The sequence below is a fragment of the Lolium perenne genome, chromosome 4 (genome assembly GCF_019359855.2).
Source record: "Lolium perenne isolate Kyuss_39 chromosome 4, Kyuss_2.0, whole genome shotgun sequence".
Classification (NCBI taxonomy): domain Eukaryota; kingdom Viridiplantae; phylum Streptophyta; class Magnoliopsida; order Poales; family Poaceae; genus Lolium; species Lolium perenne.
Window position 1 is genome coordinate 332,675,586 of NC_067247.2, and position 72,089 is coordinate 332,747,674.

Consider the following 72,089-nt stretch of genomic DNA (forward strand, 5'->3'; position numbering starts at 1 on the left):
TTCTTGTGGTCACCGATATACGGAGCCACCAAGGTGGAACTTTGTAGAACTGTGTAGTGTGCTTGAGTCAAAGAAATCCCGTCCCTACATATCATTGATTTCCTTCCTAGCGTGCCTTTTCCACTTAGTCTCCCTTCATGCCGCGATTCAGGAACACCAATCGGCTTAAGGTCAGGAATAAAGTCAACACAGAATTCAATGACCTCCTCTATTCCATAGCCCTTGGAGATGCTTCCTTCTGGCCTAGCACGGTTATGAACATATTTCTTCAAGACTCCCATGAACCTCTCGAAGGGGAACATATTGTGTAGAAACACAGGACCGAGAATGGAAATCTCATCGACCAGGTGAACGAGGAGATGTGTCATAATATTGAAGAAGGATGGTGGGAACACCAGCTCAAAACTAACGAGACATTGGACCACATCATTACTGCAACCTCGGTGAGAATTTCTGGATTTATTACCTTCTCGAGAAATTGCATTGAGGAATGCACATAGATTCACACTGGGCAGTCGAACAATTTCCTGTTGAAGCCCCCTCCATGCAATCGGAAGCAATCGTGTCATTATCACGTGACAGTCATGAGACTTCAAGTTCTGGAATGTTTTCTTCTCCATATTTATTATTCCCTTTATATTAGAGGAGAAGCCAGACGGGACCTTGATACTGCTAAGACATTCAAAAAATATTTCCTTCTCTGCTTTTGTAAGAGCGTAGCTAGATAAATGACGTCCTTTAACTCTCTCATGCAGCTTTTTGGGGTCTTTCCAACGTTGCTGGTCCTCCCGTGCTTCTGGTGTATCTTTTGTCTTCCCGTACACACCCAGAAAGCCTAGCAGGTTCACGCAAAGATTCTTCGTCACGTGCATCACATCAATTGAAGAGCGGACCTCTAAGACTTCCCAATAGGGTAGATCCCAAAATATAGATTTCTTCTTCCACATGGGCGCGTGTCCGGCATCGTCATTCGGAACAGACCGTCCGCCAGGACCCTTTCCAAATATTACATCTAGATCCTTGACCATACCAAATATATCAACACCATCACGATGGGGAGGCTTCCTCCGGTGATCAGCCTCACCGTTGTAATGCTTGCCTTTCTTTCTTACGGGATGGGTAAGCCTAAGAAATCGACGATGCCCCAGGTACACGACCTTCTGACCTTTTTCCAAATAATCACCTTCGAGCTCATGTAAACAGTGTGTGCATGCATTGTATCCCTTGTTTGACTGTCCTGAAATGTTACCAAGAGCAGGCCAGTCATTGATGGTTACGAAAAGCATCGCTCTTAGGTCAAATTCCTCCTGCTTGTGCTCGTCCCACACACGTACACCTGCTAGGGACCACAGTTGTAGAAGTTCTTCGACTAATGGCTTCAGGTACACATCAATGTCGTTCCCAGGTTGCTTCGGGCCTTGTATGAGCACTGGCATCATAATGAACTTCCGCTTCATGCACAACCAAGGAGGAAGGTTATATATACAAAGAGTCACAAAGCCAGTGCTATGGCTGCAGCTCTGCTCTCCAAAAGGATTCATGCCATCTGTACTTAGACCAAACCGTAAGTTCCTTGCATCCTGTGCAAAGTTTGGGAACTCTCTATCGATTTTTCTCCATTGGGAGCCGTCAGCAGGGTGCCTCAACATCACGTCTTTCTTACGGTCTTCTTTGTGCCATCGCAACAACCTAGCATGCTCTTTATTTATGAACAAGCGTTTCAGCCGTGGTATTATAGGAGCATACCACATAACCTTGGCAGGAACCCTCTTCCTGGGGCGCTCGCCCTCAACATCACCAGGGTCATCTCGTCTGATCTTATACCGCAATGCAGTGCACACCGGACATGCATCCAAATTCTCGTACTCATCGCGGTAGAGGATGCGATCATTAATGCATGCATGTATCTTTTGCACATCTAATCCTAGAGGGCAGACAATCTTCTTCGCTTCGTACGTCTTTGGCGGGCAATTCGTTACCCCTTGGAAGCTTCCTCTTAATTATTGTCAGCAACTTTCCAAATCCTGAGTCAGTGACACCGTTCTCTGCCTTCCATTGCAACAATTCCAGTGTGCTACCTAGCTTTTTATGGCCATCTTCGCAAGTTGGGTATAACAATTTGTTGTGATCTTCTATCATCTTGTCGAAGGCCAACCTTTCCTTTTCAGTTTCACATTCTCTCCTTGCATCAGCAATGGCCCGGCCAAGATCATCATCAGCAGGCTCATCTGGTGCCTCTTGATCTTCTACTTCATTGTCTTCATTGCCTTCTGCAGTATCATCGTATTCAGGGAAATTGGGATAACCGTCATCATCCTCTTCCTCTTCGTCATTGTTTTCCATCATAACCCCTCTTTCTCCGTGCTTGGTCCAACAATAGTAACTGGGCATGAAACCGGATCGCAGAAGGTGGCTGTGAATGAGACTCGAGTGAGCGTAATTTACGGTATTCTTGCAGTCCACACATGGACAATACATGAAGCCACCATGTTTGTTTGCCTCCGCCACGGCCATAAAATTATCCAGGCCCGCGATGAACTCGTCAAACCGTCGGTCAATGTACATCCATTGCCGATTCATCCGCATGATATAATTAAGCTGATCAAAACCATTACGTAACATCACGATGTATTTATACACATGCATTGTATCATTTGGAGATGAATAGGATTAAGGTGTTAACCTCGATGAAGAAGAACAAAGCAAGTTAAGTGTGGCTTGATTTGTGTAAACTCAAGTGGCAAATCCTCTTAAGCATTTCATCGAACACCTCTTGTGCATGTGAAGAAGAGAGGAAAGCAATACACCCCTCTTGTGAAGATAGTGAAAAAATGGCTAAGTGTGGCTCACACTTGGGCAGGGGCAAGGTTATATAGCCAGAGGGGGGCCTTTGGACCCGGTTTGTCATACAAACCGGGACTAAAGGGTTCCCCACGACTGACACGGCCTGCCGCGCCCTGCGGTGGACCCTTTAGTCCCGGTTTGTATGACAAACCGGGTCCAAAGGCCGCTACAGGACAGGCGCCTGCGGGTGGGGTCGTCCTGGGCAGAAACGAATCGGGTCCAATGGGGGCATTGGACCTGGTTTGGTTCAGCAGTGGGACATTTGCTTGGGACCAAAGGCCTCTTCTCCACTAGTGTAGTAATTAATCATGCTTGCATTACAAACCAAATACTCAGGCAATGATGTACCCTTTCAGTCTCTACCTTTAAACTCTCATAAAAGATCCATACATGAGTATGTGGCTAGTTTCTTCAGTTGACAACATTAATATGGAAAGGAAGTAGGAAACATAGTTGCTTCATATCTTTATGTCTTGGATGAGCAACGAGGATTACCCTCAATAGAAATGTAAATTTGTGTAATTCTTTTTTATTTTTCAAGTATGTCAATTATAGTAGTGGTAATAAAATTAAAAGCCAGCTCATTGGGATTTTCTTTATCTTTTCAGGATTTCGGCTCAAGGACTTTTTCCCACCAATACATTATTCATGTTGGTGGAATTGGCTTTTGAGGATAGCAATAAGGCTAAGTAGTACCAAACCACCTATATATGACTCTCCAATGAGGTTCACCATGTGAAAGACTGAACTATCATACTAACATTAACCTTTATATTTTAAAGACACAGCGGAATATAAATATTCATCACTGAATGTTTGCCAAATCTACAATAACAAGCACAACGGAATGCATAGACATTTGTTCACAACCACTCTCTCTTAATCAAAACTGAATATTGTTACTTAATAGCATCTCATATGCATCATCATATAGCCAAAAAGAACACATGCAGAGTAGACATTTGCTACTACTTTCCTAAGTATTAATGAACCCATGTTGTGAGCCATTTACATTATTAAATTGCATAAATAAATATAGCAAATGTGTCATACCTCTTTTATCAATCCTATACTGGTTCATCATTGTTGCTCTTCCTCTCCCAACTAAAACTGCGCAATTCAATCACATACCACTAGTAGAAAACATGACTTATATTTTTAGCTCCAAAAAGCATTATCACCGGTTGTGCTACGAACCCAGACTAAAGGGTGCATTATCCCTGGTTCGTGTGGCAAGGACGTCGCAGGGGACTAGCAGAGCTTTAGCACCGGTTCATGCGGGACCTTTAGCACCGGTTCGTGGCACGAACCAGTGCTAAAGGATTGTCGCCAGCCGCGTGGCAGGCGCGAAACCTTTAGCACCAGTTCATAGCATGGACCGGTGCTAAAGTTAAACACAAACTAGTGCTAAAGCCCCCACCTTTAACTATAAATTCAGCTCAGCCCAGCCAACCCTCTCCCCTGTTTTTTCTAGGTGGAAGGTGTGAGGGTTGTGTGCTTGTTTGTTTTTCTTTCCTATGCACAAGAGGTGCCCGATGAAATGCCTGAGAGAATGATGTCGCTTGATTTCACACATAACAAAAATAATATGATGTGCCCGAGCGACGCTTAAGCTTTCTCCTCTTTCTTTCCTCCTCGATCGAGGTAAGCAACTCTACCCTTTCATTTTTACAGTGGTCATTTCACTATTTATGATGTTATGTAATGGCTTTTTGGTAAACTTAATTATATGATGAAAAATACTGGCGTCAATGGATGTACGTTGGCCTTAACGAGTTCACTGTGGGCCTGAAAGATTTTCTCCGTGTGGCTGAGAAAAACCCACACGCGGATGGTTTTATGTGTTGTCCATGTGTTGACTTATCGGAACTTAAAGCAATACTCTAGATGGCAAGTCCTTCACTCCCACCTTATTTGGAAAGGTTTCATGCCCAACTATAATTGTTGGAACAAGCATGGAGAAATAGGGATTATGATGGAAGATAATGAAGAAGAAGAAGAGGATGATGATATGTACCCTAAATACGGTGATACTGCAACGGGGTGGGCTGAAGATGAAGAGGCAGGGGAAGCTGAATATGAAGAGGCATCAGATAAGCCCGCTGATAATCTTCGTCGGGCCGTCGCTGATGCACACAGAGAAGCAGAAAGTGCAAACGAGAAGCGGAAGTTAAAGGGCATGTTAGAGGATCACAAAAAAAATTATATATCCAAATTGCGAAGATGGAAACACAAACTCGGTACCACACTGGAGTTGCTGCAATGGAAGGCAGAGGCTGGTATATGTGACAGGACATTTGAGAAGTTACTGAAAATAATGAAGAAGAAGCTTCCAAAGGATAACGAATTTCCTGACAGTACATACAAAGCAAAGAAGGTTATGTGCTCTCTAGGATTAGAGGTGCAGAAGATACATGCATGCATTAATGACTGCATCCTTTACCGCGGTGAGGAGTACGAAAATTTGAAAAAATGCCCGGTATGCACTGCACTACGGTATAAGATCAGACGAGATGACCCTGGTATGCCCGGTATGCACAACACTACGGTATGCACTGCACTACTGTATAAGATCAGACGAGATGACCCCCCGGAGCCATCTCCATCGACTCCACCGCCATCTTCATCGCCGTTGCTGACTCCTATGATGAGGAGTGAGTAGTTCTCCCCCGAGGCTGAGGGCTTTACAGGTAGCTATGTGGTCTATCTATCTCTCCATGTATGATCTTTATATGATCATGAGCTTTGTAATCTAGTTGAACAAGTAGATGTTATTCTTCAACTATTTTGCTACTCAGGTGGTTTTATTATGTGATCTCCAGGGACACCTTGTCCAACGGTGTGAAGGTGATAGTGTGCACACCGTATTTGTTTGTTAAGCTTAATTTACAAAATACTTATGAATTGTGGTGTCTAGTTAGTACCATCTTTGTATGCTCAAAGTGATAGCGTGGGGTACCCCTAGATTGGGAATGCGAACTTCAAGGAGTGCTTATACAGTCCTACGCAGTGAATTTGTGTTTGTTATCCAACCGGAGAGTGGTTCAGAGTAGCATAGTGAAGTGATAATATCTACGTATTCAATTATGGTATCATTATTCATGATCCCTATGCCTTGTTTCCAAGCATTAAAACACCGTTTACAACCAGTTCTACTACATATTTTCCTGCTGTCATTTTTATTTCAGATTGCAATTACCACTGATAATCATCCATATTACTTGTATTTTCCTATCTCTTCGCCGAACCATTGCACCTATACACCTGACAAGTGTATTGGGTGTGTTGGGGACACAAGAGACTTCTTGTATCGTAATTGCAGGGTTGCTTGAGAGGGATATTTTTGACCTCTACCTCCCTGAGTTCGATAAACCTTGGGTGATCCACTTAAGGGAAACTTGTTGCTGTTCTACAAACCTCTGCACTTGGAGACCCAACACAGTCTACAAGAATAGAAGCATGTGTAGACAAGAGTATCACGCCTCGCCTGCCACCGTTGTACAATAAAGACCGCCCCCTCCTTCCTTCTCGTCACTTCCACATTCAAATCTCACCGCGCCTCCTTCCTTCCTCTCGCCACGTTCCAATATCGTCCTCCCACAAGAATATACTCGCCGCGAACGGCTTCAGGCGTGGCAGCCTCACGGTGTCGGAGGCGTTGGTGCTGTACGGCGCGTGGTACCCCGTCCTGCTGGACATGCGCCTACCAAGCAGCGGCGGCTGGAGGTTGGCCGTCAACGGGATAGGCGTCTCGCCGCCGCCGGGCACTGATCGTTGGAGGGACACGATCAGACCCTAGGGTGTGCGCGTCAGCACCGAGGAGCGCGCCGATCCCTCCTGGCCCCCCCCGACAACGGTGACTAGTGGGAGGATTTCTTCTAGGCGCAGTACGACACCGGCAGGAATAGCACTGACGGCCTCGTCGGCCGAAGGAACACGTGGAACAAGGAGGGGCGCGTCCTTTTCTGGAGCAATCTCGGGCGCACCCTCTCGGCCTTCGTCAACGGCATCCACAACAACACCCCACGGTTAGAGATGCCACCTTCTCCGCCGCCATCTACTCGGGTTTTCAGCGCACTGGCAGCCGAGGAGGATGTACTCGTCCTCCTCGAACTCTTCTTCCTCGGGGCCGGCGCGGTCGGCGCCTTCCTCACACCGCGCCGCGCCGTTCAGCGTGCCGAAGCGCGAGTTGAAGGAGGAGCCCGAGTAGGCGAGGCCGCCCGCAATTCGGAGGCGCGGCAACAGCAACATCACCATCCGTGAACCAGCGCGACAGCAGCAGAGGCGCGCCGATGAGGCCCTCTTCGTTTCGAAGCCGGAGGTGAAGGAGGAGCAGGACGACGAGGAAGCCACGAAGGACGCGCAAATGGTGGAGTACGAGCGGCGGTAGCGCCTCATCACCAGCATCGACGACCGCAAAGACTGCCCAGAGTTGCACGCGACGTTCATGGCGTCCTTGAACGACAAGGATGCTTGGAGGGGCAACATCGACGCGGCGACCGCCATATCCATCTGCGACGCTGGGATGGCACTAGTCGACCTCACCAACGACGGTGAAGCTGGGCCAGCGGTGCGGTGAAGGATGAGCCCGACGAGCGCGACAAGCAGGACGTCGTCGATGACGGCATGTACAACTTCCACCAGTACTACCACCCCTCTGGGCACCGCAAGTACTAATATATTAGGGTTTAGGTTTAAATTTCATCGAATTTTCTTCAAATCAATGTAATATATAACAATTTTGAATAAATTCAACTATTTTTGATTAAATTTAAAAAATCTAAATTTCTGTCTGGGGGACGTGACTGGGAAGCGACGTCCTCCAAACGCGACACGAAGAAAAAACATCACCCAAACGCTCGATCCGACGCGATTTAGCGGACACTTTGGAGACGCGACTGGAGATACTCTCGTTAGTCATATGTGCTACGGCCTATTATTGATCACCGTCTATCATTTCCCAACCCAAGGACAAGATGCGGGAAACCTGACAGGAGACCGGCAGTAGCTTTAAACTTTGACCGGACATTTCCTTTTATTTTCTAGGATAAAAACAATCAAAAGAGGCACTGACCGATTGCAGGAAAGAGCGGCCGAGTGAGGGAAAATTAAAGATAGTTCAGAGAGCAGACTGGACGAAAGGGAAGTCCTACGAGTGAAGTCCTACGAAGCCCTAGAAGGGTAGATAGCAGGGATGTCATAATGAACGTCGGCCCTGTTCCTCCACACGCTGGTCGACACGTGCCAACCGTCCTCTGCCGCGCCTCGATCGATCGAACTATCCATCTGACCATCTCCCAGACCCAGCTGAGCTCAGCTGCCTGACGTTTCTGCTTTTCTTGCTGTGGAGGTCGATCCGGGTGGGGGGCATCCGGTGGTACGAACTAACCTCACATCAAGTCATCAACCGATCCACGCAACCTCTCCCCTACAAGCCCTAAAGCTACAGTACCAGAGGAGAGAGAGAGAAAACGGGTGGCCGAGCAGTGATCAATGGTGATTGAGGATTGACAGCTGAGAGAGAGAGAGGCATTTCCAGAGAGAGCGAGAGAGACTTACGGCACCCACAAAACATACGATCAGACATTCTTCTCCTGCCTGCAAAAAGAGTAAGCACAGGGAGAAGAAAGGAGAGGAGAGAGAGGCGGGGAAGGAAAGAAGGAAGAAGATGGGTCGTGGGAAGGTGGAGATGAGGCGGATCGAGAACAAGATCAGTCGGCAGGTGACATTCGCCAAGCGCCGGAACGGGTTGCTCAAGAAGGCGTACGAGCTCTCGCTGCTCTGTGACGCAGAGGTGGCTCTCATCATCTTCTCCGGCCGCGGCCGCCTCTTCGAGTTCTCCAGCTCATCGTGGTAAGTACTAAGTATCATCTCCGGCCGGCAACACCACACCCATGACTCAACTGAGCACCCATCCAAGTGTTTTGGCTAATTAATTGAAGGCCTCTCCCTCCATTTGCTTCTTTTCTTTCGCGAGATCTGGGCAGGTTTCATGGGTAAATCGATTTTGGCTGGGGTTTTGGACCCGCAGCTTCTCTCTCGCTACTTTCTAGTCTTTGCTTGGTTTGGTCCCAGTATGTTCATCGGTATTTCTGTCCTTTCTGGTCTAATTTTTTTCTCCACGGTGTGATATGAATCTGGCCAAATAATTCTTGCCTTCAATCAAAAAAGTAACATGAGAAAAGACCCTCCTTTATTATCCAAGAGATCGAAGTGACGACGAGGGCTATTTGTTAAACAAAAGTTGTTTTGATTAATGATTATTAAAGCTGTGGAAAGGTCAACTAAACCCGGCCGGTAGTGTTATGACTTATGAGTTCGATTGATCTGTTTACCACAATGATTCTGAGTTAGATTTCTTGAGCTAGACCAGATACTCGATCTTATGCTGTCCATATACACTTCACTATTTTTTTCTCGGATGCCTAAGGCAAAGCCATCACAGGCAAAGAACAAAGAGCCATCAATCTCCTTGCTGCTTATTCCACACAGTACATCTGTAGTAAATCCGCTTCACTGGCCCTTGCTGTATGAAAGATCTCTTTCTCTTCCCATATATATTTATATTCCTATATAGGACATATTTATACTACACCCGGGTGTAGTTACACCCACGTGTGTTTCTCATAATCTAGAGAGTATCTATCATACCGGATAGTATGTACATGTAGTATCAAGTATACAAAACTATTTTGGAAGTATATATACTACTTTGTAGGTAGTATGTACATTTTTTTACGTAGACTCATTTTTTACGTATACATATGCATGTATTTCGGATATATAGTGCAAACTATGGGTTCACTTCCATTTTTTTCACCAAACTTTGTTTAGAGTATCTTAGATATAGTATACGAACATACTCAAATCGATAAAGTATCGTATATACTTCCGTATGGTAGTATATTAGATATGGGTGTAACTACACCCAGGGGTAGGAAGTATTTATCCATATATATATATATCAGATCCAAGGTCTCTTCTGTACGACTCATCCAAAATGAGTAATCCATTAAACCTACGTAGGGGTTAAATTCGCGCAGCCATGTTCTAGAGCTTGCCTTAGTCTAGGATGTGGTGAGAGATCTAAGAGATCCATTCTACTGTTCCATTAGTTACTGTTCCATTGAATTACTGCAGCAGCTCGATCCCCGGAAGTTCACCTATCTTCATATTGGGCCCCGTACGTGTAGAACTACTCGGTGTTGCGTGCTCTGACTGCCGAGGCGTCAGATATGACAAGTGAACTTTCATATCGCACATCATGTCAACAAAGAGCAATCCAGCTTGCATGCAATATACCGATAGGAGTAGTTTTTTTTTTTTTGACAGAGTAGTGTTTATCTTATAGTAACACCCATGCATGTGCCTAAACTGGTTGAATTGATGGATGCATAGTGCATTCAAGCAAGAAAATGTTTGTTGGGATTACTTTGTTCCCTTATAAGTGAAAAAAGAAGAAAATCACTGTTTTCGATCGCTGCCAATTCATTAAAAAATGCAGACAAAAAATGATTTGGACACGCTTTGAGGCGTAACATGCCAAAAAATCACAAAGAAAAATGTTGGAAACGATTAGGCTTCACACACAACGTTTAGGCTTCCTATATCTCCTTTTGGGCATAAGATCACCTACCGATTAAGGGTAGGCTACCTTCTGAAAGGTCTCATGAATACCAAATCAACAAGATCTGTTAAAACACAAATCCTTCCCAAGTTTCCACAATGACCATAAGGCACCTGTCTGGACAATATTAGGAATTTTATGAGTATTTTCACAGATCCGTAAGCTAAAAGACAAACAACCAATTAACTTTCTCATGCATCCGAGATAAGGGAGATAAATTCCTCCACAACTCTTTAGCTATTGCACACTAAAAGAAAAGTGCATACGAGATTCAGATTCAACATAGCACAAGCACTATAAATCAAATACATCATGCCTTTAATTTATTATACTATCCCTATTGAGCAGTTTGTTGTTGGTAAGCACCAAAGGAACACGTGCGAAGGTGATCCCCCGTTGATTACCATTTGTGGCGACCTGGGGGCAACCAGCCCTAGCACCGCCGTAGCGCCCTTCCTCCGCTCCCCTTTCGCCGTTGCCCCCGTCCTCAGCCATGGTGGCGGTAGCCCCGTTCCTCGAAGGGGAGGGGGACCTCCGGCCATAGCTTTGGGTGAGGCGGAGCCTGGGCGCCAGCCCCGGACCTGTTCTTGGCAGCGGCTTCTGGGGATCCTCTAGCGGAGGTTGCTCCCTACTGCTTGGTGGCGCCCGTGATGGAGATCTTCAAGGCGTGCCTCCGTGTTGGATCTCCAAGATGGGTGGCGACCTCTAATCTCCTATAATACTACTCAGATGAGCAGCTCTAGGTGCTTGGTAGGGAGGCAGATGATGGAGTAGGGCTGGTAGCCACGGATCCGGCCAGGCGTGACCGTTTGGCTTGCCGGTTTGGGGTTGGTGCTGGCAAGTTCTCTAACTCTGCTTGGTGTAGTTCAAAACAACAGTGCTGCACCGATCTAGTGTCCTATAGGTCTGGTTTGACGGTTTTGTCTTGCGGAATAAAGGTGGTTTGGCTCTGCTGTTCTTCGAGCACAAAGACCTCTATCTTCTTCATGTCGGCCTCCTCGATTTGGCCGCCCATGAGTTCTGGTCTTCCTCTCAAAGATTTCCGCAGTTTGGCGCAGGGCCCTACTTGATATCTAGAGCGGAATCGATGTAGCCAGAGTGGCCTCATTTGGAGGAGGCACGAAGTTCCGCCTTCTTGTCGGTGCCATGGGACATGTCTCAATATAAATTTTCATGAAACTGGTGGATGTGGAGAAAGTTATGTTGGCTACGATCGGTGGTTGGTAATAGTGGAGAGGGTACTGGTAGCGATGAAGACAATGCGACACATGTTCTCCCTATGTGTCAGTGTTTGGAAACTTTTAGTAGCCTTGGCAAGCGGGGGTGGCAGCATAGGTGGAGTGCATTCTTGGTGGTGATCCTCGAGTACCGAGCCACAATTGCCATTGTGAAAACCCAAGGTCTGGCCTTTGTTGGTTTTACCTCGCAATGGCCTTGCTGAAGGTATTGTTTTGGAAACTCGGATGTTCTGCAGGGTGAAAACCCAAGATCTTCGATTGGGCGACGACAACACTTGTGCATTGTTTCCTTCTTGGAGGCAATGCTTTTTGTGAATCTCGTTCGCGGTGTTGTGTTTGGTGGTAGTTAGATGCTACTATTGCGAGTGCTTCATCACCACGACTTGTATTTGTTTTCTTTTTATCACCTTTTTTTATTTTTCTTGGTTGTGCCCATTTGTGATGTCTTTGGACATTTTATTGGTGCAGAGAGCTGGGTGAAATTGGTATCTTCACGATATTAATATATTTCTTTATCAGAAAAAGGAACACATGCAATATTGGAGGAACATGCAACATCCATACAACAAGAATATGCAAAAGAACAACTTCTCTAAAATTAATAATAACATATAAAGAGATAACAAAGTGCACCCAAACACCTTAATGCAACACAACGGAGGTGAAAATTTGGAGGCCCGCCACTCCAACACCAACATTGGCCCAGGGTCACCCACCGCCTAACCAGAGATTAAAAATCGAACTACGGCAACTAGATAAACAATCAAAGCATCGATGCAAAGGTCTCCAAAGTGATGTAATCGAGAAGGGGAGCAACGACCAAGAGCACCGCCAACACCAACACCATATGAGACCGATACATGGTTTTCACGTAGAGCTCACCAAAACATAGAGTCACGTCCGCCTATTGACCACACTGAGGCTGCCTAGTAGCGCCGCCGCCAACCACCAACTCACTCCAATGGTCCCTCCAGAAGGAAAAATATCCAATGAAAGACTCATGAGGAAAATGAAGCACGAGCGTCGCCTCCCCCCATCCACGCGTGATCTAGTGTTTGCCCATTACTGTTGGGGGAGCAAGAACATCGCCAGAACAAATACTTCAATAAGGAAACATTGCCTAAGAACGCCACCATCGTTGGTCTCGGACTGTTCTCAAGACAAGACTTTGGCTCGGTGATGAGTAGCAAACCACGCACCCGCCCCTCGATGATCGCCCGGACCACCAATGCCAACCCCCCTCCCCCCCACACACACCATCCTCCCTTTGAGCTCGCCGACCTGAGGCCACGAATGGAACTAGACGTTGGGGCCAAAAACCTACCACCTAGCTCGGCGTGATAATAGAGAACCGCCTCCCATGGCTACAGAACTCCCTCCAAAGCGCCACATCAAGCCAAAGTCCAACAAACACCCTTCAAAGCTCAGTCAACGACCGCGGTGAAGGGATCACGATAGATGTTGTCAAAGTAGCCTAAACTGGGTAGTCGGGCCCAACATCCCTTGTGCCGCTACGCCTAGGCTCTGTGTCGCTGCGAAGAAAATTTCAACGTCCAAATATGGCCGTTTCCAGTGATGTAGCAACCAAAGTGATCAGAGAAAACCCGTGCAGCCGCCACCGCATCAAAACCAAAGACCACAGTCACAGCCAGCCTCCATCGACACTTGCACTGATCACAACGCCGGTGTTGGGACCCAAGATCCTCCACAACAAACTGTCAAACAGCTGACCACCTCCGGCAGAGGAGAAGGAGGGCGCTGCAATGCGTAGGGCTGTTGTTCCGACATCCATGCGCTGCAGGCAGCGGCACAGTCACACGCTGGCCCCCAATACCGATGTGATGCTCAAAACAATCGCAGTCGCCGCAGTCCACCGGATCCTTCATGGACCCAGATCGAGACCGCAAAGCCGCGCCGTTGTCCGTCCAACTTATGTCATGGGCTAGCCGTGATGCACCCAGGAAACCGCACACCTCCCCCCATCCCTAGCTAGGAGCACCGCGAGCTTGGAGTCCCGCAAGCGCCCCACCGAACAGTCTTTGCCTGATGACTCCTCCGATGGCGGCGATGAGAGAAGAGGGGCAGCTCAGCGCAGCCGCGCGTGGGCTTAACAAAAGAAGTATCACATTAGGAACAAACCTTGATTGGTAATTAAAAAAGCTCGAGGCCCAATTTGGATGCAAAAGTTTGATTTTTCCTATGTCCCAAATGATTTTAAGTTTGAGGTTGAAATTTCAAATAATTTATAGAAACTCTGAAACATGGCTATCACTGATTTATATAGCAACTTGGTTTCCACTAGATATTTTCTCCCTTAGTTCGGCTATAAAGCTTATTAGGATCATAACCTTGGCTACGGAAGTATATCTTCTTTGGGGTCCACCCTGCTTGGATCTCGGTGTGCGCTGAATATAGTGTAGGAGTCAGGTTACGTTTGGATTTGTGTTGTAACTAGTGCGGATAGGATATACGAGTATTGGAGTTGGGAACTTGTAGCGTTGAACTCATATATACATATTATGCGTATCTTTATCGAAAAACAAATATTTTGCGTATCACCGGGGGGGGGGGGGGGGGGGGGTTGAGCAAGTGAATATATCCAGAGCACCTCTATCAAGGAGCACCATCCAGATCTTCGTCTTTTCCAGTGGAAGCTAAGCGACAGCAACAACCATCGACTGCAGTGGCTTGGTCCAGGCCTCCGAATGGTACGGTCAAGCTTAATATAGATGGTGCTTACATTGCACAGACTGGCTCTGCTGGAGCTGGAATGATCCTGAGACGCGATGATGGCTCTTATATTCTCGGCCTGCAGATCTTTGAAGTTTTGTTCCTCGGCACTTGAGTCTGAGCTACAAGCATGTTTGGAGGGCGTCCGCTTGGCCCTTGATGGCTGCACGAATGATATCATCGTGGAGACTGATAATCTGGAGCTATCTTTGATGGCAAAGTCTGCGGCGAGGGATGCGTCTACTTTGAGTCATCTGATGGAGGACCTAAGGCTGCTAATCAAGTCTGAGCGTATTATAGCGTTTAATAAAATTCCTCGCGGGCAGAATAGTGCAAGTCATGAGTTAGCTAGATTTGGTATGTTTCAAAATAGGACTGAAGTTTGGTTAGATGCGGCTCCAGAGTCTCTTATGAGTCGTATCCTTCGGGATTGTAATCACACTGTTACTAATTAATACAATCCCGTTTGCCCCGCAAAAAAAAGGAGCACCATCCAGATCATCGTCTTTTTTTTGACAGGACCCAGATCATCGTTAGGGGTGAAATAAAGCATATGCGGATGGTTGTTGCTTGTTCCGCATCCTGAACTTCAATTTTTTTTCTTAGAGTCGGACAAGAGTAATGCTAGTGCGAATATAAATACAGATGACGCCTGTCACAAATATGAGTGTAGCACAGAGTGGGCCAAATACAGACCTACACGGGCACAAATTTTTGGCCGTATATGGCCTGATATTGCGCTATCTAGATTCAAAGAAAAAACGAAGTAACCCTACCGAAACAAAGTTTTGAGGTTAAGTAAGCATAATAACTATAACTTAAGATATGAATGCATCAACTAGTAGAATCGTCTCCGGAAAGTCATGCATGAGGGGTGGACGTACTAGGATACGACTGACTTAGCAGTATATATAGCATATGTCTTCGGAAAAGCATATCTGAACCCGGGCACAAATGCTCCCTTTTTCTGGACCATTCATTTGTGTAAGAGCCTGCAGCTTCGTGGCCCACGTCTGCAGACATATTCATTTCAATCTCCGACCCTCACTCCCGTATCCATTCGCGAGTAGCTTCCATCCACGTTTCACAACAGTCAAGACATCCGCCGCCAGATGTTCCTCGCCGATGAGTACCACGCCCTCCTCCTCTTTACTCCCCCGCTGGCTCCACCAAAAACAACAGTTCAAGCCCGCGCATCGCGACGCTCCCGCGCCGGGCGGAGCTCCTCGCAGCGCTACCGGATATCGACGCTCCCGCGGCGGGCAGAGCTCCTCGAGGCGCTCCCGGATAGAGACGTTCCCGCGGCGGGCGGAGCTCCTTGCGGCCTCGCTGTGGAGGCGGACGCCGCTGAATTAGTTGCTCCCCTCGACGTGGGCTTCATCCCCTCCCCTGCCGCTCCCTCCCTCGTGTTCGTCGACCCGCCCCAGCAGCTCACCGCCCCGGCGCGAGTCCTCCTCGCAGTGAAAGCTGTCTCCTCCCTCAGCGCCACGGCCAGAGCCTGCAACAGTACTTTCAATTCTGCTCTTCCCCTAGTACGGCGCGGCGCTCCGCCTTATCACCCTGTAGCACACACGTATTCGTATGATTTCTGCGGGGCCTACCTAGGTGGCACATGTCCCAGCCGAAACGTATGGTCCAGAAAACGAGCTCAGATGAGCTCGGGACCAGAAACGCCTTGCCCGTATGTCTTAGATATCATATATTAAGTGTACAAACGTAATCCTTAAAAACCTAATGGTCATACAGCAGAATATCATTCATCCTATATTGTAAATTTCAGACTTGGAATCAACTTTGTATGATTTTGGTCGGATGGATGGTTGGAACATGTATGTTCCTTTTCCACCCTTAGTCGTCATCCATAGCCAACAAATCTAAAAAATGAAGGTCTGATTTAATTATGATATATTGAACTAAAATCCTTAAACTTGAATCAACATGACCTAGTATAGTTGGTCATACTAGCGTAGACATGATTTACACTCAATGTCAACACATGTGGGCTGCACACTAGTCCAAGTGCTATTGGCAAAGTTCAAAGCCTTAGGCGCATTCTATCAATCACAAATCAACTTGATTGAACACCTAAATTGTTAGTAATTACAATAGAGAGAGGTCCCACTTTGACATAACACCTAGGGGAGATGTGTGTGGCCGAGGGCGGAGAGGGGGTGCAGTCTCCACACTATATCATGTGTGTTAAGATTGGATGGGTATTTGAGGAAAGGTATTTAAAGATATAACACAATTTACTAAGTAAATAATACTTTGAAACACATTTAGAATTTTAAACTCTATGTCGTCAAACTACAAAACCATAAAAACACTAAAATAATACTCCCGATTGTCAACCGATAATTGACTGCCTCACAATGTTAGTATATGTGTACATGTTAGAACATCTAAATGTACAAATTTTTAATCAATCTCAAGTATATGTTTGCAACTTAGAAACGTGATTAGTTTGTACCTGCACTAGACATCTCTGGAGTTCTAGATCCCTGCGATTCCATCAGACTCATGCATGTCACTAAATGTGTACGAGTATTTTCTTTGTTGTATTTGGACTGTAGGAGGTTTAATAAAAAACGACATTTGGGACCTCTGCCTTCGAGATTTCACCTATTTGTACTTTAGGTTGTTACAACAACCTGACATATTGCTGCCACGGCTGTTGTGTGTGTTTTCATTTTTTCTCTTTTTGGTCAGGTTGAGTTTGACAAACCTATATTCTGCTTTCATTTGTACTCTTTGCCCTTTTTGGGCAATTTTCTCCCTTCTTAATATTTATACATGCAGTTCTCCTGCATGGTTCGAAAAAAAAACCTAACATATTGCCTTCATTTTTGTACCTGTTTCCATATCAAACAATGTGAACTGACTCCTTTGGTTTCATGAATTAACAGCATGTACAAAACACTTGAGAGATACCGCACCTGCAACTACAATTCGCAGGAAGCAACGCCGACGACAGAAAATGAAGTAAGCATACAAAGTTCTTAATAGCTCATGAATATAATGGGTGACATGTTCCGGCAGCTGTACCAGCTCCGAGGGCGCGGATTCGCCAAACTCAATCAGGCGTTCCTCACGCTACTGCCCAAGCATGCCGAGGCGGCCAGCCTACGTGAATTCCGGCCGCTAAGCCTAATCCACCTAATGGCCAAGCTCTTCGCCAAGGTTCTGTCCTTAAGGCTAGCACCGAAGCTCGACGCCATGGTCAGCCCGGTTCAGAACGCGTTCATTAGTGGCCGGAGCCTGCACGTCAACTTCGTGCTGGTCCGACAATCTGCGAGACTCCTGCACCAGCTGGGCGCGCCACGCATCCTCGTCAAGCTCGACCTAGCGTGTGCGTTCGATTCCATTGCATGGCCCTTCCTCTTCGAAGCTCTACGACGCTATGGCTTTGGGAGCCGCTTCCTCGACTGGCTGTCTATCCTGCTCTCCACGGCAAGCACACGAGTGCTGATCAATGGCGACCCAGGCCCACCAATATGGCACCGGCGCGGGCTGCGCCAAGGCGATCCCCTCTCGCCGCAGCTGTTCGTCCTCGCTGTCGACACGCTTGGAGTGCTATTCCGGCGCGCGATAGAGCTCGGGGTGCTGCGGGAACTTCACCCTCGCTGTTTGATACCCACGATCTCTATCTATGCCGACGATGTCATCCTCTTTTGCCACGCCACAACCGAGGAAGTAAAGGCTGTCAAAGAGATGCTCGAGCTGTTCGGAAGGGCTTCCGGTCTCTGCGTTAACTACGGAAAGAGCACGGCCACCCTCATCCCATGCGCGCCGGAGGAGGTGATCACCGCCACCGCTAACCCGGGCTGCCCACTTGTCGACCTGCCAATCACATACCTGGGTATACCGCTTACTGTAAGGAAGGCCACTGCAGCTCAGCTGCAGCCAGTCATCGACAGGGTTGCAGCCAAACTGCCAACATGGAAATCAGGGCTCATGGACCGAGTTGGATGCCTAGTCATGGTGAAATCGGTGCTTGGAGCGATCCCCATTCACCAGCTGCTGGTCATCGCGCTAGACAAGCGAACCATCAAACTGATCACGAAGATACATAGGAGTTTCTTATGGGCAGGACGTGCGGCGGCCAATGGCGGCCACTGCCACGTTAACTGGCAGCGTGTGGCGCGGCCACTCAGCCTCGGCGGCCTCAGTGTGCACGACCTAGAGCGCATGAGCCTGGCGCTACGCTTGCGCTGGTTGTGGCTCAGCCGCACGAACAACCGACACGCATGGCACGGCCTCGACCTGCAGTTCACTGCAGCCGAGCGTTCCCTGTTTTTCGCCTCCACCACCATGTTGGTAGGGAATGGGCTCAGCGCCCTGTTTTGGGAGGATAGATGGCTTGGCGTCCGCTCCATCAGCAAAATCACGCCACTGCTCTAGGCGTGTATCCCAAAACAAAGAAGAAAAGGAAGGACGGTGGTGGACGGCATGCTCAACCACAATTGGGTGCGTGACATTCACGGTGTCGTTGGCTTACATGAGATCGGCCAGTACCTTACGCTCTGGCGCATGGTCCACGCCGTCGTGCTCTCCGAAGCCCAGGACCAGCTAGTCTGGAAGTGGACGCCCAACAGCACCTATACGGCCTGCTCCGCCTACCTCGCCACGTTCCAGGGCTCCATGCCATGCCCTGCCTAGAAGCACACTTGGAAAGCATGGGCGCCTCCCCGGGTCAAATTCTTCCATTGGCTTGCCTACCAAAATCTTGGACGGCGGATCGCTTGGCGAACAGAGGCCTGCAACACCATGCTAGATGCCTAATGTGCGACCAAGAACCAGAGACTATGCGCCACCTGCTCACGAGTGTTCTTTCACCAAGCAAATATGGCATGAGGTTTTGGCCTGGCTGTGCATCCCATGCCAGCCTCCGGAGGACGCGGACGCATCAATCTTCACCTAGCTGGACAGTGCTAAGCATGCAGCTCCGAAGCCGTTGCGTAAGGGACTGGGGTCTGCTGCACTGCTAGTGCCATGGATGGTTTGGAATGCGTCTTCGAGCGAGGGCGGCCCTCGGCCTCCGACCTTGTGCGTGACATCCAGTGCGAGGCTAAGCAATGGACACAGGCGGGCGCCACTGGGCTTGGCGTGGTGTTGCCAACAACCTGGGATGTACACTAGGCTTTTTCTGGTTATAATCTGTAATCCACCTCCTAGAAGGCTTGTAAACTGGTTCCCCCTATCTATTCAATGAAATGAAACGCAAAGAGTTCTTTGCGTTTTCTCGAAAAATATATAATGCAGTTATATGTTTTTTTAAATGAAAAGTGTAGACTTTCATTCTTTAATTGATAGTCCACATTCTGATTTAAATGACAATAACTGCATACAATGAGATAAATAATTTGTTTGATTGGGTAGAAATGACATGCATTTAACTCTTTAGCAAGGTCATTTATAGGTACAATGACATGCATTTAACTCTTTAGCAAGGTCATTTCTACTCATTTCTACTTGGAGAAAGTCTTGGGTTTTCAAGGCGGACAAAACAATGCCTTCTTCTAGGTAGAACCATTAAAGATCAAACCTTGATTTTCACCATGGAAATCGCGACTCGGTACTCGATAAGCACCACCAAAAATGTAGTCCTCATGTCTTGCCATCCCCTCTTGCCAAGGCTGTTGCTCCATGTCACTAAATACCTAACATACATGAAGATCATGTGTTGCATAGTCTTCGCACAATAGATACACCTCCCGGCCATGACTTCAAGACATCCAATCACCGCCATCATGATCTTCTGCACCCCCGTCAATATCATGCGCCAAACTACGAATATCTTCAGCTGGAAGACTGGAACCCATGGGTGGCAAGATAGAGGAGGTCGACATCAAATAGATCGACAACATGGCGCACAAAGAGCAGTAGGGCCAAACCGCCATTATTCAGACCCATCGAGCAGCCCCCACTCCACCAGTCGGCTCCCAGCATGACTAGCCGACCGATCCCTCGCTAGCCACCCATAGGCCAAGATGGTAGAGGAGCAGGTAACCCAGGCATCCACAACTGCAAGCACATTGACCTTGGAACCACGGTAGAGATCCACTAGGGCAGGACAAGTCGGTCGGTGCATGCACGACAAGGGACCAGGAACCGAACCGCCGCACCACCAGCAACGAGATCGCACTGCCGAGATCCTACCTCCACACACTCCGCCATGAGCACCTACCACCTACCTCCACCCATGGCGGCCGTCTCCCACAACAAGCCTTGCTCCCGACGGCCATGTCCCGCACCGCACATCTAGCAAGGGGAGAGGGCTCCCCGCTGCCGCCTTCACTGGGTTGAGCCACATTTGCCAGTAGCCGCCCTCCAACGACGATGAGAGGCACGGTAGGAAGGGAGGAGGGGGAGAGTCGGTGGAGGCTAGGGTTCTCGTGTTGCTAGGGAGGGGCGAATCTGTGACTATGTTAATCTAACATCTTGTTGCTGGTATGATGATCGTGAGGAAACTGGGTGGCTCTTTTTAAGGGTCCTCTTAAACCGCTTACTCAATTATATTTTTTGAAAATACCGATTTCAAAATTTGTCTAATGTGCTAGTCCCGGAAGAAATTTGCCGTAAAACTTTGATGGTCCAAGGCATGCATAAATAGCCACAGGGCGATGCAGTCAACCACTGGCCGCCGCACATGATAGTGGAATTTTTGAGAAATTTTACCTATAGAAATTTACAGGAGATACACATAAACACACTTAATCTTTAAAATAACATGCATGGACTCAAGAGTCTAATGAGACCTCCAGGTTGAAAGGACACGGATACCGCCTAGAGGGGGGTGAATAGGCGGTTTAAAACTTTTACGAATATGGCTTAACAAATGCGGAATAAAACTAGCGTTCAATTTGTCAAGCACAAAACCTATATAACTAGGGTTCACCTATGTGCACCAACGACTTATGCTAAGCAGTTCAAGCAACTATGTGATAGCAGGATATATAACTTCAAACACGAAGGCTATCATAAAGTAAAGTGCATACGTAAAAAGCTCGGGTATAGGAATAACCGGAGTGACGCGGAGACAACGATGTATCCCGAAGTTCACACTCTTGCGAGTGCTACTCTCCGTTGGAGCGGTGTGGAGGACAAGTTACTCCAAATGCACGAGGGCCACCGTATTCTCCTCGAGAATTTTCACCAAAAGGGATGTCCTCGATCCACTCTGGAACCTTAGGGTGGTCACCGAACCTGCACAAAGCTTGGGGATATCTCCACAACTTAATTGGAGGCTCCCAATAAATCGCCACAAATGCCTTATCCTTGAAAAATCTCCACAACTTAATTGGAGTCCCCAAGAGCACCACAAAAACCACAAAAGACCACTAAGCCGTCTAGGATCCAAAGACCCAAGAGGAACAGGCTCCCGAAGTGAATATCTCACGAACTTTCACCTCCACTATCACCGCGGAGAAGCCAAACCGATGCACCAAATGCAATGGATAGAACACCACAAAGATGTTCAAGTCCTTCTCTCTCAAATTCTAACAAAGCTACAAAAGCTATTGGGAGAGTAAGAGAGGAAGAACAAATAGGAGGAGGAACACCAAATTTCTCCAATATATAGATCTAGTGGATTTTCCTCACAAAGAGAGGAGTTTGTTTGGTCAAGATGTAGATCTAGATCTCCTCTATCTTTTCCTCAAATATGAGCAAGAATCATGGAGGGATTAGAGGGAGAGGAAGCTTCTCAAGGTCAACAATGAAGTAGAGAGAGAGTAGGAGAAGCAACCAACTCAATAGGGAAGAAGGGGGTTATATATGGCCTCCAAAATAGAATCTAACCATTGAAAAGGCACCCAAAAACACCCCCCAGCCGGACCTTCCGGGCTTGGCCGGACCAATCTGGCCGGCCGGACTCGTCCGACCAAGTCCGGACCATTCCGGGCACAATTTTTGTGCTCGCAGTATTAGTCTGGCCGGTGGCCGGACCAGTCCGGCCGGCAACGTACCACACACCAAAAACATCGCCACTTTCACATACGAACTCCGATTTTGATAAACTTGGGCTCGTTAGAATCACAAGAAAGAGATCTACAATATCATGCAGAGAACCATCGTAGTCCAACCATGGAGAATAATATAAAATGGGTAAATGTTTAACCTATCTATAACAGCTAAACCGGGAACACCTCCAATAAGGAAATTGTAACAACTTGAGTTAGAAAACTCGGATTTAGGTGAAACCAATTTAGTTGGAAATATAATGACAAGAGCGAGCCCACAAAGAGATAAAATCTTAATAACATGTGGGATAGATTTTTCCATGAATTCAGAGGTGAAACCTCTCAATACAAAGAAGCAGGAAAAAACTCCAATATCGAAAACGAACAAGTATTTCATATGGAATCCGTTTTCGATGAACTAGAGCTTGTAATGAGAATAAGCACGAGCTCTAAAACACCATATGGATAAGATCCAAATAACAACCAAGAAAGATGATGCAAGGATGCAAAGGTTTGACCTCTCTTCAAATGATACGACCGAGTTACTCAATCGAGAGCTCCTTGATAGTGCGGCAACTAACCTACAACCCGGTCTCCTAACTAAACCATGAGACCGGTAAGAAAGAAACTCTATCAAGACCAAACCTTAACCTTGCGCATTCCACTTGAGCTCGATGATGACGATCTTGACCGCAACAAGATGGAACGCCTTCCTTGATTGTGCTTGCTTGATGAAGTCTTGCTAATTGCCCCCCCCCCCCCCCCCCATACTCCACTATGGGAAAGCTTCTTTTTTGGCGCATCTTCACATATCCATGATCACCATATGAAAGGCAAGATTCAAGCATATGATCTCTTCGAGTTGGATCATCTTGAACTTTCACTTTAGTTCTTCTTATTGCAACCTTGAAGCCCCATATGTTCCAAGCATTGCCTATAGACAACTCCTACAATTATGACTCAATGCAAACATTAGTCCATAGAGATTATCATTAATTACCAAAACCACACATGGAGACTCTATGCACTTTCACAGGTTGAACACAACCAAAATATTACAAAAAAAATGGAAAAATGCCAAAGGACATGACAACTAAACGCCATGTCATGCTTCCCATTTCGAAAAATAAGCTTAATGCCATGTGAAGCACACGTCGACACACAACATACATCTTCAAATTCATTATCCGCCTTTTTATTTTTGAAATGGAAGCAAAAGCTTTGCCTCATTTATTAATTAAGTAGAAAATACCCCTTTTTGGAAGAAAAAAATAAGTAAAAACCTGCAACAAAAGGTCTCACACCCACATCCACCCACAGGCCACCGCGAGGAGCACACCCAGCCACCCTGGATATCCACAGAAGCTACAGAAACACGAAGCTTAAGTTGGCCTATGCCAAATAGATTGCTCCTCGAGAAGAGACCGGCACCTCCAATTCCGAAGACGAGCCCCGGAGAGAAGATGCGCAAGATCTATGCCGAAGAGGACCTTCACCACCGAACTTTGAGTACACGTGGATTGTGAGTTTTGTATTGTATTACAACACCTACAAGAAGGCATTGCTAGACGTCAGAGTTATTAGCATATATGTAATTCCTGAAGGCAAGATCATGGTTGGAAACAATGCCTTTACGAGGAAACAAAGTGTGGCTGACTTCACACGGTTAAGTTTGATGTTGGAGTAAAACATTTGAAATCTGGGTGTATCATATAAAGACCCCGTGGGTAGCTAAATTATACTAGGAGCAACCTAATAGGTTAGATAAGAGATTACAGGAGGATGGTCCGGCACCCGTGGAAGGAGCGACGGAACCAGCGTGCCGTGATAGTCATGATGTTTCTGTTGATATCGCGGAGCTTGTCATTGATTGTACTGTCGTGACAACAACACCCCTCTACCTATATATGGGGGCATCACCGAGCCAGTCTATGGCGAGTTGGGAGCACACATCCGGCCCACCTGACTTTTAGCACGCACTGCATGCACACACTCTAGAAACCGCCACTGTTGTCGTATTGTTGACTCATCTTCATGCCAGAGATCCACATAATCCTCGCTAGGCCTGCCGTCGACACCACCACAACGCCAAATAATGCCATCGCCATGCGCTCTTCCATTAAAACACGTCTGATGCCGAGACTCTCCTTCTCCATGCCACTGAGACACACCGCCATCGATGCCATGCCGCTCCACCTCCCGACCCATCCAGTGCCAGTGCCCCCATGAGAAAGAACTGCGCCAAGCATCGCCATCATTCGATCTGAGAGACCAAGATTTAGGGTTTCCCTGAAACAAGTGACCCTTCCTGCCCTAGTCTACGTTGCGCGATGTAGCCGCGCCGAGTCTTCATCTTTCCAAAATGGATGTAAGCTCCAAGACATTGCCTCCAATGAGGTAATCAAAGCCACATGTCACCACTGTCTCATCCGGCGAGCCATCTCTCAGAACTCGTCGGTGCCACCACCATGATGATGCCCTCAAAGGAGGTTAGCAGCGTCCGTAGACATCGCTCCATCATCCTCAATGCATAGCTAGGCGAAGGAATTCTCCTAACGGTAGTGTCGTGAACAAGGAGATTGGAGACATGGGAGGTCAGCACAACAGAGGCGCCCACCAACACGGAGAAACCTGCCATGATTTCCCCCGTCTATTTTCTGCAGTGATCTAATTGCATATAATGCTAACAATACCAAACCAAGTGTTTTCACCCTTGAGCTTTGGAGCTAGCACTACCACCAAACCGAAGGCCTAAGTCATCAACGTAGAAACACCAATGAGTACCAATACACAACATCAAGTCGTCAACGAAAAACACCAATGAAGTAATGTGCACGTGATCCATGGTACATGTCTGAAGGACTTCAAAGGTTGGTGTTTCTGAACGCAACTGGCTGCTGATGGTTATTTAGGATATCTTCTACCAGGCTACCTGGCGGCATACTAATAGATTACACGATGTTTGGCGATAGAAGAAATTGTGTTTGCTTTCGATGGCTGATTTTTGTATCGACCCTTTCTGATCTGTAATGTGTAAACTATAAATATTTTTGTTGGGTTTTAATAGAAGGTTGTGTGCGTCGACCGAAGCAGAGGCCATCGAAAGTTAGTATCTTACTTCAACTAACTTGTACTGTGTCTTATTTTATTGTTGGATCTAGATTAACTACCAGGAATACTTGAAGCTGAAGACCAGAGTTGAATACCTTCAAAGCTCACAACGGTAATCTTCAGATTGTGACTGAAGAGTCACTTTTGCTGTATGTATAGTGCAGCGTTGCTCTAGCTTATCAGCCCTCGTTCGCAAATATTGTAGAAATATTCTCGGTGAGGAGCTTGGTCCACTCAGCATGAAGGAGCTTGACCAAATTGAGAACCAAATAGACGTGTCCCTCAAGAATATCAGGTCAAGAAAGGTAGAAAAGTTGAACGTCTCATATTTGTTACATAAAGCTAAGGTTCACCAGCTTGAGATCTATTTCTGTTATACAGATACTGCTTCAGTTTAAGCATACGTATTAGTTTTGAATTCTATTAGTGTAGAATGCTGCTGTATCCATAGTTGTTCGGATGTACGTACATGAACTTTCAAGACATTGCTCAATAGCATTAGCTTAAATATGCATGTATCACAGTTCAATCAGTGGTTTATACTACCTTCATCCCAAGGCTTAAGGCTTATTTTTTTTGAAAAGCCAAACGAATTAAAGTTTGACCAAATTTTTAGAAGAATTTGTGAACAAATATGGTATTTTGTAGGTATCAAATGAAAATATATTTCATTATCAATTTAATGATATTGATTTTGTACTTTTTATGTTAATATTTTTTGATATAAACTTGGTCAAACTTGACATAGTTTGACATTCTAAAAAGTATAGGCATTAAGCTTTGGGATGGAGGTAGTATTGATTATGACGAAGTTGTATGTTCGTTTGCAGAATAAAGTATTACTCGATGAGCTATTTGACCTGAAAACTAAGGTAATGATGGGTCATGAACTTCATATGATCTTCACCCTGCTTTTTTCTTGCTCCATCCGTTAATGCTGTTTATTTGATGGCTGACTAAATGATGCACTGCAGGAGCAAGAATTGCGGGATCAGAACAAAGACCTGAGGAAGAAGGTAGTATCACTGAGCTTACAACTTTGTTTTTATATCTGCATATGAAACTATGGATCTTCATTTTATGCGAGCAGCAGTTCGCCCACCTTTGTTTGATGTAGTTTATAAACAACACTGAATAAGAAAATCCATCAGTTATGAGAAAAAAAAAGAGTCCAATGTAACTAATAAATATCTCATCGCTGTATTTTTTGTCACTACCAGTTGCAGGACACCACCAACCTCGGCGAGAATGCGCTCCATATGTCGTGGCAAGATGGAGGGAAAAGTAGCTCTAGTGGGCATGCCGTTGAGCCTTATCCGGAACTCCTCCGACAACCGGAACAGGATTCCTCCATGCAGATTGGGTATGTTTTTTCTACATGCCAATCAGGGTAAACCTGACGGATTTCTCCTAGGAATAAATGTTCTTTTTTCGGCAGTATAATTACGTGAGTCACCCATGACAAGTTCGCGTTCAATCTATACTTATTCAGAATTCCAGTTTCCAATCAGTCGAAAGTTCAAACGAGTTCGTTTTCCTGTGTGAAGGTACCGTCCTGCCTACATGGACCAGCTGAACAACGAAGACATGGCTTCTCAGCGCCTTAACCTTGGATCATCTACAGGTTGGATATGACTGGTTCAGACGACGAGAGGGACATGGTGCGACATATTGTACGCCGAATCTGGATCTGGAGTCCTGTATACGATAGATTCAGTCACTGGTCTATATTGTGACAGCTCTTTGCACTCCACTGAAGAATAAGAACAGGTGATGAATGATTTGAGTTGAGTACGCAGGTATTGTATCGTCTGTCGATCCACGGACATGGGCATCATGCGTCCTAGCGTGGCGTCCCGTAGCTGCTGTGTTTGGACTTGGAGTGACACTTGTAGTATTTGTGTGCTGACTGCTGAAGGCGTGGTAATGAAGTGCCGTAACTATGGACCGAAATACGTGTGTAAGCTGCGTGGTACGCTGATGATTTGTTGTGCTTCTTTGATGGAAAACGCTGTCACTAGTGGAAAACAGGCCTTTTGATCCGGGTGGTTAGGGCCTTTTGTCGCGGGCGGCCAGCCGCGACAAGCAAGGCGCGATAAAAGGGTGGCCTTTTATCCCGGGTCACTTACGACCCGCGACATAAGGTCCACCACGTGGCAGCCGCGGGGCGCGCAGGGCACAGGCCCTTTTGTCGCGGGCGGTATTACCACCCGCGACAAAAGGCCTTCTACGTGGCGCGCGCACAACGCTTCTGCTTTAGGGTTTGAGGGGTGCAGCACCCCTCCCCCCGCCACCGACACTTTGTTATTTCATTTTTTTCGTTCGAAAATGAAAGTTGCATATATTTGTACGCTACTAGAAGTTGTACACATTCATTCATTATATATATATATATAGATCGATCAAACAAATATTGGAAGCAGAAGTCGATTCCCCTTACACATATTCGTAGGTTCCCTACATATATACATGGAGCTCACGATCGACAAACGGTACTAACGACCGTCTATTTGGAGGTAGAACAACTATCTGGACTAAACAAGCCTTTGTTGTTTATTACTTCTCTAACCAAAAGTCCCGCCACTTCCTCCGCGATTCCTAGTGCGTGTTCCTTTGGTTGGAGTCTGTCCCGCATGAAGTCGACCTATATACGAAAATGAGATGAGTATGACTATATCAGTCTTGATAACGAAATATTGATGATAATAAATAAAGTTGTGAATGTTATTGCTTACGTCGAATTTATTTCTGTTCTGCTTCTCAGTGGTTAACATGCGAATGGACTCGCAAACGTAGTATCCACATAGATTCGTCCCTTGTGGCTGCTGGGGGCACGCTACAGGAGTAAATGTTAGCTTCTTTGTAAAGGTAATGTCCTTATGAACATTCTTCAAAGCTTGCCAAGCCCTGCCAGGCAAAAGAATGATTGAATGAGTGGATAATTAATTGATATCTCACGAAAGATAAAGCGCGGCGATGAAGGAAATTACACTTGGAGCAACTTCTGCAAGTCCTGGAACCCGTCCAGGCCTCTACTCAGTGGGTCTCTTACTTCAACTATTCCCTTATCAGGTTGAATGTCTAGTAGAATCCAGTGGCTTGGCGTCGATGGTTTTCGCGAGAGGGAGAGGGGTGTCGGCTAGTGTTCGCGAGATGGAGAGGGGTGTCGGCTAGTGTTCGCGAGATGGAGAGGGGTGTCGGCGAGTGTTGTTCGCGAGAGGGAGAGCGGTGTTGGCGAGAGTGTTTGCGTCGGTTGTTTACAAGCTAACTAATATAAAATTTAAATTAATACAAAATTTAATCTAACTAACTACAAGATTTGAATTAATACAAAATTTAAACTAAGTAACTACGAAATTTGAATTAACTATCTACAAAAATTTAAACTAACTAACTAATACTAAATTTAATCTAAATACTAATACTAATACTAACTAACTAATACTAATTAAAACTAAATACTAATACTAATACTAACTAACTAATACTAATTAAAACTAAATACTAATACTAACTAAACTAATACTAATTAAAACTAAATACTAATACTAACTAACTAATACTAATTTAATCTAACTAAAACTAAATACTAATACTAACTAAACTAAACTAATACTAACTAACTAATACTAATTAAAACTAAATACTAAAAACTTAATGAAAAAAGAGGCCGGGGCATGGGCGCCGGCCGGCACCGGCGGCCGCGCGGGGCGGCGGAGGGTGGCGGCTACCTCGAGGGTGGCGCAGAGAGGCGGCGGCGGCCGGGGGTGTCCCAGCTAGAGGAGGCGGCGGCCGGAGGAGGCGGCGGCGGCAGGAGGTGGCGCGCGCGCGGGAGATCTCGTCGAGGTGGCGCGCAGAGGCGGCGCAGAGTGGCGGAGGTGGCGCAGAGGGCGGGGGCGGCGAAGAGGCGGCTCAGAAGTGGCAGGGGCGGCGGCCGGAGGCGAGGAAGATGGCCGGCGGCGGCGGCGGTGGATTTCGGCAGCCTGACGGCGCGATTTCTGCTAAGGAAAATGGCCTCCGGTGTCGCGGGTGGGGGCTCCGCCCGCGGCGGTAGGTATTTATACCTAGGGCCTTTTGTCGCGGGTGGGGGCTTGACCCGCGACAAAAGACCCCCTTTGTCGCGGGTCAAGCCCCCACCCGCGACAAAAGGGGGTCTTTATCGCGGGCCGTGGCTCGACCCGCGACAAAAGGGGGTGGGAGGGGGAGGCGGCCGATCCGCGTGAAGCGCATCCAACGGCTCCGGCCGTTTGAATCCAACGGCCTGGAGCCGTTGGACGCGGATCAGGCCTGGACCGTTTTTGTTTTTCTGTTTTTTGTTTTTCTGTTTTTTGTTTTTCTGTTTTTTTTTAAATAAAAACTATTATTTCAATAACTTTTAAATGGTAACTCAAAAAGAAAAGTGTATATATATGAAAATTGATCAGAAAAATCCAATGAACATGAATATGACATCCATAGAACTATTTGCATCTCGCATATATAAATGCTGACACGTGCCTCGCCCGCCGACGCCGGCGTGCGACGTGTAGCCACCACGACACGTGGCTCACCCCGCCGACGCCGGCGTGCGACGTGTAGCCACCGCTGACACGTGGCTCACCCCGCCGACGCCGCGGCGTGCGACGTGTAGCCACCGCTGACACGTGGCTCACCCGCCGACGCCGGCGTGCGACGTTTAGCCACCGGCCGACACGTGGCTCACCCCGCCGACGCCGGCGTGCGACGTTTAGCCACCGCTGACACGTGCCTCGCCCCGCCGACGCCGGCGTGCGACGTGTAGCCACCGCGACACGTGCCTCACCCGCCGACGCCGGCGTGCGACGTGTAGCCACCGCTGACACGTGCCATGCCCCGCGTGCGCTATATAGAGCGACGAGTGCGGGCGCAACCACACGTCGCCACCGCCTCCGCTCATTCATCTCCGGGATGCCTCCATGTCGTCGAGGGGCGTCCGGTTTCCGTGGCGTTCGAGTGCATCCGAGCGGTAGGTTCACCGCCGAGATACGCGCGGTGGCTTCCGCCTCACCCTCGGCACGTACAACACGCCGGAAGAGGCGGCGCGCGCCACGACGCGGCGGCGTGGCGCTCGGCGGCCAGGGCACGACATGAACTTCCCGGATGTTGAATCGCTAGAGGAGGCGGAGTTCCTCGCGCCACCGCCGTGCCTCGTCACCGACGAGGACCGTCACCGGCATCGCCAGTGCAGCGCCGGATCGCCATCGCCGAGCGCGACGAGCGATTGATGCGCCAGTGGAGGGCGCGGTCCCCCGACGCGTTCTTTGCTAACCTTAGGGCACAACGCAGGTCCAACAGGCGCCACCGTCGGGCCGTCGCCGCCTTCGAGCTCGAGAACTCGAATACAACTTGGACCGAAAACGACCCTCGGTGGGATGACCTTTGGACGGAGACAACCTCCGACGACGAGTAGAGACTAGACTAGTAATTTATCTATTTTATTGTAATTTCAATAAAGTCGTTGTCGGTTCTATTAGTTTAAATTTAGTTTATAAAGTCGTTGTCGGTTGTTTTTGTTCAATAAAGTGGTTGACACGAAATTTATTACGACTGAACTGAAATTAAAGTACGAGCTCAACCGAAAAATAAGATACATGGCCAGATTCGAATGTTGGAGCCATTCAATCATAGTCGTGCCTAGTCCTATACACGTCGCCACTGTAGTCATCAAAGTCGCCGACGTCATCGTCGCTAGCATCGGGGTCGCGGTTGTCGAACCTCGGCGGATGACCACGCGTGGGCTGGGATTGAGGGTAGCGCAGGCGGGGGCCACGATAGGCCAGGACGCTCCGGAGAGTCCGACCGCGCCACCACATCCGACGGCCGGCCTCGTTGAAGTTCGAAGGAGGCGGGCCGTCCTCCTCGTACACGGCAACCGCCCTCTCACGCCGATTGATGAAGAAGCTGTCCCAAGTCGGGCTGTAGTCGGGATGCCACTGGGGATTCCTCCGCTGCTCATGCGTGAGCTCGAAATAGTAGTGGTTCGTGATGGCCATCTCGCGTGGCACACCTACAGGGATAGGAGGGACCGTACGCCTCCGACGCTCAGCAACCAGCCGGTCGGGACGCGGTAGCCGGGCGGGCAGGGGTAGTTCGAGGCGCAAAGCGCCTCCGCCTCCCGGGTGTTAGACATACGATGGAAGCCATGGGAGAGAGTGATGAGGTTTGCAGATATGAGAGTCCAAGCCTACATATATATAGTGGAAAAATGGCGGGAATGCGGGAAGAAAATAGGCGGGAACGAAGTGGCGCGCGAAACTTTCATCCCGGGTGGAGGCTCAAACCGCGACAAAAGACTGGGGGAGGCTTATCTAGGAGGGCCTTTTGTCATGGTTGGTGGCTGCAACCGCGACTAAAGATGTCGGCAGGATAATAAGGATGTGTCGGTAACCTTTTGTCACGGTTGGTGGCTGCAACCGCGACTAAAGCTGTCGGCAGGATAAGGATGTGTCGGTAACCTTTTGTCACGGTTGGTGGCTGCAACCGCGACTAAAGGTGTCGGCAGGATAAGGACGCGTGGGTGGACGCACTGCTCGATGAGATAAAGCATGTAGCGCACGACGGCCTGTCGAAGGAATAAGACAAAGTAGAAGCGGTGCCGTGCCTATAAAAGGAGCATCGATACGCCTTGCCAAGCAGATCAACAAGCCAAGCACAGTTTAATCTTCATTATTACATAAATGTAGAGATTGTCTTGGGAACTATATATGAAGAATACATTATTACATCGCCATCTAGTGTTGTGATCTTCTACGCCGTAGCCATGGAGAATCTTCATCATTTAGCAAGATGCTTGGGTCAATTTTCACCGTGAAGGGCGGAATTTCTTTAAACTTATTATAATCTTCTGACATGTCTGTCTTGTCATCCACTCCCACGATGTTTCTTTTCCCCGAAAGAACTATGTGGCGCTTTGGCTCCTCGATTGATGTATTCTTTTGTTGATTTCTTTTTCTTGATTTGCTAGACATGTCCTTCACGTAGAAAACTTGAGCCACCTCGCTGGCTAGGACAAAAGGCTCGTCTGTGCACGCAAGATTGTTGGGATCCACTGTTATCATACCGTACTTATCGTCAATATGTATAGCGCTGAGCTTCACCCATTTGCACCGAAACAAAGGGACCTTAAAAGTGGGACCATAGTCAAGTTCCCATATCTCCTCTATGTATCCATAATATGTGGTGGTCTGCCCATTCTCGTCTGTTGCATCGAAGCGGACACCGCTGTTTTGGTTGGTGCTCTTTTTATCTTCTCCTCTCTGAAAGCGGGAGCACATCGGTTACCGTACATCCATGGATGACTCATCTGCATCATAAGTACAATTATATATGTATCAGATGCAATCACCTTGCTAAAATTAGTATTGTACGGACTATGCATATATATATAGTCGAGAAAATAGTTGCTAACCTTTTTGGATCAAAAAGAGGAGAAATCTTATCAAATAAACCAAGTGGCATCCCTCTCACAAGCATTCCATCAAACACCTCTTGTGCACATGTAGAAAAAATGAGCTAGCATACACCTCCACCTTCACCACCAAGGAAAAAATGAGGTGGGGGGGTGGCTGGCTGCTTCTATATATAGGGCGGGGACATTTTGTCGCGGGCCGTATTACGACCCGCGACAAAAGGGGTGGCCACGTCGCTCCTACCCCTTTTGTCGCGGGTCGTAATACGGCCCGCGACAAAAGGCCGCGACAAAAGCCTCCGCGCGCTCCACATGGTTTCGGGGCGACGTGGCCAGGCCATTTGTCGCGGGTGCAGGCGCGCCCGCGACAAAAGGCTCCCACGGAAGCCCTGTTTTCCACTAGTGTGTATATCCCCCGGGGGAAACGAACGCTCTCATCCTCCGCATCCTGAGCGCGCCACGCGTCCTCCTGGTGGAAAGCAAGCGGGAGCAACGTGTGTGGGGGCCACCTTGTTTCTTCTCCGCACGTCTCTCTCTTATCTTTTCTCTTCCCCATCTCCTGCCATTTCCCTTTTCTTATTTCTGTCCTTTCCCGATGAACTCCATGAGAGGTACTCTGCCTTGTGCTCTACAGCCTCTACCTCCACGAATCCACGCAGAGAGGGATTATCGCCGCCGCCGGAAACACGGCCGGCGTTGACTTCGCCCCCGCCACTACATGCTCCACATATCCCTCTCCCTCTAAGCCTGCTGCGACAAGTTTCAACATGGCCAGATCTCCCGTCACGCGCGCGCCCTGCTCGGACACACCGTCGCCGGCGTTGCAAGAGGAGGCGGTGAGGGTTCGTCGTCGCCCGCTGCTCCCCATCTCGGCGGCCGGACGCCGCCCTCCCTTTCTTGCGGCCCTCGCTCGCATGCGGGACTTGGCGACGGGATGTTGCTGCAAGCGCTCACCAACGCCGCTACCTTTGGCGACTGAAGCTGCTGCCACGGGCGGCCGGCGCTGCTGCCATGGGTGGTCGGCGTTGTGATGCTGCGAGCGCACACCGCCGCCGCTACTTTGGGCGTCCAGCTTTGCTACTTTGGGCCTCCAGCGCTGCTACCACGGGCGACTGGTGCTGCTGCCACGAACGGCCGACGCTGCTGCCATGTGTGGTCGGCGCTGTGATGCTGCGAGCGCACAGCCGCGCCGCTACCTTGGGCCTCCGACACTGCTACCACGGGCGACCGCCGCTGCTGTCATTGTTGGTCGGCGTTGTGATGCTGCAAGTGCACACTGCAGCCGCTACCTTGGGCGTCCCTCTTTGCTACTTTGGGCCTCCGGTGCTGCTGCCTTGGCCGGGCGGCGATGCTGCCCAGCTGCTGCCACAGGACAGTTGGACGGTATTGCTTCGGGAGATGGCCACATCTTCTACAAGCCCTCCGCCATGGCTGCCCCGTTGCTGCAAGTCGTTGGGCGCTTGCTGCCAGCAGTTCCAGGTGTTGCTAGCTTTGCTGCCGCGGGTGACCGGCGCTTCTACCACGGGCTGGTCGACGGTGGTGCTGCCGGCGGCTGCCGCGTTGACCGACGGTGGTCGACGATGCCGTACTCACCGGCGGCGGAGATTCCTCGCAGAGATTCATCGCCGGCGGCGATCTTAGCTCGACGGAGCTACGAGGGTCACGGCGGACCTGTGTGCGAGCAGAGGAGCAGTACTGCAGAGACAGAGCCAGAGAAAAATTTTGCGGTTTGATGGAAGTGGGATGCGGGATTAATCGTGTCGAATGCCTGGGGTCGTGGACACGTGTCAGCCGTAGGAGACGGGGGATCGGGGCTTCCGATCCCCCGGGGGACGCTCAGCACGACCCTTCTTTGATTAGCTGTCCGAGATCCTCTGAGGTAGAGCTGAAAAACTGCAGAGGGACGTAGTGAATCTCCTTCGTCCGTTGACCATCCGATGGCAGCTGGCCCAACAACAGAAAATAAACCGCAGCAGCCCAAAGCCCAAAGCCCAAAGCCCAACTGGGAGCCGGACCTGTCTTGCCGCCGGCGTTGCCCTATGATGGCCGCTTCCTCAAAGAGGGCGCCGCCGTCATTGCCAATGATGGTTGTGTCCTCCAAGAAGAGGATGGCGAGTCCCGGGACACCATCTTCAGCTGAGTTTGGAATTGAGTCGCTGAGCGCAAAGCCACAAACAGCAGTGCCAAAAATTGCAAAGTGCAGAAACTGTCTGAACTTACTCACTGTTGTTAACTGAACATGAAACTGCAAGAACTTTACTCAATGCCAGTTGGTACTCCTAACTGAATTGAACGAAGTGCTTGGGCTGTACGTGGTGTGAATTAATCCCAACACTGGAGCAAGAAAACAGAGAGCAAAAACAAACAGGAAGTTGCAGTTTTGTATATTATAAACTCAGTTCCACAAGGTTTCTGCACAACAGTTCTCAAATTCCTTGCCAGTGACAAACATTTACAAACCGAAATCTTCAGAAGGTCAGCTACAAAAAATTGTGCTAGCAAGTGATAATACGATTGCCGGCAGGTCACACATTTAAATCACATCAGGGACTGCATGACACCTTGCAAAAACTGAAATATTTCAGCCACAACCCACTAATGAAGTCATCAGTGATCATCTAGTAATGGCGGTGGCACCCTCTGTGAGGAAGCTATTAAGCTTCATGCACTAGCCACTTGAACCAAAAGTCCGAACTGATGGAAAGGGCTAGGCAACACCCCCACTCGCGTGTGACGGGAGAAGAGAAAGTCAACACGTGAAAGAAGAAGAGCACACCGAAATAGGGCATCAGCGGTGGCTAAAGAGGGGGGGCAACAACAATTTTTAGGCTTAATTGCGAAAACCATGTAAGAGGGAGGCAACAACAATTTTTAGGCTTAATTGCGAAAATCATGTGAAAGCCAGGATTTGAACTCGAGACCTGGGGCTCTGATACCATGTTAAGCTTCATGCACTAGCCACTTGAACCAAAAGTCCGAACTGATGGAAAGGGCTAGGCAATCCACATATACATTTCACAACAGAAGCGGCCATCATGGGCAACGCCGGCGGGGAGACAGGTCCGGCTCACTGGCGCCGGAACCGTCGAAGTAAGCAAGGTGGGGGCACGGACGCACGACACCCGCTAGATACCGCCGGGAGGCGGAGTTGGGCGAGGCGGTCGACGGCGACACGCAGAGTGTCAGTGACTCCATACTTAGCGGCGAGGGAACGTGATCTGTCTCCCATTAGTCAGGCTTTGGGCCGCTGCGTTGTGTTTCCCGCTCTTGAGCCAGCTGCCATCCGATGGTGAACGGACGAAGGAGATTCACTACGTCCCTCTGCAGTTTTCAGCTCTACGTCAGAGGATATCGTTCCCGCCCGTGTGGGTAATCTGATGATAACTTGGGGCAGATTTATCAGGACCGGGGAAAAGGTTCTCTTGATTTGTGGGGTTCAGTCGGAGACTTAGGTAGAAGCAGAGGTAAAGGTTTCAGTAGGGCAGGGGCACATGTTTTTTTGAATAATTTAAGTGGTTGTATGTCGAGAATGGACCCGTATGAGAAACTTATACTTGTTTTAGCGAACACTGCGCAAAACGACTTCGGACCAAAAATTAGGATAAAGTGCCGAAACATAGACTTATTTTCTAGGTTCAATGTGATAAAAAATTGCTTGTCTTACAAAGATTTATCATAAATATTACTATATACTCCAAGATAACCTTGAGTTATTCATGATTCATACATAGAGGATTGGAAAATTTAGAGGTTTCTTGATATATGAAAGACGCTTTCGATGGCATTATCACCTCTGAGTTGGTGTTGCTTTTAACTCTAGCAATGATTACAATTGAAAGGGATTTCCCGGTGACGAAGATTATCAACACCGAGGTGCGCATCGAGCAGGAGATATTCAAAAATCTTGGTCGATAAAAAGGTCAATCATTTCCAATGAGGTAACATTATTGCCATGTTTTAAGTTCTACTTGTAACCAACAATGTTTTCTATTTTATTGCCCTGAGTGACCATGTTAGAATCTTATATAGAATTAATGTCTCGAGGCTATTTTGATACTTGCATCATCTTTTACAGTTCGTCCTAACTTAAACTATGTTTGTCCTTCGCCACTGGGTATTGGTCGGGAGATTAATGGCCTGTAACACAGTAATCAGCTATCTAGTTGGCTAAGCACCATCCTGATGGCGGCGCCAGAGCGGGGTGCCCGGATTTACATCGTGCCACCGGGAGTCCTTCCGTGCTGCCCATCTGAGTACACTTGTGGTCGGCGTAACATAAGTTCTGGCGGCGGGTCCATGCTTTTGATGCATTATATTTGTTTTTTTTTTTGAATGGGGGCCGACCTCGACATCAAAGTGATGAATATTGTCTTATTTATTGCGTAGTTTTAGTTTTATAGTTTAACAAATCATGGGTTATTTAAAGTGCCGACATGAATCAACCGGCAGAATAATACATACAAAAAGCCTATATGGATCTTGTAATCTAATGGGTTACCGCCATCCAGCAAGTCAGTTAAAAGATATCCCTTTTGATTGCCATCAACATGACTGCATTACATTTATGTATGCAAAATACGTGTTCATATATTGTTCAAAATGATGTTCATGTATCAAACACATTCTTTAGATATTTCTTAAATATTATAATAACATGGGCGCGAATATATACTCGGTAGAAATAACCATACATTGAACATTTATTTAAACAATCATCATGAACATTGTTTTCTCGATATGAACATTTAATGATTCTCGTGAACAAAATTTTGTACATCTATGAATTTGTTTTCTAATAAATGAACGTGTTTTTAACCTCGTTAATAATTATTATTACAGTGTAAACTATTTTTTATGAGTCATTTTTCTTCACGCATATCCTAGATATAATACAATCTCAAGCCTTTATGCAATTTTATTTTCACTTACAATATTCAAATAAAAATTTAAATAAATATTCGCATAATAAAATTACAATAAGTGTCAATATAGTTAGGAAAAAAAGTGTTCCTGTATACTGGAATATATGTAATGTAGTTGGAATTTTTTGTGGTAATAGAATATATGTTCATATAAGCGAAGAAAAAAATTGGGAACGGCATATTTTTTTTAAAAATAATATAACGAAAAAGTAACCTAAAGGAAAGATATTAAATATTAAAAATGTAAAAAGTGAAAGAGAAAAATTAAAGATGAAAGTAAAAAAATAATAAGTAAATAAATGAAAATGAAAATGATGGAAGAAGAAATCGGAAAGAAAAAGAAAAAATAAGTATGTAGGCGCTGGCCACCCATTTGACGCAACGTGTATCCTATACTACCATTGTTTCAATGAATAAGGTACACACGTATTTTAAGACAATTTTTGAATGAAAAAATGAAGCAACAAAATCTTTATCATATTTTACGTAATTACTATCGTTGAATTTGTACTAAAAATCACTTTCTAATTATACTAATTTTATGCGAAGTAACTATTGATCAGAAGAAAAGAGAAAATGAGGACAACTTATTCAGTAGGATGGAGAAGTAAATATTATTAGGATACACATATTTAAGGTCACAAGGGAGTTCAAGCTTATCCAATAACATCGGTTAGGCCTACATCGGCCAGCTCCTGGCCGTCAGTGGAGACAACAACCGCAATACCCATTTATAATATAGAGCTCCTCGCCTTGCCGGTAGAGCTCTTGCCAATTGACATTTTCCCCCTCATTTTTATCTTTTTATTTTCTTATCTTCAATTTGTTTTGTTATTTGTTATTATCATTTTGTTTATTTTTTGTATTATACATGAATACATATCTTTTGAATTTGTAAACTTTTTTTGCCCCGTGAACCTGTTTTGAAATCTGTAAACATACTTTTTTTGAGCCCGTGAATATTTTAATGGGCCCATGAACATTTATTCAAATGAGTGATTTCTATTTGTAAAACATAAATAGTTTTGAGTTAATATTTATTCAAATGATAGAGTATTACTCCTCCGATCCATGTTATTTTATGCTAATATAGATGTATCTAGACACATTTTAGTTATACATTCATCTATTTTAGCATCAAGTAATATGGATCGGATGGAGTATTTATAATATATATATTTAGTTTAAAATTCATGACAATTATTTTACTATAGTTTAATCCTTTTTTCGAACTCGTGAATGTTCTTTCAAAACATGAAGATACTTTGAATATGCATGAACAAATTTTACAGCCATCAACATTCTATTAGTGCAAGGGCATTTTTTTTATTACGGTTGAAACAAGTGTCACATTTTTGCAATGCATGGTCAACGCACGCACTCTGCCCCCTCCCTCTACCACTCGCTACAAAGTGGCATACAAGGGGACCCAATGGCCAATGTGTAGCCCGTTTAGGAGTTTAAGACATAAGTAAAATTCTTATTTGAAGTAAGGGCTTTTCTACATTGATGTCGACCTCGAGTTAGCCTACAATGAGGTCAAGCGGACCAGGTTGCTCTTTTCGGTTTTTTATCACAACAATTAAAAGACACAGACGGTAACAACCTTACCCGGGCAGTAACCTGGGCGCCACACATGATTACCCCTCTCCCCACCACACACACCACAAAAGAAGCCACCACCATCGCCCCAACATCAGATCACCAAATCTATACTTCTTTTAAAGCAAATCCCGACTAACTGCAATTAATATTAGTCTATCTCTGCATGCAAGCTATCCACATCACCTATTATATTATCATATCAAATATCCATATCAGCCTCACTAACATTACTGTTAATGTATCTTTACGTGCAAGCTATCCATGTCACCTAATTTTTCCCTCCAACTGTCCACATCATCACTTTATAGGCATAAAAATATACAACACCCCTAGTGAAAAGGTACACTAAAATTGCATCCTCCCCATAAATAACGGATCCTTCTGTTTGCCGAAAGTCAAAAAATATCCATATTTATATCCATAAAAGAAATAGGCTTGCCAAAAGAAAACTATCTAGTTCTCTACTACTGCAGAGGTGAAGGGTGATTTCGAGCACTTTAGCTGCGGCTTTGGCGCCACCCAACCGTTGAGCGTACCATGGCCATGGACCCTGACCCTCTACTCGAATTTTAAACAATTTTTAAAAAATTGAACATTTTTTGAATATTTTAAAATCTGCACATTTTCAAAATATAAACAACATTCTAAATTTAAATTTTTTCGATTCTCACAAGAAAAACAACAGAAAAGTAAAAAGGGATCGAAGGAAAAACTAAAAAAATAGCGATCAGGTACCACAAAGTACATCACAATTTTTGTCGTACCAGCCAACGCATGCGTGCTTAAAAAGCTAAAGCGTGAAAGCAAATCTTTCTTAAAAATTTAATATTAAAAACATTCATGATTTTTTTTTCTTCAGATTTTTAGTCTGTTCAGGATTTAAACAAATCATTTTTTAGAATTACTCGTGATTTCAGGAAATATTAAAATTTAAAATGGTTCACCAAACAACAAGTTTAATTTTTTTAATTGTTCACCAGGTAAAAAGGTGTAGATTTTAGAAACTTCAACATTTAAAAGGATTCATATTTTAAAAAATGTTCACCAAACAATGAAGTTCAGATATAAATAAAAAGGTTCAGATTTAGGGTCATAAAACAATAGGTTCGTGATTCAAAAAAAATGTTCATTTCAAAACAATCGTGATTTCACGGATGATTCAAATTTTTGAATGGTTCACCAACAAATTTAAATTTAAAATGGTTCAGAACGTGAAAAGGTGCATATTTTAGGAAACTTGATGACTTAAAAAGTGTCATATTTTTAAAAATACTGAGCGGGAAAAAGAGTTCAGATTTAAATAATTGTTCACGGGAGTAAAAACGGTCCAGATTTTAGAAAATGTTCACCATGTAAAAAAGACTCAAAATTAAATAATATTCACCATGTTAAAACTTTCAATTTTTAGAAATATTTTTCCAAAAATAGGGGAAATATAGAAAAATAAATTAACAGGAAGAAAGTAAAAAGAAAAAAAAAAGAAAATGTAACAAAACAGAAACAATAAGCACAGAAAGATTACAGCAAAAAAATAAAAAAAAACTAGTCCACCGCAGCCCGAAGTGGGCCGCAGCTCACCGCGGATGGCCCACGGGCGAGTCCGAAAACCGGTCGCACTGAGGTACTCGCGTATATGAAGTGGGCCCTATTCCGATATACTGGCCCAGCCCACGTACAATCTACCTTTGGCTAGCCCATGTTCGGGTCTTCTCCTCCAGCAGACCAGCACTACTGAAAAAGAAGTGTTTTCTGGTGGGTGGACAAGAGATGCCCGATGCCACTGCATCAATTGCTGGATTGTCCAATGAAATATATATGGTTATTTAAAAAAAAATTGCTGGCTGTTCCTGCCGATTTCCCACCGGGAAACTACCAGATGCCTCACGATCTTCCATTTATCTGTTGTACTAGACCATGTTGGCGCGGCAACCGCGCCCGTCCACAGACATGTCGAATTTTAGGAAGCAAATGAACACATGATTGCTTCTAAGAAAAACTATAGGCTTATATTACTTAAATTCATCAAATCACAACTCTAAATAAAAGGTCTTTTCTTGCGCATCATTACAATGCAAACATGAACATGTACTTTGTAGTTGTATAGAGGATAATATCTACTCTTTTTCCATGTAGGAGATATCTGGGTAATTCAAAAAATTAAACTGAAGGGGTCCGCATCTCTCTCACACATGGGATAATTTCATTGAGGAATGTGTGAGGTTCAGTGCCTTCTTTGGCAGTACATAACAAAACAATCTTGGTTCCTTTAAGCAAAAAAAGGCACCGGTGAACAACAAGTAGAGAAACCAAAATTCATCACAAGATTACAATTACATAATACCTGAGTACCTTCCACAATACTTACAATATTGATCCGTAGTTCTGTATCCTAGTAAATGAAAATAGAGGTGAAATATGGGAGAATCTAGCAAGCCAGGCAGACTGTGTAACCGATACAATAAAAATTAGTATAGGCCAGACATGAATTTTTAAAACTATATGTCTAAATAGAGGAAGGTACCATCAGATCGAGAAAGAGTACAGCAATTGAGTCAATCAATACCATGAAACCAACCTGCCAGTATCTTTAATATAGACCTCACTTGAGATAAAAGTTGTCAAGTAAGACAATTAGAGATGATCAAAATGATGGTATGTTCATAAAAATGTTATTAAGTCATTAAGGAAGATTTTGTTTCTAAAAGTGGCATAAATAACAATAATGGCATCAATTATAAACAACGGCATGCCAGTACATATGAAGAGCCACCAATGATTTATTTTTTACTTGCCATGATGTTATCAAGTAGGTCTGTTATTTCTCGAGAGGGCATGCATGAATACAACAGATGGCAAAGAAGGTATACTGTTAAAGAGGGAATTTTGAAGGGAAGAAAACTCTAGTTGTTTAACCCTGAAAAAAACTCTAGTTCTTTTTGAGCAAAAATTTTCGAAACCATAAGTTATATGCATGGGCCAGGAGAAAAAGCTGCTGGATGCTTCGCCCGCATGTATTCAAATGCAAGTAACTCCCCACATGTGTACCTAGGATGCAACTAACAACCTATCTTTAAAAGATAAATAATCTGAGCTACATCTATATGCATAAGGTGTTAGCTATCAGCAGGATCATCATAGTTAAAACCCCAGAACATATATTGCTTATCCTCTACCAACAAATAAATATCATGTTGCATTTATGAGGTGTAGGGTGTCATGAGGGAGCCTCTAGTTCCTGCAGATGTTTTTACGGGGAAGACTTGGGTAGGATCACCTTTTAGATAGGATCTATGAGAATTTTTTTTTTTGAAGAGACAAAACATGTTCAAATATTATGAAAAACATGACAATGGCACATCTATGTTACATATGCAAGACCAAAAATTTGCAGTTTCAAATTCGACATATCCTTAGAGAACTAAAAAAAGACAAATTTAGGTGTGAATAGTGTGAACTACTATTCAATCAGATCTGACACTATTCATAGTGGGATTTGTCTTTTTTGTTTCTTCAAGTGTAGATAAAATTTTGAGCTGAATTTTTTTAGAGTTGTAGATACAATCCATAGGTATGTTGTATATTGTTCAGATTTTTTCGCATGATAAAAGTATGTTTTATGTGGAGTTGATCCTATGATCTCACCTAATAGATAGATCCTATACAAGTCTCTCCCATTTTTTTTACCTATGAGACCGAATCTATAAGGGAGTGGACTGACATTGGCAACCATATATCATCCCTGACAAACCTTGAGCTACTCAATTGTGATCATTCACTAAACCATTCCCTCAGTTCTACAATGCAAGAATGGCTGCAGACAAACGCAAATTAATAGGTCAGCTTTATCACCACGGGATTTGGAAAGGGAAAACTACAGGTGGTGCTGAACCTCTTACAGAAACCACAAGAGACAGTTCCGTGTGTATTCTGGAAGATGTTTTGTGATGCTATTGTTGTTACGGCTCTGAATGTCGAAGTTCTAAACGAAAGTGCATATCAGAATGAAACTATCAATTATCTTCAGCCAATTATGAAAATAATGTCGCATAATCAATCTGTCTATTCTGAAAGTATGAAATGATCAAAATTAGACTGTACAAACTATAAATCAAATCTCAGTGTACTTTAACTGTAGACTTGTCTCTTTTGCCCCCTTATCAATGACACAAATCCATTGAGTTGGACAAAACCTTCTCCAAAAGATGTCTGATATACCCAATTTTGTCATTTTTTTTCTCTTTCCTATGCAGGTCAGTCAACCAATTCAAAAGGTGCAGTTGAGTTGGACAAAACCTTCTCCAAAAGACTTGTCTCAAATGATTTATCAATTGCGGTACAATACGATCAGAAACTTGCAAAACGAAATGTCATTGGTACCTTCAGAAGTCAATGCCATAGATCTGGGAATACCTTCATCCTGAACTGACGCCTGATCATCTATGCATCGGAGATTAGATGAAAAACTTGACAATCAAATAGATTCGAGTAGCTTGCTTACGTGAGGGGCAGTAAAGAATCATCATAACTTGCTTACAGAAACTGAAAAAACTACTCTGGCTTCAAGGGAGGCGCATGATCTTGACTCATGAAGTCACGACGGTTGGCATCTCGCTGCCGCATCAGATGCATCGACTGGTCGTGGAATAGGTCGCACGGATTTATGCACCCGCTGCATCGCCTTATTCGCCCTCGCTGGACGCATCACCTTCGGTCCACCTCCTCCCCTCTCGTATCGCATCTACACTTTTTTTTTCTCGATCAGTATCTGGTTCGATCGCTTGCTTGGCGGGCTTAATGCGGGCTGAGAATAGCTTACCCGGTACAGAACGCCAGACCCAAAAAATAAGCCCATTTACCCTTTCGGGGCCCAAGAATTCTGGTGAGGCTGAAGTGCATTCGTCGAGTAGCAGCCCTCCCACGAAAAAGGGCTTTATTACGAAATCTACATCAAGTAACGGTAGTTCGGTAATAGCAGCATCGCTCACACGGTCAGATGGTCCAATCGACGGTCCAGAGACTCAAATTGTTGTGGAGGCTCCTAGCTAGTGAAGTTATACTGCTAAGAGCATCTCCAACAGGCGCGCTGTATAAACCGCGCGGTATATTAACCGCCGATTTAGCGCGCGCGGAGGCGAAATTGCTTCTCAGCAGACGCGGGGCGCGCGGTATTTTGCACCATCCGGAGCGCCAAATGTGACGCGTCGGCTACATCACGCGGCAACACTCGGTCCCCGCCTTCGCCACTGACGGGCACAAGCCGGCGCCTCCTCCTCCGCCACCGCCACCGACGGGCAGAAGCCGGCGCTTATCCCCGCCTCCGCCACCGATGAGCACAAGCCGGCACCTCCTCCTCCGCGCCGCCGTCGCCGTCGCCATGTCGTCGTCTTCGTCTTCGAGCTTACTAGCGACATGGCGCAAGTATGATGCTCGCCGATTTGCGCGCAAGGTATGAACCTCCGCCGGCCGGCCGCCATGATTTTGCTCGCCGATTAGTAGTTGTAGTTAAGTAATTTTATATGTATGTTTGTAGAGTTTATCATACGATTCATCGGATGACGAGTACGACAAAGAGGAAGAGGAGAACATATCGCTACTATTAGCATACCACGCTGTTAAGAAGCCAAAATTTGGTGGATCGGTATTCGGTAGGCAGAAGTTGTGGAGAGAAAGGATTGAAGGCCATGAGAAGTTGATGCGGTCGTATTTCAATGAGAATCCTATATTTCCCGAAAGCTATTTCCGGCGGCGTTTTCGAATGAGCATCAACTTATTCAAGCACATCGCAACGGAGGTGACCAAGTATGATCACTTCTTAGAGCAAAGGAGAAATGCCGCCGGAGAACTTGGTCATAGCACATATCAAAAGGTGACCGCCGCCTTGCGTATGTTGGCATATGGTATACCGGCGGATCTAGTTGATGATCATTTGACCATGGGAGAAAGCACTTCTATCTTGTGTGTGAAGCGCTTTGTCGTTGCAATTGTGAATGTCTTTGGCTCCACATACTTGAGAGCCCCCAATGCTCAAGACACGATAAGGCTTTTGGAGATCAATGTCGACCAGGGGTTTCCCGGTATGCTTGATTCCATTGATTCTATGCATTGGAGTTGGAAGAATTGTCCAGCGGCATGGCATGGACAATTCAAAGGGTACAAATAGGATGCCACCATCGTCCTTGAAGCGGTCGCCGATCAAGAGACTTGGATATGTCATGCATTTTTTTGGAATGCCCGGGTCTTGCAATGACATCAATGTTCTTCAACGATCACCACTAATGAAAAGACTTGCAATGCGGGAAGGTCCAGTGGTGGAGTATGAAGCAAATGGCCACAAGTACAACTATGGCTACTTCCTCGCCGACATCATATATCCAAGGTGGCAAACATTTGTGGAACCGGTTATTCAACCACGAGGTAAGAAGCAAACCCAATTCCACAATGCACAAGCAGCGGCTAGGAAAGATGTAGAGAGAGCATTTGAGATTTTGCAAGCCCAATTTGCCATAGTGCAAGGACCGGCTAGATTTTGGGACCAAGAATGCCTTTGGTATATCATGACCGCTTGTGTCATCATGCATAACATGATTATACAGGATGATCGCGGGAAAGATGTTGATCATAGCCACTACGAGTTGATGGGGGTTCCCGTGCAAGTGAGGAGGTCCGCACATAGAATTGTCCGGTTTATTGCCTCGTACCATGTCATTCGCTCCAACGACACACATGATGAGCTTCAAAAAGATCTCATGGAAGAATGGTGGAATTGGAATGGACAACAATAGTTCCATACTTGTTGTATTTGTTTGAAAATTATGTGTTGTATTGTCTCAAAACTATGTTGTATTGTTGTATGTTGGTCAGTAAACTTGTTGTATTTGGTGTGAACAATTTCATGTACTTGTTGTATTTGTTATGAACAATTTGTTCTATTTGTATGGTACATTTTATTTATGAATTTATATGGTTGTTTGATCTTGTTTGATGCATATTTGTGTGTGTTTGTTATTTGCGCCGCGCGCTGCAAAATGGAGCATCCGGCGGAGGTGCATTTTTACCGCGCCGGCGTGCGCTGTAAAATGGAGCTTTCGGCGGGGCAAATTCCGGTCCAGCGCACGCCATCCGTCTACAGCGCGGCAGAACTGAGGTTTAGCGCGCCGATTTTTAGCGCGCCCGTTGGAGATGCTCTAACTAATTCACTCCTCTCACTGTTGGATGGTAACACCCCCTGTCCCGAAATCTTCCATAATCCGTTTTATCGTTCTAATGGCTTCCACCCGCTGACTGTTCGGTTGACCGTGTATTTGAACCTCAAGGTTGCCTCTTCTTCAAGGTCCTCAGTCGCCCCTCTCGAGCAACCTGCGCGCTGTGTCCGTTGCATAGGTCTGCTGGTGTTTCTGGATGAGACCACACTCGATCCCCCACATCCCTACAGCTCCCCACATGTCTTCATCTCATCTATACTAGCCATGTTTCCGTTGATTTCATTATCTGCTATATGTATTTCGTGCATCTCTATTTGTAGTGCTTACAAGAATTTTCCTTGCAGCAGTTCAGTCAGAGAAAAAGGTTTCCTGCTCGAGCTAAATTTGTTTGTTCCCGTGGGTGCACATGCTGTTGCTGCTTCCTCATCAATTGCTTTGTCGAGGAAGCTGTGTTCCATCATCCAGCACCTTCGATCGCCTCTAACAAGTAATGGTGTTCGCATTCAGGCTTCAATTTCTACACGAAGTACAAGGTACCGGCCATACACAGTATTGAGAAATAGTACTATTTACCCACGGGAACAGGCAATTTCTACAATGGATGTATGAGCAACTGATTATAGCTGACCATATGTATCATCTTTCCTGCAAGGTATCTCTATTTGCATTGCATGTGAGTATCCATGTTTACTCTATTTGCATTGCATGTGAGTATCCATGTTTATGAGTATCAAGCTCCTAGACATTTTCATCTTCCCATTGGTCATTGCACATAAATCTTTCCCAATATGCCAGGAACGTCCGCACCTGCCGCAAGTCTGCACTCACATTTTAAATCAACCCCCTATCTCATTTCAGACTTTACACAGGTATATCAGTCATGCCCCCTTGCATCTCTAACAGCAGTTCTACTCGAGTCAGTTTTCTTTTCTTTGTCTACTCATTAATTGCTCTTCAGCACTGAAAGTGAACCTGCAGAAAGAAGAAAGGACAAGATCAAGATATGATGGTACTCCACATACTGAGGCTGTAGAGAATCTTCACATCAAGAACCAATTCTACTTTCAAAAATTCTCTTCAAGTATGTGTTCAAGAAGAGATACCCGGTTCACAACCAAGACTTGAGTAGACAGTGCAAACCAATGCCATGCCTAGACTTCACAAACACAATACCCGTGCGTTGCTACTGGTAAACCAACAAATGCAAAATACATTGTTTCTATACTTTGATGTATGATTGGCTGTTCCGTTTCTTGCAAATAGATGTCGGGGCAATTGACCGAAGGCATCACTAGATGTTTTTTTTATCATTAGACCTCACCACGTACAATAGTCTTAGTTTTCTTGAATTTTTTTGTCAGTCAAATAGTAAGTTCACTGCAATAATGTTAATATAATATTACAATAATATTATTTTTGATGCAGCTATACTAATGCTAGTTCAACTCAACAAATGGATATATATATATATATATATATATATATATATATATATATACATCCGATAAAAACATGTAGCTCTCTATTGAAAATTATAATTTATGGTAATACAAGGCCGTTCATTTGTTTTTGGACAATCACTTTTGATTAGAGATCGTAATTCGTAATTGAAAGGTAATCTTGAGAATATGTAGGTGGTGGTGGCATATGTAGATCTCTGAATCTGAATCTCAAGGCTCAAGCTATCCACATGTTAAAGGGCGGACAATCTAGTTAAATTTTTTAAATTTTTTATAGTTAGTTTTATTTTTTTTAATTTTTTATAGTTAGTTTTAAATTATATATGTGCATTGAGAAATAAAATTTAAGTACCCGTAGCAACGCACGGGCATTTGTACTAGTATAGAATTAATAGTGAAAAAATAAATAAAATCCCAATGCTTATATTAGAGGTCTCATTATATTTGGAGCATGGAGATCAGAAAAACATGAAACTCGTCCTAGCTGTATAGCGGGCTCCCCTGCCGGAAATGGTGAATGGAACCTGGGTGCGCGCGCACCCATTTACGAAAAGTTCAAAAAAATGCTATTTAAAAGTTTCAAAAAAATGTGAAGTAAATTTTTGCATGTATATATTATGTTGATACTTACTCGTGTGTGTTTTCACGGAAAAATACCATTGTGTGTGACCTACACAAAAATGACAAAATGCAAATTCCTATTCCTATGAATAGTAAAATTCCTATTCACTATTCTCATTTGGACATTTTGTCATTTTTATGCAGGCCACACACAATGGTATTTTTTTGTGAAAACTCACACGAGTAAGTATCAACATAATATGTACATGCAAAATTTTACTTCACATTTTTTTGAAAGTTTTAAATAGCATTTTTTTGAACTTTTCGTAAATGGGTGCGCGCGCACCCAGGTTCCAAACGTCCGGGTCGGCTCCCCTGCTTCTTAAAAAAGAATACCTCGCCGGGCTGGATTGGACATATTCTTGGAGCGATGATGATCATGTCTGAAAAGTTGTAAAAAAAGTTGCTTCAATGGAAAATCTTTGTACACGAAAATTGTAGAGACTTTAATTACAAACTTAATTCAAGAAAAATCATCTAAAACCGATCTTTAGATTGAGAGATATGAAATTTACAATTTTTCTTACATGAACCAGCTAGCACAAAACGCACCGATCGATCGGTACTGTGCACGCGTGAAAGAAAAGAGACCTGACTTCGTCAATCTCAAGACCCGCTGGATCAGTTATTCAACGCTGTCTTTTGGAGGTACTCATAGGGGTAGAGTGTGCGTGTGTGCGTTCGTAGGGGTAAGTGTGTACGCGTATGTATGAACGTCTTTGATTGTACTGTGTTTCGGAAAAAAAAAAGAGACCTGGAGTTTCAGCTTAAAGCCATGCCATGGTGGACTCGCGTTGTGCCGCTGTTTTTTTTTTTTTTTTGCCGCGTGGAGATTACTGGATCGATTCCTCCATGGAGTTGGATTTACAGGTCTGGGCTGTTCGAAAATTTAGTGGGCCTTTAGCGATTAGCGATTTTGGTAGATCGTTGTGAACGGTGCTAGACGAGGAAGGTACCACGGTCGTTTTTGCGTTTAATAGTAAAGATAAAGATAGGTGTATATGCAAATGAGCAATATTTATATGAAGTTCATGCTATTCTTTGCAGACATGTAAATCATCTCTAATGTCGCTGCAACGTGTGGGGTATCAACTAATTTCATAAAAGATTATCCTTTAGCTAAGCGAAGACAGTCTTCTTTTTCTTCAATCTCTCTTCACAAACTAAGCAAAAATCCTACATGACAACCATAAAGGAAGGCTGATTCACCCCATTGTACATGCCCCATTGTACATGCCGTAACAAGCCATGTGAATATGTTTCCTTTTAATTACGCACGGTAGAAGCCTCTTGGCGGTAATTTCTCAAAAAATGTTCATGTTAGGAGTCCATTCTACATATGATATCAAGTTGCTATCGTTGTATTTCTATTTTTTTTTTTTTTGAACAGGGGAAGGGACCCGAAGGTCCCAGAACTGGCATTAATAAACAAAATTTTTACAGTACTGCAGGAAAGACCAGAAAGAAAAGGAAATTACAACCATGTCCTTCCGATTTGCACAAAGGACCCTAGAAGAAAATTCAAAACGCCATCGGGTCCTCATGCCCATCCCGACCTCGCCGGCGATGCAATTGCCACCATCGCCAGCCGCGTCCTTGCCGACAAATGGCAAGGTGAAGAGGGCCTCCCGCCGGAGGTTGTAGGAGGGGGCGAGGAATAGATCCGGCGAAGCCTGAAGAAGCCGGAGAAGCAGCCGCGCCACCCATGAAGCAGGCTGGATAGGATATTGGAGATCACCACGAATCCGGCCCATTTGGAGAGGTCGTCGCAGTAGTAGAAGAAGAGGTGAGGTCGCCCATGCCAGTCAGAGATGGAGCGAGGAAGAGCAGCTCCAGGATGCCCCTCCGTCGATCTGCCAAGAACAGCACCGACAAAGATTTCATCTTCGTTGCCGCCTCCATGGTGGCGATGAAGAAGAAGATCTAGGCCAGATCTGTCCAGATCGAAGGAGAAGCCGACGAGCTTTATTGTTGGGGGTGAGGAAGCGCCGCCACCTTCCGCATCTGGCTCCTCCCATCGGAGCGCCGCGGACAGCAGCCACACCACCACCAGCCACTGGTAGCAGCTCGAACTCCGGCGTGGCCAAGCCCCCAAGGGCATATCGCCAGTCTCCACAGGGGTAACACTAAGAAATACAGAAGATCTAGACCTAAATCTACACCTAGCTACTCCGGCGCCCTTCCCTGACCAGCTCCGGCCGGCTATTCCGGCGGAGGAGGCCCTGGAGCGGCCCGGCCACCGACGGTCGACTCTCAAACCCTGTAGCCGATGGAGAGAGGAGGAGGGGGGAAATTTGTATTTCTATTCAAAAGTAGCTTTCTGAAGTTATAGCTTTCTTATGAAGTTATGATTATAATTTCTATCACATAAATAGATGTTAAATGAGAAATTCTTGGTCAAAGCCGTACTCAAAGAAAGCAAAATACGCTTTATATTGCTCTACGTACACCGCAACACTATACCACTTTGCATACGTACCCACAAATGATCGTACTAAAATCAGAGTCGCGTAGTGCAAAGATCAATAAAGTATGATGTACAATATGTTGATATTAGCATGAACCTCTCCCTCCACCGAAAGAATATTCCACCCGTAGATAACATGGAATTCACCAACTCCTTGTCCTCGTCGCCCTGCTCGGTGCTCCACCTTGTCCTAGTCGTCGCCATCCATCCAGTCAAGATAGTCGTTGCTGCCATTGGCCAGTCTTCACCACCCAGATACCAACAATGCTTATCGTTGCCACTAATCATCATCGCTGGAGTTTGAGAACTATACTGGCCCGTTCTAGCAGGCCATAGGAAGAGGTCCAGCCACTTGTCGTCATTGTTGTCGATCGTCGAGGGGCCAACGAGCTGTGCCTCTATTGCGACCTTCCTCCATCTCTTCTCCTCCTCTCCTCCCTCCTCGCACACGAAAAGTCCAACTCCGCATGCACATCTTCCGTGTGATTGACACTCCATTGCTCCATGGCCATCTCATTCGCCTCAACGGTGACAATCCGGTGACAATCCGCTGTTGTGCTCGGCGGTGTTGCCTCTTGTCCTCGCACATCACGAGGAGCTGCGACAGAGGTAGAATCTCGGCTTCGGCTCGGGACTCGTGGTCGGGGTAGTTCATATTGAGGCAGTTCTAGCCGAACCTCCAAGATGCAGCATCGAACACGTATGTGGCAAGGTGCACGGTGTCGAACGTGTCGAGCGACACGCGCATCTTGGCGGCCGTGACCTCGACCGCGAAGTAGTCAGACAGCCCCGCACGAGCGCCGCAGAAGCCGGTGGAGCTCAAGGGAGAGGGGGAACACGGAGGCATCCCGACGATGGAGATGGCGAAGGTTCAACTGAACCAGTCGAAATCGACAAGGACACACTATGGCGGGGCTAGACAAGATCTACGCATACGGGGGCGGTGGGAGTAGGAATTGATGGTGTGATGCGACGACGGAGGGCGGCAACGCTATTTGTCTGGGAGTGGAGGGAGGAGGGGATAATGTGTGTGTGTGTGTGTGTGTGTGTGTGTGTGTGTGTGTGTGTGTGTGTGTGCATGCGTGTGCGTGTGTGTGTTTGTGTTTGTGTGTGATGTGTATGTGTTCACGTGTGACGTCGGTTTTGGGCTGGGCCTGGGCCACGTCACTGATTTGTGTGGCATCGGCGGCAAAGCCCACGCAACAACACCACTATTTTTTGTGTGGGTCATCCCCTGGGACCGACCAAAGTGGCAGCACACAAATTATCGGCCACGCCGCTGATAGCTGAATATTAGCGGTGTTCCTGAATTTAGTATGCGGTTGGTGTTATGACGCTTGTACTTTTGAACATGTACCTGAAAGGACAAGGATGCCGCCTAGAGGGGGGTGAATAGGCGGTATAAAACTTTTTCGATTATGGCTTAAAAAATGCGGAATAAAACTAGCGTTTAATTTGTCAAGCACAAAAACTTATATAACTAGGGTTCACCTATATGCACCAACAACTTATGCTAAGCAATACAAGAAACTATGTGATAGCTAGATATATAACTTCAAGCATGAAGGCTATCACAAAGTAAAGTGCATAAGTAAATAGCTCGAGTATAGGAATAACCGAGGTGACTCAGAGATGACGATGTATCCCGAAGTTCACACTCTTGCGAGTGCTAGTCTCCGTTGGAGCGGTGTGGAGGACAAATCACTCCAAACGCCGCGAAGGCCTCAACGTATGCTCCTCGACCCTTCCCACCAAAGGGGAAGACCTCGATCCACTATGGAACCTTAGGGTGGTCACCGAACCTACACAAAGCTTGGGGCTAACTTCACAACTTAATTGGAGGCTCCCAATATTCCGCCACAAAGGCCTTGCACTTGAGGAATCTCCACCACTAAAATAGAGGCCCCAAGAAACACCACTAATCCACAAAGTTACAACCTTGAGGCAATCTCCACAACTTAATTGGAGACCACTAAGAAGTCTAGGGTCCAAAGACCCAACAGGAACAAGCTCCAGGAACAAGCTCCCGAAGAGAATATCTCACGAACTTTCACCTCCATGTTTCACTACGGAGAGGTAAAACCGATGCACCAAATGCAATGGCTAGAACACCACACAGATGCCCAAATCCTTCACTCTCAAATTCCAACAAAGCTACTAAACTATTGGGGGAATAAGAGAGGAAGAATAAAATAAGAAGAGGAACACAAAATTTCTCTCCAAGATCTAAATCTAGAGATTCCCTCACAAAGAGGGGGATTTGATTGGTGTAAATATATATCAAGATCTACTCTCTCGTTTCCTCAAATTTGAGTAATAATCATGGTGGGATTAAGGGAGAGGAAGAGCTCTAAAAAATGCAACAATGGTGGAGAGCAAGAGGTTGAAGAAGAAGTGTAGCTGCCACAAGAGAGAGAGAGAGAGAGAGAGGCTTTTTATATGTGCCCACAAATTCTGCCCGTTGGGCAAGCGGGCCGGTACTACCGGCAGTGTCCGGCCGGTACCACCGGTTCCGGTACCGGCCTTGGTACCGGAGATGCGCGCAACGCTACTGGAAGCTAGGCCCAATTAGCGGTAGTGTGGGCGGTGGTGCCGGGCTCGGCTCGGCGGTGGTACCGGCCCAGCTAGGGCGGTACTACCGGCCAACCAAAACTCCTCTATTTTTTATTTAAACCAAATATGGCAATCTTGTAAAAATAAGAACTTAAGATTTGGAGCTCCGAATCGAGTGAAACTAATTTTGTTGGAAAGAGGACGACAAGAGCTATCCCAACTATTGGGGGATGATTTTCTATAATTTTTAGAGTGAACCCTCTAAACCCGGAGAACCGAAAAAAACTCCAATATCGAAAACGCAACAAATGATATATGCGAAATCCATTTTCGATGAACTAGAGTTTGTCATGGAAATAACCACAAGCTCAAAAACACCACATGGATAAGATCCAAATAATAACCAAGAAATATAATGCAAGAATGCAAAGGTTTGATGGAACTCCAAATGATACGATCGAGTTACTCACTCGAGAGCCCCTTGATAGTACGACATCTGGCCTGTTGATACGTTGCAAATGTATCTATAATTTTTGATGCTTCATGGTTGTTTTACACCAATTTCTATATGTTTTGTTTACACTTCGTGGCACTTCTATGCATGTTCTGGAACTAACCTATTAATTAGATTCCACAGTGCCAGTTCCTATTTTTTGCTGTTTTTGTATTTTAAAAAAGTTGTACAGGAAATATTCTCGGAATTGGATGAAACAAAAGACGAAGTTCCTATTTTACAGTAATGAAGATGGAGTCCGGATGGCAGACGAAGAAGTTCAAGGAGACGGCCACTTCATACCTAGCACCTAGGGGTGGTGTGGGCCCCTCGGGCGCCCACCGACCTCGCCCTTCCACTTATAAATACATATGATCGGGAAAAACCTAAATACCCGAGCTTCCATCGACGAAAAGTTCCATCGCGGCCGCCATCGTCGACCCTAGCTCGGGAGGGTTTTGAAGCTCTTCCCGGCAACCTGTCGGAGAGGGATATCATCACTGGAGGCCTCTACATCGCCATGCCCGCCTCCGAATTAATGCGTGAGTAGTTCATCTCTGGACTACGGGTCCATAGCAGTAGCTAGATGGTTGTCTTCTCCAATTTATGCTTCATGTTTAGATCTTGTGAGCTGCCTATCATGATCAAGATCATCTTTATGTAATGCTACATGTTGTGTTCGCTGCGATCTGATGAATATTGAATACTATGGTTGAGATTGATTATATACTTGTCATATGTTATTTGTGATCTTGCATGCTCTCCGTTGCTAGTAGGTGCTCTGGCCAAATATGTGCTTGTTACTCCAAGAGGGAGTATTTGTGCTCGATAGTGGGTTCATGCCTGTAGTAATCTAGGAGAGTGACAATATCTTCTAAGGTTGTAGATGTGATATTTCTACTAGGGAGAAAACAACAATCTTTTATAAAAGGATAATTCTATTGTTTACTTTACACACTTTACTTAATGCAATAATCAGTTGCTTGCAACTTAATACTAAAAGGGGTGCGGATGCTAACCGGAAGGTGGATTATTAGTCATAGACGCAGTTGAATTACGGTCTATGTATCATGTTGTAATGCCCAAATGAATCTCATAGTAATTATCTTGTTATGTATGGTCTTTATTCTATCATTTGCCCAATTGTAATTTATTCACCCAGCATGTTATTTATCTTTATGGAAAGACACCTCTAGTGAACTGTGGACCCTAGTCCTTTCTTTTACACTGCAAATACTTGTTCTTTTTATTACCAACTCCCACGGCAACAACTCTTTTTATTTCACTGCAAACAAACATGTCTTTCCATACTATACGTTTAATCCTTTGTTTTCAGCAAAACCGGTGAGATTGACAACCTCCCTGTAAGTTGGGGCAACGTATTTTGGTTGTGTTATGTGCAGGTTCCATGTTGTTGCTGACACCGGTAGTGCGTCCTACCAAAGTCAGCTAGCAACACCTTCAGAAGTGATTTCGTTCTCCTACTGGTCGATTAAACCTTGGTTTTTTACTGAGGGAAAACTTGCTACTGTGCTCATCATACCTTCCTCTTGGGGTTCCCCAACGGTGTGCTTTGCATAACATCAAGCTGTTTTTCTGGCACCATTGCCGAGGAGAAAGAAGATTTCTGCAAGGGAGTCTCTCATCTCCAATCTCTTTACTTTGTTATTGTTGTGCTTAGTTTATTTTACTTTGTCTTGTTTGCTTCTTTTTATCAAAAACACAAAAACAAAATTAGTTCCTATTTTAAGTTGCTTCCATGTCTAGTCCTGTTACTATGTCACCTGAGGAAATGATCTACACTTGCAAACAAGGGAGTGAGGAGAGTTTTAAAGAAGCTTGGTCTAGAATTAACAATTCTTATGATAAAACTGAACCTAAAATGACTCTAGGCCCGCTTCTTAGTAGCTTTTACTTTGGTCTTGTTCTTTGTTATAGATATGCTTTGGGCACTGTAGTAGGAAGAGATTTCCTTCATTGTGATGGAGATCAAGCTTTTAATACCATCAAAATTGTATTAACATATAGCTCACCTAGTAATTTTGATTCATCCCTTGTGAGCATTTATGCTAGATTAAATACTACTGAGACAAGTACAACTTGCTTAAAATAACGTTATAATCTGCTTCATTAAAATTATGATTATGTTTCAATAAATTCTGAACCCTCAAGGTGTCTCCCTACAGTAAAAGTTGATATAAATGGTGAAACTTTTTATGCTCGTTGTGATATTATGTCTGAGTTTTATCTTATGCCTAACAATATTTATGAGTCTTTAAGTCTTTGGGAACTTTCTGAGACTGGAGAAGGAATATCTCTTACCAATAATGCCATTATATTACCCATTGGAGTAGCTGAGGGAGTGTAGGGAGCCACCTTGAGCAATGGTATCTACTGGTTACCTTGTCTTGAATGTGTAGGAAATAGACAAATCACACTTGGACGATCTCTGCTAAAACTCCTGGGAGCAAAAATAGATGTGGGGAAAGGCATCATGACTCTCACTTCCTCACCAAGCGGTTTTCATTCTTTCCCTAAGAGAAAGGTAAGAAAGGTAGATGTAAGGCTTCTGCCATTAATAATGTTGATGCTTCTTCACTTGAAAATACTTGATTCGAACTCTTTTTCTGGCGCTTAGCTGAAAGGCGTTAAAGAAAAGCACTCTTGGGAGATAATCCATGTTTTATTTCTGTAATTTTTCTTTTGTTGAGTCTTGGAAGTTGTTACCTCTGTAATAAATTCTTCTTATCCTTTTTATTTCATTTTTGTTCCAAGAATAGCCTCTAATAGGAAGAAAGTAAGATTTGGGGAAGTTGCTGTCCTGAAACAGATTCTGTGCTGTCACAAAAAAAAAATCGTATTCCGAGCCAGAACGTCATATTGATCTGATAATTTTTTACCATATGCTCCAGGTTATTATCTAAGTTCGTTAGTTTTTTTTTCGATTTGAGCAACAGAGGCTTTTCAAAAAAATCGATCTTTACCTGCTGTTCTGTTTTGCTAGATGATACGTCTCCGACGTATCGATAATTTCTTATGTTCCATGCCACATTATTGATGATATCTACATATTTTATGCATACTTTATGTCATATTTATGCATTTTCCGGCACTAACCTATTAACGAGATGCCGAAGAGCCAGTTGCTGTTTTCTGCTGTTTTTGGTTTCAGAAATCCTACAAAGGAAATATTCTCGGAATTGGACGAAATCAACGCCCAGGGGCCTATTTTTCCACGAAGCTTCCAGAAGACCGAAGAGGAAACGAAGTGGGGCCACGAGGCAACGACACGCTAGGGCGGCGTGGCCCAGGTGCTGGCCGCGCGGCCCTGTTGTGTCGCCACCTCGTGACGCCCCCTGACCTACCCTTTCGCCTACTTAAAGCCTCCGTCGCGAAACCCCCAGTACCGGGAGCCACGATACGGAAAACCTTCCAGAGACGCCGCCGCCGCCAATCCCATCTCGGGGGATTCAGGAGATCGCCTCCGGCACCCTGCCGGAGAGGGGAATCATCTCCCGGAGGACTCTTCACCGCCATGGTCGCCTCCGGAGTGATGAGTGAGTAGTTCACCCCTGGACTATGGGTCCATAGCAGTAGCTAGATGGTTGTCTTCTCCTTATGTGCTTCATTGTCGGATCTTGTGAGATGCCTAACATGATCAAGATCATCTATCTGTAATTCTATATGTTGTGTTTGTCGGGATCCGATGGATAGAGAATACTATGTTATGTTGATTATCAATCTATTATCTATGTGTTGTTTATGATCTTGCATGCTCTCCGTTATTAGTAGAGGCTCTGGCCAAGTTTTTACTCTTAACTCCAAGAGGGAGTATTTATGCTCGATAGTGGGTTCATGCCTCCATTAAATCTGGGACAGTGACAGAAAGTTCTAAGGTTGTGGATGTGCTGTTGCCACTAGGAATAAAACATTGATGCTATGTCCGAGGATGTAGTTATTGATTACATTACGCACCATACTTAATGCAATTGTCTGTTGTTTGCAACTTAATACTGGAAGGGGTTCGGATGATAACCTGAAGGTGGACTTTTTAGGCATAGATGCATGCTGGATAGCGGTCTATGTACTTTGTCGTAATGCCCAATTAAATCTCACAATACTCATCGTATCATGTATGTGCATTGTCATGCCCTCTCTATTTGTCAATTGCCCGACTGTAATTTGTTCACCCAACATGCTATTTATCTTATGGGAGAGACACCTCTAGTGAACAGTGGACCCCGGTCCATTCTTTTACATCGAATACAATCTACTGCAATACTTGCTTTACTGTTTTCTGCAAACAATCATCATCCACACTATACATCTAATCCTTTGTTACAGCAAGCCGGTGAGATTGACAACCTCACTGTTTCGTTGGGGCAAAGTACTTTGGTTGTGTTGTGCAGGTTCCACGTTGGCACCGGAATCCCTGGTGTTGCGCCGCACTACATCCCGCCACCAACAACCTTCAACGTGCTTCTTGGCTCCTCCTGGTTCGATAAACCTTGGTTTCTTTCTGAGGGAAAACTTGCTACTGTGCGCATCATACCTTCCTCTTGGGGTTCCCAACGGACGTGTGCTGTACACGCCAGCAAGCTCTTTTTCTGGCACCGTTGCCGGGGAGATCAAGACACGCTGCAAGGGGAGTCTCCACAATCCAATCTCTTTACTTTGTTTTTGTCTTGCTTTACTTTATTTACTATTTTGTTTGTTGCACTTAAACAAAACACAAAAAATTAGTTGCTAGTTTTACTTTATTTACTATCTTGCACTCTATATCGAAAACACAAAAAAATTAGTTACCTGCATTTATTTTATGTAGTTTGCTTTATTTACTACTGCTAAAATGGCTACCCCTGAAAATACTAAGTTGTGTGACTTCACAACCACAAATAATAATGATTTCCTATGCACACCTATTGCTCCACCCGCAACTACAGCAGAATTCTTTGAAATTAAACCTGCTTTACTGAATCTTGTTATGAGAGAGCAATTTGCTGGTGTTAGTTCTGATGATGCTGCTGCCCATCTTAATAATTTTGTTGAATTATGTGAAATGCAAAAGTATAAGGATGTAGATGGTGACATTATAAAATTGAAATTGTTTCCTTTCTCATTAAGAGGAAGAGCTAAAGATTGGTTGCTATCTTTGCCTAAGAATAGTATTGATTCATGGACTAAATGTAAAGATGCTTTTATTGGTAGATATTATCCTCCCGCTAAAATTATATCTTTGAGAAGTAGCATAATGAATTTTAAGCAATTAGATAATGAACATGTTGCTCAAGCATGGGAGAGAATGAAATCTTTGGTAAAGAATTGCCCAACCCATGGACTGACTACTTGGATGATCATCCAAACCTTCTATGCAGGACTAAATTTTTCTTCGCGAAACCTATTGGATTCAGCTGCTGGAGGTACCTTTATGTCCATCACCTTGGGGGCGGCGACAAAGCTTCTTGATAATATGATGATTAATTACTCTGAATGGCACACGGAAAGAGCTCCACAAGGTAAGAAGGTAAATTCTGTCAAAGAAACCTCTTCCTTGAGTGATAAGATTGATGCTATTATGTCTATGCTTGTGAATGATAGGACTAATGTTGATCCTAATAATGTTCCATTAGCTTTATTGGTTGCCCAAGAAGAACATGTTGATGTAAACTTCATTAAAAATAATAATTTCAACTACAATGCTTATCGGAACAATTCTAGTAATAACTATAGGCCATATCCTTATAATAATAGTAATGGTTATGGTAATTCTTATGGGAATTCTTACAACAATAATAGGAGTGTACCCCCTGGTCTTGAAGCCATGCTTAAAGAATTTATTAGTACACAAACTGCTTTTAACAAATCTGTTGAGGAAAAGCTTGATAAAATTGATATTCTTGCTTCTAAGGTTGATAGACTTGCCTCTGATGTTGATCTTTTAAAATCAAAAGTTATGCCTAACAAGGATATTGAAAATAAAGTTGCTACTACAGCAAATGCCATCCAAGTTAGAATTAATGAGAATATAAGATTAATGGCTGAATTGCATGCTAGGTGGGAAAGAGAAGAAAATGAAAAACTTGCTAAAGAGAATAATGTAGCTAAAGTTTGAACTATTACCACCACTAGTAATGTTAATGCTCCACATGTTGCTGCACCTCCTACTAATAATGGTGAAAGAATTGGTGTTGGCAATGTTTCCACTTCTAATGCAAAGCCTGCAAAACTGCCGGAAACTGCTAAAACTGCTGAAACTGCCTGTGATAAAACTGCTGAATTTTTTTTCCAACATTGGGGATGATGATCCCATTGCTGTAGATTATAATGGTTTGGATTTTGATGATTGCCACATCTCTGAAGTTATAAAGTTCTTACAAAAACTTGCTAAGAGTCCTAATGCTAGCGCTATAAATTTGGCTTTCACAAAACATATTACAAATGCTCTCATAAAAACTAGAGAAGAGAAACTAAAACTTGAAACTTCTATTCCTAGGAAGCTAGAGGATGGTTGGGAGCCCATCATTAAGATCAAGGTCAATAACTTTGATTGTAATGCTTTATGTGATCTTGGTGCAAGTATTTCCGTTATGCCTAAGAAAATTTATAATATGCTTGACTTGTCACCATTGAAAAATTGTTATTTGGATGTTAATCTTGTTGATAATGATATAAAGAAACCTTTGGGGAGAGTTGATAATATTCGCATTACCGTTAACAATAACCTTGTCCCCGTTTATTTTGTTGTCTTGGATATTGAATGCAATGCATCTTGTCCCATTATATTGGGAAGACCTTTTCTTCGAACTGTTGGAGCTATCATTGATATGAAGGAAGGTAATATTAAATATCAATTTCCTCTCAAGAAAGGTATGGAACACTTCCCTAGAAAGAGAATGAAGTTGCCTTTTGATTCTATTATTAGAACAAGTTATGATGTTGATGCTTCATCTCTTGATAATACTTGATATACACTTTCTGCGCCTAGCTGAAAGGCGTTAAAGAAAAGCGCTTATGGGAGACAACCCATGTTTTTACTACAGTATTTTATTTTATATTTGAGTCTTGGAAGTTGTTTACTACTGTAGCAACCTCTCCTTATCTTAGTTTTGTGCATTGTTGTGCCAAGTAAAGTCGTTAATAGTAAGGTTCATACTAGATTTGGATTACTGCGCAGAAACAGATTTCTTTGCTGTAACGAATCTGGGACTAATTCTCTGTAGGTAACTCAGAAAATTATACCAATTTACGTGAGTGATCCTCAGATATGTACGCAACTTTCATTCAATTTGGGCATTTTCATTTGAGCAAGTCTGGTACCACTTTAAAATTCGTCTTTACGAACTGTTCTGTTTTGACATATTCTGCCTTTTATTTCGCATTGCCTCTTTTGCTATGATGGATGAATATCTTTGTTCCATTAATGTCCAGTAGCTTTGTGCAATGTCCAGAAGTCTTAAGAATGATTATATCACCTCTGAACATGTAAATTTTTATTGTGCACTAACCCTCTAATGAGTTGTTTCGAGTTTGGTGTGGAGGAAGTTTTCAAGGAACAAGAGAGGAGTATGATATACTATGATCAAGAGGAGTGAAAGCTCTAAGCTTGGGGATGCCCCGGTGGTTCACCCCTGCATATTTTAAGAAGACTCAAGCGTCTAAGCTTGGGGATGCCGAAGGCATCCCCTTCTTCATCGACAACATTATCAGGTTCCTCCCCTGAAACTATATTTTTATTCAGCCACATCTTATGTGCTTTGCTTGGAGCGTCGGTTTGTTTTTGTTTTTGTTTTTGTTTGAATAAAATGGATCCTAGCATTCATTGTGTGGGAGAGAGACACGCTCCGCTGTTGCATATGGACAAATATGTCCTTAGGCTTTACTCATAGTATTCATGGCGAAGGTTGAATTTTCTTCGTTAAATTGTTATATGGTTGGAATCCGGAAATGCTACATGTAGTAATTCTAAAATGTCTTGAATAATTTGATACTTGGCAATTGTTGTGCTCATGTTTAAGCTCTTGCATCATATACTTTGCACCCATTAATGAAGAAACACCTAGAGCTTGCTAAATTTGGTTTGCATATTTGGTCTCTCTAAAGTCTAGATAATTTCTAGTATTGAGTTTTGAACAACAAGGAAGACGGTGTAGAGTCTTATAATGTTTACAATATGTCTTTTATGTAAGTTTTGCTGCACCGGTTCATCCTTGTGTTTGTTTCAAATAACCTTGCTAGCCTAAACCTTGTATCGAGAGGGAATACTTCTCATGCATCCAAAATCCTTGAGCCAACCACTATGCCATTTGTGTCCACCATACCTACCTACTACATGGTATTTCTCCGCCATTCCAAAGTAAATTGCTTGAGTGCTACCTTTAAATTTCCATCATTCGCCTTTGCAATATATAGCTCATGGGACAAAATAGCCTTAAAAACTATTGTGGTATTGAATATGTACTTATGCACTTTATCTCTTATTAAGTTGCTTGTTGAGCGATAACCATGTTCCTGGGGACGCCTGTTATCACCAGGATTTGACTGAGTCAGGGGTGGGCCGCAATCAAGATGGGCTTAAAGATTATACATGGAAGAATATACGTGAATCGGCCTTATGCACAACGTTTGGGCTAGCGTGCCCGTGTATCTGTAATATAGTAGATCGCATCTTAGATTAAGAGATAGAGTTTTACCCGTGCACGGTTAGGTGCACGCCTAAATTAGAAAGTCCCCTGGACTATAAATATGTATCTAGGGTTTATGAAATAAAGAACAACCAACGTTCAACCACAAATCAATCTCGGCGCATCGCCAACTCCTTCGTCTCGAGGGTTTCTACCGGTAAGCATCATGCTGCCTAGATCGCATCTTGCGATCTAGGCAGCACAAGCTTTATGTTGTTCATGCGTTGCTCGTACTGAAGCCTTTTTTATGGCGAGCAACGTAGTTATCTTAGATATGTTAGGGTTAGCATTGTTCTTCGTATCATATGCTATCGTAGTGCAACCCTTGCATATCTAGCCGCCCTTACACCTATCTTAGGTGTAGGGGCGGCACCCCGCTTGATCATTATTTAGTAGATCCGATCCGTTACGGTTGCTCCTTGTTCTTCAAGGATTAGTTTAATATCTGCAATAGTTAGGCCTTACAAAGGGTTGGAGGATCCAGCGGCACGTAGGGTGTCGTTTGCTAGTCCTAGACAGGATGTTCCGGGGATCAACCTCGTGTTGATTTTTAGGCCTTGTCTAGGATCGGCTTACGATCACCGTGCGTGGCCGCGAGGCCCAATCGTGAGTAGGATGATCCGATTATGCGGTGAAAACCCTAAATCGTCGTAGATCGCTTTAGCTTTATCTTGATCAAGCAGGACCACCATATATTCGTGCACCTCGTACGAATCATGGGTGGATCGGCTCCTTGAGCCGATTCACAGGATAACCTGAGAGCCGATCGAGGCTCGTATTTAATGTTTACGTGTATGCCATGCAGGAAACTAAGCGAGGCATCTCCATCACCTTCCTGACCAGGTATAGGTCAGGTGGCACGCCCTTGCACCAGCATCGGACATGTGTACCAGAGGCTTTGCGGGCCGTCGCTCGGAGGGACCAGGGCCAGCCGCAGCCCTAAGTTGTTCCCGGCTCTACTGTGTTGCCCGTCGCTGCTCGCCGGTGGGTTTTGACCGCAACACATTCTGGCATGCCCGGTGGGACAAGCTTCGACATCAACCACATCGCCATCTACATCTGAGATGGCGGACGGCACGCCAGTCACGTACGAGGATCTGACCGACGAGCTCAAGAAGAAGTATGACGAGGTCAAAGCTATCCTCGAGGCCGATCTCATCGGCTTTTTTCACAGAAACCGTTCACATGGCATCAGGTGGAAGGGGTTCTCGCCTGACGGTGCGCTCGATGGGATAGACCTCTCTGCCCCGTCAGAAGAACGCACCAGGTCCCTGCGGCAGGAGATCAACTACATGGTGGCCCACTCGCTACACCGCCACTCTGAGAACCTGGTGAACACTTTGGAGCGTGTCGCTCTTCGGGTGATCCAGGAGATCATGAGGCACCAGTACTCGCCGTCAGGACCGGCTCTCGGGACACATCAAGGAGAGTTGCCACTCCAGTCCCGTCCACCGCTGCCATTTGCGTTGGCAGCACCAGAAGTGCCGAACTCACCGGCATTCGTCGTCTACAAGATCGGTGGTGACCCTAGTGACTGCCAGTTCTTGCAGGAGGCGCCTAAGGAGATCCCTCACGGGTACATGTGCACATACGTGCCAGACTGCGGTAACTGGGCACTCACAAACCAGGCCGCAACATCAGGGACTTCTGGGAAAACAGGAGGAACGTCAGCGACAGATCTTGAGAAGCAGACGTGGCTAGCTAAATATGCCACCCCGACGAACCTCCAGAGCTCAGCTCCTGCAGTTGGCTCAGAGCTGGAAAAGCAAGCATGGCTGGCTAAGTACGCCACCCCGGCGAATATTCAGAGTTCGACTCCTGCAGCCAGCACCGCGGATCAGATCAGCACGATCCTGCGGGACCAGTTCGGCATGGTGCCGAAAAGGAGGACAATCGGCTATTCCAAGCCGTACCCCGATGAATACGAGTTGGTCCCGCTACCACCCAAATATCGGCTCCCTGATTTCTCCAAATTCAGCGGATCAGATGGTTCCAGCTCCATCGAGCATGTGAGCCGATATTTGGCACAGCTAGGAACGGCCTCAGTGTCGGATCCACTACGCGTGAGGTTCTTCGCACAGTCCCTCACAGGATCGGCTTTCGGGTGGTACACCTCGTTGCCACCAGACTCGATCCGGACTTGGAAGCAGTTGGAAGAACAGTTCCACATGCAGTTTCACTCAGAAGCTTCCGAGTCTGGCCTTGCCGATCTAGCACAAATACGTCAGAAGCGTGGAGAAACTGTGGCAGAATACATCCAGCGCTTCAGAAATCTAAGGAACCGATGTTATTCGGCTCGTGTGACTGAAAAAGAAGCAGTCGAATTGGCAGTGGTGGGCCTTGCCTCACAAATCAAGGACATGGCCTCCCAAGCAGACTATCCTTCACTGGCGCACGTGGTTCAGAAACTGTCAGCATATGAACAGCGCCACCCGGACTTGTACCAGGACAAATTCAAGCGTGCAGTAGTCCTGGTCGAGGCAGAGGAAGACGAAGTTTCTACGGGAGATCAAGAGGTAGCAGTGGCTGAATGGACTCGGGGGGCAACCCCCGTGTCCTGCAAATGGGTCAAGCCACCAGGCCCGCCCAGAGGGTTTGATGTTGACGTGACCAAAACTGAGCAAATCTTCGACCTCCTGCTCAAGGAGAAGCAGTTGAAGATACCCGAAGGTCTCAAATTCCCCACGGTTCAGGAGCTGAATGGAAAGCCATACTGCAAATGGCATAATTCGCTCTCCCCGAGCCGAAGTTGTCCCACCGGGCGTGCCAGAATGTGTTGCGGTCAAAACCCACCGGCGAGCAGCGACGGGCAACACAGTAGAGCCGGGAACAACTTAGGGCTGCGGCTGGCCCTGGTCCCTCCGAGCGACGGCCCGCAAAGCCTCTGGTACACACGTCCGATCTTTGGTGCAGGGCGTGCCACCTGACCTATACCTGGTCAGGAAGGTGATGGAGATGCCTCGCTTAGTTTCCTGCATGGCATACACGTAAACATTAAATACGAGCCTTGATCGGCTCTCAGGTTATCCTGTGAATCGGCTCAAGGAGCCGATCCACCCATGATTCGTACGAGGTGCACGAATATATGGTGGTCCTGCTTGATCAAGATAAAGCTAAAGCGATCTACGACTATTTAGGGTTTTCACCGCATAATCGGATCATCCTACTCACGATTGGGCCTCGCGGCCACGCACGGTGATCGTAAGCCGATCCTAGACAAGGCCTAAAAACCAACACGAGGTTGATCCCCGGAACATCCTGTCTAGGACTAGCAAACGACACCCTACGTGCCGCTGGATCCTCCAACCCTTTGTAAGGCCTAACTATTGCAGATATTAAACTAATCCTTGAAGAACAAGGAGCAACCGTAACGGATCGGATCTACTAAATAATGATCAAGCGGGGTGCCGCCCCTACACCTAAGATAGGTGTAAGGGCGGCTAGATATGCAAGGGTTGCACTACGATAGCATATGATACGAAGAACAATGCTAACCCTAACATATCTAAGATAACTACGTTGCTCGCCATCAAAAAGGCTTCAGCACGAGCAACGCATGAACAACAAAGAAGCTTATGCTGCCTAGATCGCAAGATGCGATCTAGGCAGCAAGATGCTTACCGGTAGAAACCCTCGAGACGAAGGAGTTGGCGATGCGCCGAGATTGATTTGTGGTTGAACGTTGGTTGTTCTTTATTTCATAAACCCTAGATACATATTTATAGTCCAGGGGACTTTCTAATTTAGGCGTGCACCTAATCGTGCACGGGTCAAACTCTATCTTTTAATCTAAGATGCGATCTACTATATTACAGATACACGGGCCAACTAGCCCAAACTTTGCATAACAGGCCGATTCACGTTTTTCTTCCATGTATATTCTTCAACTCCATCTTGATCGCGGCCCACCTCTGACTCGGTCAAATTCTGGTGATAACACATGCCCCCCTGGTTTTGGAATTGATAATTCCAAAATCACTCTGCTTTTCCTTCGTTGGGTCATGTCGTGGCAGAACCATCGCAGTATCCTTCATCATGATGCCTTGCCTTCTCAACTTCTCCGCGTGACCTGGCAGTTTTTTTTTTCTTTTAGGCACCACTTCCTCGGAAACTGCTGTGGCATTGAATTTCCACTATATCCCCTTTTATTTAACCGCTCCGCACAGTTTACTTCCGCACCCCCTTCGCATTAGCACTCCCAAAAGCCCTCCTGCGCCACCATGTCTTCTCCCTCCCCTGCTCCATCGGATCTTTCCAGTCAGTCCTCCTCTTCCCGCGAGCTGACGCCGGAGCCGAACCAGGAGGAAGTCCACGCGGCGAACATCCGCCGCGCTATCGAAGCCGGGGAGGAGTCCAGCCACGACTTCTCCGTCTGGTCTGAGGACGACAAGTCCTTGACCGACGGGGAAAGCGACCTCCGCTTCCTCGCCGACGGGGAAACGGAGGAGGAGAGCGATGACGATCGCTTCTCCTGCGACTTCACCTCTCCCGAGGAGGAGGAGGAGGAGAAGGAAGAGGAGGAGGACGACACCTCCTCCGACGAACCGCCGGCCAAACGGTTCTGCCCCTGGCCGGGGAACCTCAGCGACTTCGACAGCGACGACGACGACGCTGACGAGGAGGACGAGGACAATGAGGGCCCGGTCGGCGGCCACTGGAGCGGCGACGACGAGCCCGCCGGGAGTAGCGCCGACAGCGGCGATGACGGCGACGACGAGGGCAGCGACGGCCCGTAGATAGGGCCTTTAGTATAGGACCAGTAGTAGTAGATGGGGCAATGTATCCCCTAGTACTTCCTTTTGAGAGCAATCAGCTCTTTATGTAAGAAATCTTGCTTATCAATGAAGAACTTCTCCCAATTTGATTTTGCCGACTTCCTTTGAGCTTAATTTAGCCGATTTCCTCTCGTACTGATCTTGCCGATTTGTCCCCTTAGCCAATGCGTAATGAACCGATAGCAACGCATCGGTCCTTTAAAATTCACCCTTCAATTCTTCAACTGATGATTTTGAGATCTGGTGGATAATGTAGAGTCTTCAGGGAAGCCTTTGAATTCTTCCAACCAGACCTAATGGTCTTCTTCAAACACTCATCATTTTGTGAAGAAGGTTGCGACGAAAGATCAGCCGATGGTACCCCAATCGGCTCCAAAACAGAGCATCTACCAGGCCTGCTGCCCCCCGAGCCTTACTCAAGGCGAGAATGTCGGTGAGGATGCACCAAAGCCGATCACCTTTCTTCCTTCGAAAGCCGATATATCTCTTCTGACAGCACTGCTGAACTAGCACCAAGGGCTGAAGATCCTCGACAAGAAGGTTCAAGGCACCAGAATCGGCTCAAGGTAGCTGAGAAAGCTCTCATTGTTTTACTCCCTCGAGAAAGCAGAAGGCCCCACAGCTGAACTAGACTTGGTGAAGATCCGTGCTTTGAACACGCAGCCAGTAGATCCTGCGTAGTTATACTAGAGTCGATGGCTGTGCATCGGCTTTGTGTCATAAATTTTTTTTACTGGCCGATTTTTTCTATCGGCCCCCAATGTTTCACTGCACACAGGTTCATCTGCACCTGTTCATCTGATTAGACAGGTTCATCTGCACCTGTTCATCTGATTAGATGCCCCCCGAGCCGAATCTGCCAGGTGACTGCAGATATCGGCTTTGTGGTTAGCCAAGGCACTGTATTTGCACGTCGGCTCCGCTAGGATTCGTGTTGACTCTCATCCGCCGACGTGACCGCTGCCCAATAGATCAATGTTGAACGTAAGCAGAACCTGTGGTGAAGATAATTTTGGCCGATTGCTGAAAATCGGCCTCCATATTGATCGAAACGCTCAATGAAGGTCTTGTAATTTTCCTTCATAGATTTTTTGGGAGCCGATCCCAAGGATCGGCTTTGCCACATTTGCTCATTGGTTTGCTCCAGTTACATGGTCAGGCCAGTGGATAAAACCAGCCTAACCCTGCCCTTTGTCACGTCGATGCGCTCGCAGTCGTCCAAATTGATACCTGAGAGGGGCTCTTGGCCTGCTGCTTCCCACGCGTTCATGCCAGCCGTTAAAATTTCGGCTGAGTCATCGGCCTGGACGACCTCTACCTCATCTCCATCCCACTGTATTATGCATTGGTGCATCGTGGAGGGAATGCAACAGTTGGCGTGGATCCAATCTCTTCCTAGCAGAACAGCATATGTGCTCTTGCTATCGACGACGAAGAACGTCGTAGGGATAGTTTTTCTTCCTACGGTCAGATCCACGTTCAGAACACCTTGTGCGTCAGACGCTTGGCTGTTGAAATCGCTCAATATTACGTTGGTCTTGATTAGATCCGAGCTAGAGCGTCCCAACCGACGTAGCATAGAGTATGGCATAATGTTGACTGCCGCTCCGGTGTCCACCAGCATCTTATTGACAGGCCTCCCATCGATATAACCTCGCAAGTACAGGGCCTTCAGATGTCTGTAGCTTCTTTCTCGTGGCTTCTCAAAGATAACCGGCCGTGGGCCGCAGTCAAGTTGTGCCCCCCGAGCCGAATCTGTCAGGTAACTGCAGATATCGGCTTTGTGGTTATCCAAGGCGCTGTATTTGCACGTCGGCTCCGTTAGGATTCGTGTTGACTCTCATCCGCCGACGTGACCGCTGCCAAGTAGATTGATGTTGAACATAAGCAGAACATGTGCCAACATGTCCGTGTTCAAACGTCTAGGGCCTCTCCCACCACAAAGCAAACGCGCTGAGTCCCCTCGGTTGGAAGATCTCGAGGATCTGGAAGACGAGGGAGAAGAAGAAGAAGATAGGTACCACCGGCCGAGGTGATGCCCTGATGGACTCAGCCGTTCCCAGAAGCGTAGGGTTCAGCGATTGCGCGGCTTGGAGGAAGCCGAAAGGTTATACCTGCATACGCTAAGGAAGGCGCGACCTGATCTGGCTGCGAAAATTCAGCGAACCCTGGATGAAGAGGGTCGACCACGGAAAATGGAGTGGCGCCCCAAGCAAAGGAAAGCCGATGATGATACATCGGCTGGCACAAACATGGTGCTCGTCCTTCCGACGGAGCTTAGTGCTCCAAGATTACACGATGCACTCAAGGTGGAAGACAGCGAGCGCATCGACATGACAAAGGATGAGGTTAGGCTGGTCTTATCCACCGGCCTGACCATGTAACTGGAGCAAACCAATGAGCAAATGTGGCGAGGCTGATCCTTGTGATCGGCCCCAAAAAAATCTATGAAGGAAAATTACAAGACCTTCATTGAGCGTTTCGATCAATATGGAGGCCGATTTTCAGCAATCGGCCAAAATTATCTTCACCACAGGTTCTGCTTACGTTCAACATTGATCTATTGGGCAGCGGTCACGTCGGCGGATGAGAGTCAACACGAATCCTAGCAGGAGCCGACGTGCAAATACAGTGCCTTGGCTAACCACAAAGCCGATATCTGCAGTCACCTGGCAGATTCGGCTCGTGGGGCATCTAATCAGATGAACAGGTGCAGATGAACCTGTGTGCAGTGAAACATTGGGGGCCGATAGAAAAAATCGGCCAGTAAAAAAAAATTTTTATGACACAAAGCCGATGCACAGCCATCGACTCTAGTATAACTACGCAGGATCTACTGGCTGCGTGTTCAAAGCACAGATCTTCACCAAGTCCAGTTCAGCTGTGGGGCCTTCTGCTTTCTCGAGGGAGTAAAACAATGAGGGCTTTCTCAGCTACCTTGAGCCGATTCTGGTGCCTGAATCTTCTTGTCGAGGATTTTCAGCCCTTAGTGCTATATCGGCTTTCAAGGGAAGAAAAGTGATCGGCTTTGGTACATCCTCATCGACATTCTCGCCTTGAGTAAGGCTCGGGGGGCAGCAGGCCTGATAGATGCTCTGTTTAGGAGCCGATTGGGGATACCATCGACTGATCCTTCGTCGCAACCTTCTTCACAAAATGATGGGTGCTTGAAGAAGACCATTAGGCCTGGTTGGAGGAATTCAAAGGCTCTCTTGAAGACTCTACATTGTCCACCAGATCTCAAGGTCATCAGTTGAAGAATTGAAGGATGAATTGTAAAGGACCGATGTGTTGCTATCGGCTCATTACGCATTGGCTAAGGGGACAGATCGGCAAAATCAAAGGAAGTTTTCATTTATAATAAGATTTCTTACAAAGAGAAGCCGATTGTTCAACAAAAGGGAACAGAGTACTACTGTTAACCCTATGCTAGTAAATCCCTACTCTAAGGGCTGTTGCTGCCTTCGCCGTCGCTGGGGTAGCTGCCGTCATTGCTGCTGTCGATGAGTTCCTCGTTGCTGCTACTGTGACCTTCAGCAGAGGCTTCTTCCTCGTCATCATCATCGTCCTCGTCTGACCAAGCCCAGCCCCGGATGCGCTTTGGCGGTGGTTCGTCGGAGGAGGTGTCGTCCTCCTGTTCCTTCTTCAGGTCGGAGGAGATGTCTTCGTCTTCGTCATCCTCTTCTTTTTTGGTGACGGAGGTGAATTTACCCCAGAAGGGAGGGTCGTCATCATCGCTCTCCACCTCCAGTGCTCCGTCAACCAGGTACCGGAGGTCATCTTCCCCGTCGGTTAGGGGCATGGCCCCATCTGACCAGACGAGGTCCTCGCCCTCTGGCACGAAATCGAAGTCCCACTCCCGCTTGTCCCAATGCTTGGGAGCACGACGGTTGTACGCCTCCATCTGGTCGTGCTCTGGAATTGACTCGCTTGAGGAAGAGGATTGGAGGGAAACGGAAGAGGAGGAAGAAGACGACATGGCTATGGAAGGAGAGGGTTTTTTGGTGCCGATAGCTAGAACAGAGGAAGGGGATGAAGAGGGCTAATCAGTCGGCACGGTTAAATAAAGAGGAGCCTAGTAGAGATTTAATGCCATTGCAGTTTCCGAGGGGATGGAGCCAAAATTGTCAAGTCATGCAGAAAAGGTGAGAAGGCAAGTCATCATGATGAAGAATACTGCGACGGTTCTGCTCTGCCATGACATGACCCTTCGAAGGAAAAACAGAGTGGTTTTGAAATTATCATTACCAAAACCAGGGGGGCATGTGTTATCACCAGGATTTGACCGAGTCAGGGGTGGGCCGCGATCAAGATGGGCTTAAAGATTATACATGGAAGAATATACGTGAATCGGCCTTATGCACAACGTTTGG

The 72,089-nt window shown here is 45.7% G+C and overlaps 1 protein-coding gene and 1 long non-coding RNA gene across 2 annotated transcripts; one reads left to right on the plus strand and one right to left on the minus strand.

Moving 5' to 3' along the window:
• Positions 1 to 8,166: 8,166 nt before the first annotated feature.
• LOC127296492 (MADS-box transcription factor 1) lies at positions 8,167 to 27,464 on the plus strand. The gene is made up of 8 exons (XM_051326585.2): positions 8,167 to 8,697; positions 17,346 to 17,421; positions 25,562 to 25,623; positions 25,717 to 25,816; positions 26,342 to 26,383; positions 26,486 to 26,527; positions 26,732 to 26,874; positions 27,059 to 27,464. The coding sequence occupies exons 1-8, from the start codon at positions 8,513 to 8,515 to the stop codon at positions 27,144 to 27,146; spliced, it is 738 nt and encodes a 245-aa protein (XP_051182545.1). The 5' UTR covers positions 8,167 to 8,512; the 3' UTR covers positions 27,147 to 27,464.
• Positions 27,465 to 27,851: 387 nt separating this feature from the next.
• Positions 27,852 to 28,607, minus strand: LOC139839309 (uncharacterized). The gene is made up of 3 exons (XR_011756905.1): positions 28,502 to 28,607; positions 28,247 to 28,418; positions 27,852 to 28,155 (listed from the first exon to the last, which is right to left on the minus strand). It is a non-coding gene; the product is annotated as an uncharacterized lncRNA (long non-coding RNA).
• Between the last annotated feature and the right edge of the window lie 43,482 nt (positions 28,608 to 72,089).

Excerpts from the sequence above, each read along its gene's own strand:
- LOC127296492 (XM_051326585.2), top strand. The coding sequence starts at position 8,513 with ATGGGTCGTGGGAAGGTGGAGATGAGGCGGATCGAGAACAAGATCAGT. Across the intron at positions 25,624-25,716 it reads TACCTTCAAAGCTCACAACG|AAATATTCTCGGTGAGGAGC; the intron begins GTAATCTTCAGA and ends CAAATATTGTAG. Across the intron at positions 25,817-26,341 it reads AGAATATCAGGTCAAGAAAG|AATAAAGTATTACTCGATGA; the intron begins GTAGAAAAGTTG and ends GTTCGTTTGCAG.